Here is a 71,910-nt window from a genome sequence, read left to right as displayed (position 1 = left end):
CAGACTTCCCATGACATGTTAAGCAAGCCAGAAGACAGGTGCTCAAACAACAACAAAAACTATCAACCCAAAATGTATCGAGCCTAAGAGCCAAATCTAGCCCACTGCCTGTTTTGTAAATAAAATTTCTTACTGGACGAAAGTCACACTAGTCCGTGTATGTATTGTCTATGGCTGCTTTTACACTATGACAAAGTCCAGAATTTGTGACCTATAAGATCCAAATATTTACTATTTGACCCTTTACAGAAAAAAACTGTCAACTCCTAATCTAAAAGATAACCGACTTTCATAAAAGAAGGAGCGAAAACAAAAGTAGTAACAAGCTATTGTGTATTCATAGCATACATAAAAGTAAAATATTAATACATGACACCAAAGACAGAGGAATGTTGGAGAAAAGAAGAATTTGCATATTTTATAAGTTTCTTAGACTAGATGTAAAGTAGTATCATATTATTTGAGGTTAGAAGTTTTAATTAAAGATGTGTATTGTAAAACTTAAGTCAACAACTAAAAATTTTTCAAGAGATATAAATAGTAATAAGCCATTAGTGAAGATAAAACAGAATCATAAACAAAAGGAAGGTAATAATAAAGATAAGAGTAGACATTAATGAAATTGAGAAAAGAAAATAATGAAACACAAAGCTGCTACTTTGAAAAAAATTATTAAAACAGATAAACCTCTAGCAAGACTGACCAGTGGAAAAAGACAACACAAACAATGAATATCAGGAGTGGAAGACTGAACATAGAACAATGAATAATCCTGTATCTATTAAGGAAATGTAAATGGATATTTAAAACTTTATTTTTGTAGATGGAGTCTTGCTCTGTGACCCAGGCCGGAGCACAGTGGTTCAATCTGGGCTCACTGCAACCTCCGCCTCCTGGGTTCAAGTGATTCTCCTGCCTCAGCCTTCTGAGTAGCTGGGATTACAGGCACCTGACACCACGCCCAGCTAATTTTTGTATTTTTAGTAGAGATAGGGTTTCACCAAGTTGGCCAGGCTGGTCTTGAACTCACAACCTCAGTTGATACACCCACCTCAACCTCTTAAAGTGCTGGGATTACAGGTGTGAGCCATCGTGCCTGGCCAAAACTTTCTGAAAAAGAAATCTCTCACTAGCAGTCAGAACAGGAAGGAAGGAAGGAATGAAGGAAGGAAGGAAGGAAGGAGGGAGGGAGGGAGGGAGGGAAAGAATAAAAAAAAGACAGAAAGAAAGAGAGATAAAGACAGGGAAGTAAGGAAGGAAGCTAGCTTGTTCCAGGCCCAAATATTTCTACAGAATATTTAAGAAAGAAATAATACTAATTTTACACACATTCTCCCAGAATACAAAAGAAAGGGGGCACACTTCAAAACTCATTTTATGGGATCAGTATAACTTTGATATCTAAACCAGACAAAAGTATTATAAAATAAATATATATTATAAAAGAAAACTACAGACAAATAATCCTCATGAATATAGATAATATCCTCAACAAAATGCAAGCAAATCAAATGCACTATGTATAAAAAGGATAGTACACTACAGCCAAGTGGGGTTTATTTCAAGAATGCAAGAATAGTCTGACATTCAAAAAAATCAGTGTATTTTACTGTAATATCAATATTTAATGTAATATCACCAAATGAAAGAATAAAAAATAAAATTTAATCATTTAATTTAATGTCAATATTCAATGTAATATCATCAAACTAAAAAGTAAAAATCAAATGATCATCAGAAGAGATTCATAAGAAGCATTTTATAAACACATATTCATGATAAAAAAAACTCTCAGGAAACAAAGCCAAGAAGGGAACCATCTCAACATGATAAAGGATATTATAAAAAACCTACAACTCTAATGTCATACATAACAGTGAAAGACAATGCTTTTCCCCTAAGATTGAGAACAAGGAATTATATTGGCTCTCATTCCTCCTAACGCTGTTTTGGTACAATAAGGCAAGGGAAAAAAGATGTCCACATTGAAAAGAAAGAAACAAAATTGATAGGAATTTAAAATAACTATGAATAATATGTTACAGGCTCTACTGGAAATGAGAAGATCATGAATTATCACATGTCTAATTTCAGCAGAGGAATGAAATTGCAAGAAAAAAATCAGTTGGAAATGCTGGAAGTAAAAACCACACTCACGCAGATAAAGAATGATTTTGATAGACTCATTAGCAAACTCAACACAGGTAAGAAAAGAATCAACTAAACTGAGGATAGGTCAATAGAAATTATTCAAACTCTATTGCTAGATGACATGATAATCTACATATAAATTTCAAGGAGTCCATTAAAAAGCTACTGAAACTAAAAAGTGAGTTTGGCAAGGTCACATTAATAAATCCATATTCAAAAATTAATTGTATTTCTGTATACTGACAATGAAAATTGAAATTTTTTAAGATACCACTACAATAGCCTCAAAACCTATAAAATACATAGGTATGGATCTTATAAGAGACGTACAAGTTCTATATGCTGAAAACCAAAAAACAATGATAAAGGAAATCAAAAACCTAAATAAATGGAAGGACATGCCATATTGATAAAGACAATATTGTGAAGATGTCAGTTCTTCCAAACTGATTTATACAGTCAGCATAATTATAATCAAAACCCATGGGGGACTGGATGTGGTGGCTCACACATGTAATCCCAGCACTTTGGGAGGCTGAGGCAGGAGGATTCCTTGAGCCCAGAAGGTCAAAGCTGCCGTGAGTCATCATCATGCCACTGCACTCCAGCTTAGGCAACAAAGCAAGACCCTGTCTTAAAAATAATGCAGAATTTTTTGTAGAAATCAACAAGCAGATTATATGAAAAGACAAAGAAAAATAACCAAATTTTTATGAAAATAAAAATGAAAAGACAAAGTAGTCTTCTCAACCATTAGTGTTGGAATAATTGGATATTTATTTTTTAATAAATTCTCTATTCATATCTCGTAGTATATGCAAAAATTAGCTCAAAATAGATCATAGACTTCAATGTAAAACTTTAAACTATGAAACCTTCAGGAGAAAACATTGAAGAAAATCTTTGTGACCCCTAGATTAAGCATACATTTCTTAGAGATAGCCCCAAAAATATAATCCACAAACGAAAAAATTGATAAATTATACTTGATTAAAATTAACAACCTATGATTTCTGATATGGTTTGCTGTGTTTCCACCCAGATCTCATCTTGAATTGTAGTTCCCAAAATCCCCACATGTCATGGGAGGTACCTGGTGGGAGGAAATTGAATCATAGAGGCAGTTACCCTCATGCTGCTGTTCTTATGATAGTGAGTTTTCATAAGATTTGATGGTTTTCTAAGGGGCTTTTCCCCCATCGCTCAGCACATCTCCTTCCTGCTGCCACGCGAAGAAAGACATGTTTGCTTTCCCTTCCTCCATGATTGTACATTTTCTGAGGCTTCCCCAGCCATGCTGAACTGTGAGTCAATTAAACCTTTTTCCTTCATAAATTACCCAGTCTCAGGTATGTCTTTACTAGCAGCATGAGAATGGACTAATTAATACAATCTCCAAAATACATCATTAAGAAAATTAATAAGAAAGCTAAAAGAACAATTTGCTAATAACATATATAGTAAAAAATTTGCATCCAGAATATGTAAAGAATACTCAATAATAAGTTTAATAATAAGAACACAAACAATTTAAATTTTAAAACAGGCAAAAGCTTTGAAATCTTCATCAAACAAAGTACAGGAAGTTCAAATAAACCCATAAAAGGGTGTTAAACATCATTAGTCATCAGGAAAATACAAATTAAAACCACAATGAGATACCAGTACTCACTATTAGACATTAGACTAACAAAAACCAAAAGTCTGACAATATCAAGTGCTGATGAGGATATGGAGCAACTGGAACTCTCATACACTGCTGGTAGGAATACAAAATAGCATGGCTGCTCTGATAAACAGCTTGGCAGTTTCTTACAAAGTTAAACATGCATGTATTAGACAACACAGCCATTCTACTTATCGGTGCATACCTAAGAGAAATGAAAACCCATGGTCATGAAAAACCTGTACATGAATGTTTATAGGGGCTTTATTTGTAACTGCCAAATCTGGAAACAACCCTAATGTCCCTCAACGAACTGTAGTGTTGCCCTACAACTGAACACCACTCATTATTAAAAATGAATGAACTACTCATACAGGCACAGTGCGAATGGATATCAGATGCATTCTGCTAAGTGAAAGAAGCCAGACTCAAAAGGCTATGTGCTATAAGATTCTGTTTATGAGACGTGCTGAAAAAGACAAAACTATAGAAAAAAAAAACAGATTATTAGTTGCAAAGGACTGAGGGTGAAGAGAGGTTGTCATTCCCCAAGGAAGGAATTAGGGGTGAAGGGACCCTTCTATATCTTGATGTAATGATTACACACCAGATACGTTTATCGAAATTCACAGAACTGTACACTAAAAAGACTAGACTTTACTGCATGCAAATTATACCTTAATGAAAAGTGGGTAAAAGACAGAAATGGGAAGAAGTATATTTCATGGCAAATGGAAGATAACCATCTTTTGTTTTAAAGGCAATGAAAACAAAGCATCAAAATAAAATTTTGGTTCGATACTGCTCCCTGATCAAAAGCTCTGAGTCTGAGGACTGCTTTACCTTAGGAAAGGAGAGCTTGACAAGTGTTAAGTGCTGTTGAAGTACACCAGCACCCAACAGAGACTTTCTGTAACAATACAACCAAGAAAAGATTCAATGATAGTTCATTCCTTATCTACACAGCATCTGAAATCATCATCTCTGCCATCTCTGGTGGGAAACACCAACCCTCAAGCTGGGCCTCCAAGGGAGGCAGACTGGCAGGGTCCCCAACAGCTTTTTGCTGGGTTTCCCTGCCCCTTCCCAGAGCATGCACACTTTGCAACCTCCTTCCTGGTCTCCTTCCCTGGGGTCTGTGCATTTTACTGCCCCAAAGTTGAGAAAGCATCACTGCCTGGCAGGGCCCTAAGCTTCACTCTTCTCATGAAATCTGCATTTTCACTGTCTTTTGGAGTCAGAAACCTTCAGAGGTTCTGCCTCTCCTGGTATAGCTGCCCACAACTGAGTTTTGAATTTTGGGGATCCTCAAAGCCCTCCAGCAGTTCTCATCACACCCAGAGAAAGTCCACGGCTTCACCCTGTTCCCACCAGGGCTCATCTCCCACCCCTCCCAATCGGCATTTGTTGAATGAGTGACTGTGTGATGGGCTTTTCTGGTTTCTAGTTTTCTGTAATAAGACTGTATTTTACCTTGTAATAAGTAAAAAGAGAGGAAGGAAACCTGCACCCCAGGAGATGGAAAGTTGTAGGGTATCAGCTTCCCACAGTTGAAGACCATGCTGGATACAGTCCACCTCCCTTCGGTGCACCTGGGATGTTTAATGGATGAACCATCTGTGTCCAGATGGAGAGAGGCTTGCTGAGATCACACTGGTGGACAGTGGTTCAGCTGCACTGGAGCCTGGACTCCTGACTCATGGGATCCTGCCTCCTCCTTCCCCTCATCACCACAAGTCAGCATTATCCAGCATGACCCTATGCCAAGCTCTGGTCTTGGGGCTTCACCCACATCATCCCAGTTCATGCGGTACAACAAACGTACACACATCAAAATCACACACATGGCGGCGACCCACCCTCACAGCTGAGGTCCTTGGACCTGCGTTCCCCCAGGGAACAACAGGGCCTGGCCCCTGTCCCAGATCCAGATTGGAGCAGACATTACTGTGGGGGCAGTATCACCAGCACTGGTTTCTTTGTTCCTGTCCCCCACCCCTTATAAAGTCTGGAGAATATGAATATTGAAATCCGCCATACACTCTCCTTTTCAATAAGCCACGCAGCCCTGAAGATATAGCTGAACCTTGTGAATTTAGGTGAGATGCAGGAGTGGCAGCCCAGAGCCATCTCAGGGACTGGCTTCCAAGGAAATGCCCACTGGTCCTCGCTAATGCATGTAGACACCCACTGGCTTCCCACAACGCTCAGGCTAAGGCCTGGGCCATGGCACCCCAAAAACCCTTGCTGTTCACCCTTCTCTGGAGCCACCAGGCCACACACATCTAAGCTATGATAAACATGGTAGCAAAAAAGACACAGGGAGGACTGTCACACACATCATCCTGTATCTCCCACAGCTCTCTTACCATCTTATGGCTCCTCCACGACCTGCAGAGTCCACAAACAGAGTCAGGGGCACTCAGACCCCTCATGGTCCTCGGCCTTTGGTGGGAGATCTGGTTTTACTTTGTTCAAATTGTTTGCTAAAATTAATGACCTGTTTCTTAATTTCCTGGAGCTTGGGGAAAACAGACCAAAAAAAAAAAAAAATCAGCCTCTGATTCATTTTCTCCCTACCTTCCCCAAATGAAAGAGAAAACTGAATGAACGCCCGTGGTTGATAGACATGAGTATCTTAAATCAAAGCCCTGCTTTCCCTGGGGTGTAGAGTCTTGGAGGAACCTTCGAAGCCAGCTTCTTTCAGCAAGTTTCAATACAACTGCCCTGCTGTCAACAAAGGCACAAGAAAATCTCAGCTTCATCAAATCCAAGCGTTTGTCACCCTGAAGCCCCGTGGGAAGGCTCTTGGGGTGGGGTAACCAAGGGGAGGGCAGGGGTGGGAGAAACACTATCTTATTAACCTTTTTTCTTAGGGGCAGTTTGCAACTTGACTACCACCCCAACTCGCGTTTACCTTGGCCTTGAAGAATTGGGACATTCTGCTGTAAGGTCTATACGTTCCCCTCTTAAGCTAGCGTGAGCCAAATACAACAAGTAGCTGTCTAGGCCTGTTTAAAAAGAATAAACCCCAGCTAAGCGCATAAATAACAACCCATTGCCTTTTATCATATAAACATGGCCAGATAGCCAAATGCGCTACAGAGCCTAAACACAGATTCTCATTGTTATCTCATTAAGTCCATTATGCAGGAAAGAAAATGCCTTCACATCCTGGGCCTGCTTTAAACTATCAGGGAACTGATTAGAGTTAATTAAAGCTGTGAACTCTAAAGCCCCGGCGGGGGGTGGGGGGGGGAGGGGGAGGGAGCACTCCCAGTGGAATTTAGGTCCGCACCTGTCACAATTGTGAGTTCAGAAAATCTAAGAGGACGCTGACATGTCCCTCCCTCCCCCAGCCCCATACATCCCTGGTGCTGGAAACTTCAGTGCCTAATCTGTAACACACGAGTCACAATCAAGAGATAAACCCCCACCTCTGAGACAGAGAGTCGGTGGACTCCATGCAGAAACTGTGCAAAGGTCTCTTGCCAATGCTCCGGAAATTGCCAGGGGTTCCAGGCTGCAAGGCGAGACGGCTAAGTTGCTTCTGGCAAGTTGGAAAGAGCTTATCAATTATTCATGCAACTGGATAAACAGGGATTTTATCTTGTAGCATGAATCAAGAGATAAAAATTCCATTTCAAGAAGGAGGGGTGGAGACTAAACTGTGAGTGTTAATTGTAAACTGAAAAAAAAGAGGGAAAGAAGGAAAAAATAAGTAAGGTCTTAGGCTTGGGTTGTGCTGTGAGCACTTGTAAGATCCCTGCCCCTAAATTTTGCTTTTCCGATTCCCCAAGACCCCCAAACTAGGCAGACAGCCAGAAGAGAAACAGAGAGTGCCATCTGTTCACCTTGAATTTAGCTAACCTGCTCCCTGGATGATGGACCAAGCCTCTTATTGACATAACGTGCCAGCCAGAACAGAACCACGTGCAAGCTGATGGTGGGGGATTGTAACCCTCCCAAACACCGCCTCCTTTAAGGTATTTCTGTTTAAAATCCACGCGCTGCTTCCAGTCTGAAGTCCAGAGCAGCAGAAAGTTTACAAACAGCTGCCTAACAAGGCGGAAGGCTCAAAGCAAAACAAAACAAAGGCAAATCCAACATGCAGGATATTTTGGCCAAAAATTGAGTTTTCTTTCTTCATGTCCCTCCCCCACCATCCATAGCCTTGCATCTAACAGCTCCTTAAAGACTAGGAAATTGACCTAAAAGATGAAATTAAGGAGTTAGTGGTTTATTAAGGCATTCACATTATTAAATTTGACCGTAGATGAGAATATTTATACACAGATGTAAAATTCATCCATCCGAGTGTTAGCAAGGGTTGTCCCTGGGTTGAAGGACTGTGTATGGCTTTCATTTTTCTTTTTTCCACTTTATTTTTTCCAAATAGTATATTGGGAACACTTAATTTTACAATAAGAGAGAAATAATAAACTTCATGCTTTTAAAATCCAATATGAGGAGCATACATTGATTTGTTTTTAATTACTTTAAGTTCTGGGGTACATGTGCAGAACGTGCAGCTTTGTTACATAGGTATACATGTGCCATGGTGGTTTGCTACATCCATCACCCTGTCATCTACATGAGGTATTTTTCCTAATGCTATCCCTCCCCTAGACCCCCACCCCCTGACAGGCCCCAGTGTGTGATGTTCCCCTCCCTGTGTCCATGTGTTCTCATTGTTCAACACCCACTTATCAGTGAGAACATGATAAGTGGTTTGGTTTTCTGTTCCTGTGTTAGTTTGCTGAGAATGATGGTTTCCAGCTTCATCCATGTCCCTACAAAGGACATGAGCTCATCCTTTTTTATGGCTGCATAGTATTTCATGGTATATAATGATTTTTATAATGGGGGCTAACAAGAAACTTTATAACCGACATGATTTGAAGCCACACATGTTCCCAAACTTTTCTTTCTCCGCCTTTGACAAAAGCCTCTCAAAACATGACTCCATCACAGTAGCTTTGCCTTTTCTTGCAAACCAGCTGGTGGATGAGTGGTGGGTGGGGGTGGGCAATGAATACGGAAAGGTGAGACCCTGCTCCAAGCAGTTCTTCTGCACAGATGAGCAGACATGCTCTTCTACAATGGTGGAGCTCCAGACTGTCAGCTCCACGACCAGAGAGACCTGAGTGTCTGGGTGACACCCAACCACCATTTGGCCTGGCTGTGCCTCAGTCTCTCCGTAGTCTCTTTTGCTTATCATACTTTTTAGGCCCCAGTCACAGAAGTCTGCATTTGACATTGCTGAGCTCATGGCATGCCAACAACCTTGGTCTATGTTGGGACCCTCAGTTGTCTTAGTTTCTTGTTGTATAAATTTTTCCCTTTGCCCCCTCCCATCTCCACACCCATTTCCTTCCTTCCTCCTCCTAAAAGACATCCCCTGGAGTATGTGTGATGGACTGTCTTAGATACACACACATGTGGAAAGCATGCAACACTTGCATGTAGGTTTGTGTTCTGGGTGTACATGAAAGCATGCTTCTGCTCAGGAGACAGTGTGCTTTCTAGCTTTCACTATATCATCGCGTATCTCATTGCTCTGACCACCATGCATCCCTCTTTGCCGTCTTCACGTTTGATAGACACTCAGGGGCCACTACTTCCTACCCCATGAAGAGCACTATGATGACCCTGAGATGACACTGTGGAGGAGGAGGCCCAGAGACTGGCCTCTCTGCCTCCCTTTTCTGTCCTCTCCTCCCTAGGTGGCTCCCAAAAGGCCATTTGAAAATGAGTGGAGCTGGCCTGCAGAGGCCTCCCAGCTCCAGCACCCTGCAGTGCTGAGCCCAACATGGGGTCTTGGGTGATGTGAGCCACTCGTCCACAAACCTAACCAGTCCCCTCTGAAATAATGGTGACATTTGCCCTCTTACCAAGGACCTGCAGCCCACCAGGCCCCACACTGAGGGCTTTACTTGTGTCACCTCATTACATTCTCCCAAAACCTGAGGATTCTCCCTTTGCAGATGAGCAACACAAGGCTCAGAAGGCTGTGCCCAAAGGCCCAAAGTCATGTACCTTGTGAGTCGTGGCACCTAGACCTGAGCCCCGTTAGGGACCTGAAGTCTTCCTTCTACCATGAGTGTGCAGCCAGCCTCTCCTCCATCCTCCATCAACAGAAGCCCTTGCTTGGGCTGAATCTTCTTGCTTCCCAAGTAAAATGAACCAAGCCAGCCCATTCTTTCTAAAGACTGTCTGCAAGCCTGGTGGGTCTACTTAGCTTCAGACGCTCACTTCCATCACCAGAAGGACCTGACTACCAGGGTGCTGTGTTGAGAGACTATTAGTGCCAGACCCAGCTGCTCAGCCACCATTCCACAGCCTGCCATGAGTGGCCCTGGCTTCAGTAAGAGGTTTGAGCTGGGCTGGGGACCCAGAGATTTAACAAAAACAAATTCCCAAACCTCGCAGGCAAACAAGGCTGGCAACATAAGAGCAAGCATTTGCTCTTCACTCAACAGCACTTGTCTTTCACGCTGGTGCTGAGGCTGTTCACAAGAAGAACATGAAGCCCCGTCTTTGTGGAAGTGCACCCCTTAAGAGCAGGGATTAAGATGTTTCTCTGCAGCTTGGTTAACACATTAAAGAATCGCTACTATCAAATTAACAAACCATTCGGTGTGAGCAACAATTGTGGCAACTGCAGTGCTAATCATCCACGCACCTACCCATACACTCACCCAGTCACAGAACCACCCACTCATTAGTCCCCCCACCTACCCATCCATCACCTGTCCATCCACTCACCCACTCACCTATCCACCCACCAACCCAACTACCCACCCACCCACTTATTAGCCCACCCACCTATCCATCTGTCACCTATCCATCCACTCACCCACTCACTTATCCAACCACCCACCCACCCACCTATCCATCCTCCCACCTATCCACACATTCACCCACCTGCCCACTTATCCATCCACCCACCCATATACTCACCCACTCACACACCCACTCACCCATTAGTCCACCCACCTACCCATCCATCACCTGTTCATCCACTCATCCATTCATCTAATCATCCACCCACCATACCGTCTACCCAGCCACTCACTCCCTCATCCACCTATCCATTCACTCACTCATTAACCCACCCACCTATCCACCCACCCACCAAATCACTTATCCACCCATCTACCCACTCACCCATTTTACTCACCCACTTACACACCCATCCACCCATCAACTCACCCACCCATTCATCCATCTATCCATTTACCCACCCACTCATCCACTCATTAACCTACCAACCCATTCACCCTCTGACCCATCTACTCATTCATCTACCCATCCACTCATCCATCCATCCATTCATCTATCCACCTATCCATCTCACCCTCCATCCTACCCTTCCATTCACTCATTCATCTATCTATCCATCCATCCACCCATTCACCCATTTATCCACCCATCCCTCCATCCATCCACCCACACACTCATCTACCCATTAACCCACTCACCCACTTACTCATCCACTCACCTATCCACTCATCCACCCACCCATCCATGCATCCATCCACCCACCTATCCACCCATCCACCCATCCATCTATTCATTCATCCATCTCATCCTCCATTCACCTATCCATCTATTCGCCCACTCATCCATCAATCCACACCACCCACCCATCCACCCATTAGCCCATCCACTCACCCACTCACACATCTATCCACTTACCCACCAACCCATCCATCCACCCACTCACTCACCCACCCACCCGTCCATTCATCTACCCAATTCATACATTCATTCAAAACACGTTCACTGAATGCTTATGTGCCAAGTGCTAGGTTGGGCCCTCCAATGTCATCCTCCCCCAGCCCCCATCATACACACACTAGCCAGATAGAGCAAGAAGACCTATACAGATTTGAGGGCTGGTTGGGGAGTTCCCAGACAGCCCAAGATGTTTCCACAACCTGCCTTCCCTGGAGGAAGTGGACAAGATATCATTCAGGACCTAAGGAGTTTAGGTTCAGGCTGAGGAGGCAGACTTTCGAGCCCAGACCAGGTTTCCATTCTGGGTCCATCACATACCAGCTGTGTGAGCTTCAACTTCTCTCCATGGATCTCAGTGCCTGAGAAGACTGGATCCTGCACCCAATGCTCACTTCTGGGACATGATCTTCTCATGCCTACCGGGTGGCACAGCTTCATCCTGTTTCACAGAAGAAGAAACAGATGCAGAGGGAATTGCAGGGCCGGGACTGGGGGAGGCACCCAGGGCTCAAGCTGAGAAGACATTCACCTGGAGGTGAATGAAGACATTCATCTGCACCTGTGTCCACTCAAGAGTGCGTGGACACACTAGACCTGAGTTCACGAGGTGAGCTCTGGGCATCAGTTCGCCTCCCTGGCGCTGGCCTTGATGAGTGGCTATATGGTAGCATTAAGATTTGAAGTCGAGTCTTCTGATAAACCCAGTGCTTATTCTGTGATAGTTCATTTGTTCTTTCATTCATTCACTCAGCAAATGTGTAGTGAGGCATGTGCTAGGCTCAGGGACGCACCAGGCACTTTCAAAGGACAGGGACTTGGTTTCCCTGCCTCAGTTTCTCCATCTGGAACATGCAGGTTGTTGTGAGGATCTGGTCAACTCTGGGCTGAGCCAGCATGCTCACTCTGGAGACAGAAATGGTCACCAAGAGGGGCCCAGCCCACCAGGGCTTGTCCCCTGCCTCATTCAGAGCTGCCCCCCACCCTTTCTTGGCCCAGGAGCCCTCCTGGATGTTTATTTGGTTATTAGATAACCAGGTCTGGGCACCGTTTCTTTGATCTGATACCCCGATAACAAGCAGAGGAAACAGACCGTTTTATAGCAAGATTGTGTGGGGCGATCTTATCCCGTGGTGTTTTTAACAGGGACAAGGATGAAGAGGTAGGCATTTCGGGGGGAGGGGGAAGAAAGAGAGGCGCTCCTCTGGAATGCTTTACTCCTCATTCCCCCGGACTTTGATTTTGGAGGAAGGGGTGGTGTGGGAGATAAACATGGAGCAAGAAGGCCGGCTCCCACTCATGGACTTCTGATTCACACCCAGCAAGACCCCCTGAATCCTCCCTGCACTTCACTCCCCGCCGCTCTGACCACCTAGGGAGGGCCCCTGCAGTTAACGGCCCAGAAAAGCCCAGCTAGGATGCCAACATGCGATAATGCCCACAGACGCGACTCACAGCCAACACAGAGCGGGGCAACTCCCCAAAACAGCCCTAGGACTGCTACCATTTCAGTTCTCAAGCCATTGTTTTGTAAGAGACAGGGTAGGAACCAAGTGTATTTCACCCTTCCTTAATAAAATGCAAGATGTGGACAACATAACTTTTTTCTTTTTTGATTAAAAATAAATATGTTTGAAGACAATAAATGAGTTTTAGCTTTGGTTCCTTCTTTTGCTCTTGTTGGATCTCCTTGTGAGTTGAGGAGAGCCTTGTTCAAACACTATTTGTCCATTTTCTTTGTTTTTTGTCTATTTGTGGGGTAAAATCTCTGTTACCTTGACAGGGGCAGCTAACCTGCCCTGCGCTTCTGTTTCCTTGCTGGGAAAGTGAGGAGCGCTGGACCCAGCAGCCTCCAGTGCCCTTTTCAGCTGCCCATGTCCCCCCAAATGTCACTGCATAGCGAGAGTGAGGATGCAGCCTGAACGGGGCCCACCTGTAACTCTCAGCCTCAACACTTGGGGTTTAGCTAGGATCTAAAAAAAGCACCTCTTTTTTAAGACAAAGTCTTACTCTGTCGCCCAGGCTGGAGTTCAGTGGCACAATCATAGCTCACTGCAGTCTTGACCTCCCAGGTTCAAGAGATCCTCCCACCTCAGCCTCCCTAGAAACTGAGATGACAGGCACGTGCCACTACACCTGGAGAATTTTTGTATTTTTGTAGAGATGGGGTTTTGCCATGTTGCCCAGGCTGGATAGAAAAAGTACTTTGGAGTCCTGTTTCCCCCATTATTCATACGCCTCTTTGAAGAGGGGCTATTATTAGAGAACAGGCCTTTTCTTTTGGGGTTGTCAGATTTGGAATGGTGCAAACAGCCCAGTGAGACAGGACACGCCCTGGAGACACAGCACGGTGGCCAGAAGCAGGGGCCGGGAGTCCTGCCACCTTCCAGCTGACTGGCCTCAGGATAGTGGCCCAAACTCTCTGAATTCAGTTTTCCCAGTTTGTAAAATGGCCTGACCATAGTTCCTACTTCTTGTCAGTTTGTTCAGATGTAAAGTACATGCATATAAAGTACTCAACCCCCCGAGGGCCTGGCCCATGCCGCAGTCTCACTCGTTACCAGCAAATCCTCTCATTTATAAATAAGGCAATACAGCTGTTAATACACAAGCACCATGCTTTGTGAAAAAGTTCCTACCTCTAATAGCAGTACGTTCTGAAAATACTGAAGTATGACCCTACCTAAGACATCCATGTGATACCCATCCTCCCCATGAGAAACCACTAATGCTTGACCCCATCAGCCACCTGAGATAATACCCACATTCAGAAAGCCCAGAGACTGAAGGCTCAAATGGTCATGGCCAGAATAGCATGTAGTTTTAATTTTTTTTTTTTTTTGAGACGGAATTTCGCTCTTGTTGCCCAGGCTGAAGTGCAATGACGTGATCTCAGCTCACTGCAACCTCCACCTCCTGGGTTCAAGCAATTCTCCTGCCTCAGCCTCCAGAGTAGCTGGGACTACAGATACCCACCACCACACCACACTAATTTTTGTATTTTTAGTAGAAACAGGGTTTCATCATGTCGGCCAGGCTGCTCTTGAACTCCTGACGTCAGATGATCTGCCGCCTCGGCCTCCCAACGTGTTGGGATTACAGGTGTACGCCACAGTGCCCAGCCTTAGCATGTAGTTTTTAAACTACCCATAATTGTAAATTTTGTATATTGAAAGACACATAATTGCCACAAATAATCACAATTATGCAATTAAAAATAATCACCCTGCACAACGCTTCTCTTGCACACAAAAGCTATCCCTTCCATGAGAACGTAATATGTGGCTTGTAGCCATTGTCTGCCCAGGAAAGCTTGTACCGATTTCAGTTTCAGCAAGGCAACCTCGAGTCTCATAGAAACCAGAAAAAAAAAGAATGTCATCTTCAGGAAGACAATTGATCGTTTTCCTCACATTTCTATTTGCATAAGATCATGCTGTGGCCTTGTTCTGGACTTTTCCCTATTCCCTGAGGCCTCTGGAGAGGAGGAAAGCTAAGGACGGCCCGGCCGGGGAGCCTGTGTCAGGGGTCCCTGGCTGGACTGAAGGGTCTTGTGGCTCCTGGGAGCCTCACCCAAGTTTCTGGTAAGACATCAAAAGGCGAGGTGGTGTCCCCTGGTCCCCTGTGGGATGATCAGACCATAAAACTGGGACAGATGAGTCTATAAAACCCTTCAGAGGGGCAGGTGGGGTGCTCGCTCTTCAGCCCCTGAAACAGGCCTGGCCCAGTTCTTCTCCAAACCTTTCCCCAAGGAGACCACACCTCTCTCTCTCTCTTGTTCTCTCTCTCTCTGTCTCTCTCTCCCTCCCCCTTCCTGGTTCTTTTTTCTTCTGTTGATTTCACTCCTTCCTTCTCTCTCTTCCCTTACCTTTCTTTCTCTGCCTGTGTACCCTTTTCTCCCTTTCATTTCTCTTTCTCTTTTTCTCCCTCTCTTAGTTCTCTGTTGTCTCTCTTTCTCCTCTTTTCCCTTCTCTCCCCTCTTACTTTCTTTCCTTTCCCTTCTTCCTCTTGCTTTCCAGCTTCTTCCTCTCCCTCTCTCTGTTCTTGGCAATCCAAGGAAACCCACACACCCCCAGCGCACAGCCTCGCCCCCTTGGTCCCACTGAAGTTACCCGGATGATCCATGCAGGTGGGAACAATCCAGTTAACTTTTCCCATCCAAGTGATTCTCTTTCTCTTCTTCCTTCGTAAGTCCCATTACACTCCCGGTTCCTCCTTTCCAGGCCCCATGCCCTTGATTTCCAGGCTTGCTTGACCCCTACGCTGCCACCAAAAAGGCCTACTGCCTGGGGCGGGGGAAGGAGAGGACCCGTTGGGGTACCCCAGCCTGTCCTCCGCCTCACGGCTCCCTCGCCTCTGAGCTGCCACCCTCAGCTGACTCACTCAGATGAGATTTGGGGAGGAGGGGGAGGAGGAGGAGTTGGGAGGAGGAGGAAAACCCGCCTGGTCGGCTCCACACTTTGCCTGGATGCGTTTTGGTTTGGTGGGGAGGAGGTGATGACCTCATTTACAGACAGCGGCCGGCTCTGGCTTCTAGGCGACTGGGTTAGCCACTTCCACTGCGCTTCTGCGCTTGCTGGGATCCAAGTTGACGCGACTTTTCCAGGAGTATCTGGAAGACCTGAATAGAAACTTCAGGCGGTCCCAGGACTTAGAGGGTCGTGGGGCTTAGAGGAACTCCCCACCCGCCTTGCCCTTCTAGGGAATGGCCTGGCTAGGGGTGCGCTTCAGCGCAAGGAGCGCATCGCTCTGGGTTAGCTGGGACCAGAGTTTGGGGGAGGCCTCCTTGCCCACTGCAAAGACTTTGGAGTAGGCGACAGCCAGAGAACAGACATCTGGGGGATGGCTGGGGGTCTGAATGGCAGGAGGAGCTGTGCCAGGGGGCTGTGCGCGCTGCGCGAGTGTGCGCGCCTCGCCGGGGGCTGTCTCCACCTCTTCTGGCGAGTTGGACCTATGAGTGCGCAGCTCCGCTTACAACTATTAACAGCCCGGGAGGCTGAGCGTGTGTGAGCGCAGAGGGGGGCGCAGGACCCTTGCAACTTCTTCGCAGGACCCCAGCCTGGCCGCCGGCGCCCGCTGCGGTCCGAGAGCCCAGCGCCAGCGCCTCCCCTTGCTCACCGTGACGGCGCCTGGCGGACGGTCTTGCCAGCCCCGACGGGATACCCACAGCCATGCTCCCCTATGCCTGCGTCTTGGTGCTTTTGGGAGGTAGGTGCCACCCTCCCCCACCCGGCAAACTGGCTGAGGTCGGAAGGGAGAGAGCTCGCCGTCTGATGTCCCCCAAGGACCCTTGGAGACTGCCGCCCTGCGCCGGTGCAGGCGGCTGGTATTCTGCACCCTGCAAGCCCTTCTGCAACCTCACCTGGCGGGCACCTGCGCGCGCCTCCAGGAGCTTCCTGGGCCCTGCGGGAGGGAGTCTCGTGACCGCACAATGTGAGCGCCCCTCCGCTCTGCACCAGTCGGGGGTACCCAGAGCGGCCCCTTGTGCCGGCCCCAGTGGGTCCGGGGCCTCCAAGAAGATGCAGGAGGATCCCAGGCCCACTGAGACCCCCGTGTGCGGGACAAGCGCAGTCCACTCAGACCAAGGTTGCTGGGGCTGGTCTTGTCCACGGAATCCTGACCTGTGCAGGGTCAGGGCTGCGTCCTATAGCAGGACGGGGAGAAGTTAGGGAGCGCAGTGACCCCAGGCTCAGGTTGTGCCAGCAGGCCTGACAAAGGGGGCCAAGGGGCTTCGGGAACCCCTGGTAGAGGAGGCAATGCCTTCTCCAGGACTAAGGTACTCCCTAGTGGCTCTTTGTGGGGGCGGGGAGGAGGGTAGACAAAACTGTACAAATGCCAGCTGACTGGAGTGTACCATCACAGGGCCCAGGTGCCACTGGAAAATGACAGTAACCACAGTTGAAGTGTGCCCGGCTGGGGGCTCACCCCTAAGCACCCTCACATTATGAAGGGCTAAGAATTCCGGCCCTGGAGTTAGAACACCTGAGTCGGAAGCCCAGATCAATGTATCAACCTGCCTGGCTTTGGGTAAGCACAGCCATCTGCTTGTTCAGCCTTGACTTTCTCTCCTGTGAAATGGGCTCACAAAATCCCCTCCTTCATCTGGGATGATTGTGAAGATTACAAGAGCACGTGCAGGAGGAGCGCTCTGCTTGCTGTCTGGCACTGAGCTCGTGTTCAGGGAGTGACAGCTGAGAACCCTGGGGCAATGAGGGCCTGCTGGGTCCGCAGAGCATGCTCTGCTTCATTTGTGGGTAAGAGGCAAAGTCCAAGTCACCTCGAGGAGCTCTTGAATCACAGTCTTTTCTTCCCAGCCCCCAAATTTCTAAGCAAACTGTTTTGAGAAGAGCTGGCAGGGGTCTGGAGGGTCAAGGGAGGGTGCCTCTACAGTTTGAAGAGTTGCAGATGCAGCCGTCGAAAGGGACATTCATCCAGGGGCTGCTTTCCCTGCCCATCTGAAAGCAAGAGGTCACACAGCTGTCTTTGGCCACAGAGTTGATCATCGGCATGAAAATAGACCACGGCAGCCATGCTGGTTCTTTGGAAAGGGCAGGAAAATTCGAACTGGAAAGGGTGACAAGGGGGACAGCTGTGGAAACACACCTCTGCTGGGTGCTGACCTAGGAAACACAGGATGGGGAAAGCAGGTGCCTGTCTGCTCTCATACACCTCCTCCAGGCCGTTGCACTCAGTGGGAATGAGCCAGTCAAGAGCAGTAGGACACATGCCCCAGGAACCTGCAGTCTCAGTCATAGCACAGGGCTGTTGTCTTTGGCAGGCCCGAGCTTCCCGTCATGCCAATAAAATCACTGAGTGTAGAGCCGTGGCTGGCTCTTGAGGAGCCTTGCTACCCAGCTCCTCGGTGACCTTTCACCACAGCAAGTCAGACGCATTCAACAGCAGAGAAGCCGAGAGTGCCCAGTGGGGCTGATGAGAGTGGGGCAGCCTGCTCCAGGGTCCACCTGCCCTCAACTCAGACACAGCTGCCAGAGAGGGCAAGGATGCCATTCAGCCTGCCGCTGCAGCTCCCAGCTCTACATTGGGCACTATTTTCCACAAAATGCTTCTTTCCAAAGTTCTTTTCACCACTGACTGCATCACAAGATGATGAGATCCTTTTGCTTTAGTAAAAGGAGACAGAACCCAGTTAATCCTTCAGCTACTTACATAATTTAGGTACCTGAGCCAGGCATGCCTGAACTTCATGTCTCCAGATTCCAAAAACTTTATACATAATGGCACACCAGCCACCCCACCAAGGGAATTCAGATTGAGTACACACAGGTTAGGGGTTCTCAACCTTGCCACTATTGACATTGGTACCATATGATTCTTTGTTGGGGAGAAGGGGCCCATCCTGTGCATAGCGGCATCCCTGCCCTCTTCCTACAGATGCCAGTAGTTCCTCCTTCTAGTTATGATAACCGAAAATGTCTGTAGAAATGACATGTTTCCTGGGGATAAAGAGGACTCCAGTTGAGAATCACTGGTATGAACAGATCAAACCCAACTGGTAGCTTTTCAGATGAATCTGTGAAAATCACTGGGCTGGATGGATTTTGTTATTCTTGCTCTGAACGATCAGGAAATCAAAGGCACAGTGGAGCCCCAAAAAAAAACAGCATAGCTTAGGTAGTTTCTAATTTGGACATTGATTTTTTCCGTTTGTTCTCCCTCCATCTTGTATTTAAACATGTCTGCATGATGGCCCGCAGGAGCCAGGCTGTGGTACAAGTAGTCACCCACTCAGCGAGCCTTCCTCCAAATCCTGGCAGGCCAGGTGTGGGTGGTGCCAGTTCTCCAGCTGCCAGTGTTGGTTCACTCCACAGTAATTGCTGGCTTTTAAAAATCTCATTGCTCAATAATTTGTGCTGTCGGGGGGACACAAGAAACCATAGCTGATGCTTTTTTTTTTCCTTTTGCACTTTTTTTTCTGATTTCAGTTCTGCTTTTATCTCCTGCCATATACTTTGTGACGGCAAGTTATCATTTAGAGTCAGATTAGGTCAAAATCACAGGCTATTCTGTAATAAATCAGTTGTTGATTTGAAGCTCTGTCTTGAAACCAAGAATAAAAGCTGAGAAGAAAATTAACTTAAATACACTCATCTGAAAATCTAATGTGAATAGAGACCTGTAATCATATTTGTTATTTAAAACGAAAAAATGATCAAGAGAAACTTCCTCTCGCTGCTTTGCAACCCGCTCTTCAAAGATGAATCATCGTGGCCTCTGTGTCACTTATCTGACTGAGGCCGTAATATCGAAATTCAAAAGAACCAGCTCGAGGCAAATATAGCAGCTTCCTTGATTTCAAAACCATCTGGAGGGCAAACCAGTTAGAAGTTACATGTGAAGAAATATTTTTGCAATGTATTGGAAGTTAACTATGGTAATGAAAGCTTAAAGCCAGAATGAGCCCCTGATAAAACTTCCAAGATACATGGTTCACTGCCAAAACCAGCCTGGAAAATGAAGATCAATAGCCCAATGCAAAGGGAAGGAGAAACCGTTAAAATTGATTTGAACTTGAGGGCAGCTAAGCCGAGTTTGGGGACTCTTCAGAAGGAAGTGAATTCTGAAGGTGCCACAGAGGGTGGTTCTGGAATTAGACAGACTGGGTTCCACCCTGGCTTTGTTACCTACCTATTCTGTTACCTGAACCCACAAAGCCTCCCTCGGCATGTGGCCCAGTCAGTGAGTTAGGAATAGTGACCTCAGGGAGTGCTAGAAGTGTTCAATGAGATGGTACATGGCCAGAACTTAGCACTGAGAACCTGGTGAACCCTCTGTGACATCCCTACAGGAATCAGACACTGCTCTAAAATCCCCAGACCTGGGGAAGAAAGAACCAGGGCCCCTGCTCTCAGGAAGCTGCCATTTCAGCTTGAGCTTGCATGTGTCACTTAGTCACCATCTCCTTTTGGCAGGTGCTGTATTTTCTTCCCCATGAAATACTTTGATTATTATAATGATACCCACAGCAGCAACGAAATTAGTAATTGTTGGGATTTAACCCCTACACCACGCAGGACCAGGTTCCACGCTTCTTGTTGCTGTCTCCCATCATTCTGCCCTGGCCCTGTAGCCAATGCTGCCACCATCCGTTTCCTTAGCTGCAGAATGGGGCTGAGGACAGCACTCACTGCTGGAGTAGGGTGAGCTTGGTAAAAGGAAGAATTGGGCTGGGTGCGGTGGTTCTTGCCTGTAATCCCAGCATTTTGGGAGGCTGAGGTGGGCAGATCACCTGAGGTTGAGAGTTCAAGACCAACCTGGCCAACATGGTGAAACCCCATCTCTACTAAAAATACAAAATTAGATGGATGTGGTGGCACTCACTATAATCCCAACTACTTGGGAAGCTGAAGCAGGAGAAATCGCTTGAACCCAGGAGGCAGAGGTTGCAGTGAGCTGAGATTTGTCCCACTGCCCTCCAGCCTGGGCAACAGAGCAAGACTCCATCTCCAAAAAAAAAAGGAAGAATTGTCTAGCAGAGAGGCACCGACAGAGTCTTGATTCAGTGCACGTGTATGGGATGCCCTCCCATGTTTGTGCCACTCACTGGTGTGAGGTGTGGAAGACAGAAGGACCAATCAGACAGCTCCCCACCTTCCAGGAAAATAGGGCAACTAAATCCTAAATGAGCAACTAATTACAAGACTGATGAGCACGTTACTAAGCAGTTTTAGGGGTATCTAGCCCAGGCTGGGAAGTTCAAGAAGGCATGCCCAGAAAGGTGATATGTAACCTGGAACTTGAAACATAGGGAGGGGCTAACTGGATGAGGAGGGGCGGAACAGACAGAAGTCCTGGTAGGACCGGTCTGCACAAAGCTTGCATGCAACAGAAAACAGTGATGTCTTCAAGAAGCAGAGAAGGCAAGGAGAGAGTGAGGGACCAAGGGGTGGACAGTGGATGAGGTCAGAGGTTAGCAGGGGTTGGTTCCTGGAGGGTTGTGGGGCCTCAGAAAAGCGTTGGACTTTATATCAAGAGCAGTGGAGTGCACTGAAGGATTTAAAGCAGGGTAAGAATGAGATGCCTCTAGAAGTGGTGAATTCCCCATCACTGGAGGGAGGCATCCCAGAACTGGCTGGATAATGTAAGTAGTGCTGACTAGGAGTTGGCCTGGATTTGCTTCCAGCCCTGACGTCTCTAACTGTAAGACGGCATGTGTGCTATCAGGGACTGTTTTGGTCCCTCACTTCTCCCCACCCCCATTCAATGCCTGGTAATAATGACAGTGACGGTGATGGGCTATGCTTACTGAGCCTTCTCAGTGAACACCAGGGCCCAGGCTCAGCTCCTGACTTACCACAGCATTTGAAGTGGATTCTGTTATGCCTATCTTACAACACTCCTGGAAGGTAGAGGCTTCCACTCCCATTTGACAGATGAAGAAACTGAGGCCCAGAGAAGTAGGTGACTTGCCCAAGAAGAGCCTGGCAGGGGTGTGGTTGAGACTTACTTGCAAACCAGAAAGGTGGACAGGCAAAGCCAAAGACACCATCCGTGCCCACTGATTTCATAGTGTTGGCCTCAGTTTCATCATCAGAGAAATGAGAAGAATTTTAGTATCCACTGAGTAAAACCCGAAGGCCCTGATATGGCCCACGGTGCCCTGCCCCAATCCTGCCTGTGGGATCTCTTAGTGTCAGATACCTGGGCGGCTCCTTGCCTGGCCTCCACATGGGCAGCACCACTCCCTTGGGGCCTTCACACTGGCTCTTCCCTCTGCCTGGAACACTCTTCTGGCCCCTTCTTCCACTCAGGTATCTACTGAGATGTTACTTCCTCTAAGAGGCCTTCCCAGAAGGCCAAAATGGACTCGTGGACTACACACACACACACACACACACACACACACACGCACATGCACATACACGCATGCACATGCACACTCACGCATGCACATGCACACTCACGCATGTGCACACAGCCTTTCCCAGACCCTGCTCCACCCGTCTGCACAGCACCCCCACTCCCCATACACATGGCCTATCGTTACCTGCGTCCCTGTTTACCATCTGTTCCTTAATACAAAGCAGGCTGCACAGGAAGGCCTGGCCTGTTTCATTGGCAGTTCTTTCCCCAGTCCCTAGAACAGTGCCTGGCATATAGTAGGTACTCAGTAATCACCCATGTATCCAACACAGTGCAAGCAGCGGTGGACAGTCAGCGCAGGCACAGCTGAGGAGCCGAGGCCCTCCTCAGCTCCCCCAGGGCCTCCCCAGCCACCTCCCCTCCCCCCATCATCCTCTGCTCCATTGTCCTCATCTCTTACCCTCCACCACCAATGCCAGCATCTACTCGAGGATGTCAATCACTTCATGGGTTATTTTAAAACGTAAAACGCTTGCATGCTGACAAGATGTTAAGTCCATCAGCTGGAATCTCTCCTGATTCATGAACACAGTCCCAGCCATGTTCACCCTTTCTGCGCTCTCCCCACCCCGTGCTCCTCAATCCCCATGTGACATTTGTCTCCACACACTGCACAGATATACTCTCTTTCTTCTTAGAGAGGTTGGTGGCTGCTGGGCTGGAAGCACTGCCATGAAGCAGAAACTCAGAGTCCACCAGTCTGTCCGTCAGTCACATTCCTTCCCACCACAACCTCTGTATGCATGAATATGCTGTTCTTGTGCCTAGAACTCTGTTCCCTGCTGCCAGCCTCCCCTTTGCCTACAGATTTAATGAGAATGCCTAACAGTGGAATTGCCATGGCAAAATGTGTGTGCTAAATTCTCCCACCAGCCTTTTTTCCAAGTGAGTTGTACCAGCACTACCCCCATGCATGGCCTAGGAGAGCACTTATTTCTTACATTTTCGCAACCCTTGCTAATATTACTTCTTAAAAATCCTGCCAATGGCAATGCTTGGTGGTTTTGATTTGGAGTCCTATAATTATGAGCAATGACAAGCATGTGTTTTATTCACCTCTTGTACTGCTTTTCCAATGAATTCCCCGGTCACATCTTTCTCCTGTCATTATATTGGACTTTCAACACCATTGTTCTTATTGATTTATAAGTGCTCTTTATATACAGAAAAGTAGTTATCTCCTGTATGTGTTGCAGTTTTTTTTTTTCAGCTTGCTGTTTGTCCACCCAACCTTTCTGAAAGAGAAGTTGCTCTATATTCCCCAGAGGAAAGAACAGATGGTCAGATATTCCTACCATAAATTACGTGTGTGTGTGTGTGTGTGTGTGTGTGTGTGTGTGTGTGGCAGGGGGAGAGGGAAAGGGAGAAGGAGAGGAAGGGAAAGACTCAGGGAGAGGGAGAGGGACCACCTTTCCTCAAAGAAAAAAGGCAGCGAGGGCACTGTGCAAGCACATTGCTTCATTTGATACTCACAACCTCTATGCCATGGACTGTATTAGCCCATTTTTACACTGCTCATAAAGACATTCCCAAGATGGGGAAATTGACAAAGGAAAGAGGTTTGAGAGACTTACAGTTCCACGTGGCTGGGGAGGCCTCACAATCATGGTGGAAAGCAAGGAGGAGCAAGTCACGTCTTACATGGAAGGCAGCAGGCAAAGAGCGAGAACTTGTGCAGGGAAACTCCCATTTTTAAAACCATCAGATCTCATGAGACTTATTCACTATCACAAGAACAGCACAGGAAAGACTTGCCCCCATGATTCAGTTACCTCCCACTGGGTTCCATAATACCTGGGTATTGTGGGAGTTACAATTCAAGATGAGATTTGAGTGGGGACACAAGTCAAACCATATCAGGTACCAGGCACTCAAGTCATCCAGCCAGCAAGCCCAGTGGCCCAGATTTGTGAGCCACCAAGCTTCATGCTTCAACTGCCACCCTCCAGTGAAAGTTTAGCTCCAAGTTCATGTAAATACCTCCCTGCCCTGATAATTTTGAAAGAACCATGATTTAAAGCAAAATCTGGGCATCAGGAGACACACACACTCTGAGGCATCTGGGCTGACTGTTTATATAACATGGCTTAATGGGGAAGATTGCAGTAGGAAGACCACAGACATGCTAACAAGAACAGCTTTTTTAAATCCCCAATTAAATGTTAATCTGAGACTTGTTGAAGAGAGAAGTATCCTAATTGTCCATCTGCAAAGATTGCAGAATGAGCTGGGCTCCAGAATTCATGCCCAGATTCATATTCCAGCTGCTCTATTGACTTAACCACTTAATCCCTCCAAGCCTCAGTTTCCTCCTTTGCAAAATGATGTTTAACTCATGGGGCTGCTTGAGTAGATAAGACTGCCCACGTGGGAAGCTCACTGCAGAGCAGATGCAGAGCAAGTGCTCAGTAGATGTAATGCATACCATTTATGAAGGTAACAGGACACTGCCCTACAGATTCTAACCTTGGGACCTGCTACATGCTTCTTCTGGGTGGCTACAAGGCCATCTTCTCCTTCTGGAATATCAAGAACTTGGCTGGGGAGGAAGAGACAGAAATGGTATCCAGATGGGTTAGAGGAAGATGGGGGTATAGAGAAAGGTAAGGAGGTGAGAAGCCCAAATTTCTGCTTCCAGAGGCACAAGAGGACTCAGGCTGCTTTTGCCTGGGGATGTATCCAAATAGCTCACTCTGGTGGCTGGGATGGTACTAGGTGTTTTTGGGAAGTGGGGATTTGGGGAGTTTGTGTTTGTTTTATTGGGCTGTCATAAGAAAGTGCCATAAACTAGAAGGGTTAGAACCACAGAACTTTATGGTCTTGGAGTTCTGGGGGTCAGATGTCCAAAATCAAGGTATCAGTGGGGCCATGCTACCTCTGAAGCCTGTGGGAAGGAATCTTCTTTGCCTCTTCCAGCTTCTGGTGTTTGCTGGCAGTCCTTGGCCTTCCCTGGCTTTGAACACATCCCTCCAGTTCCTACCTCTATTGCCATATGGACCTCTTCTCCCTGTGTGTCGTTGTCATGCTGTTTCCTCTCCTTTTCTAATAAGCACACCAGTCATCTTGGATTCAGGGCTCACCCTGCCCCAGTATGACCTCATTTTAATTAGTCACACCTGCAATAACCTTATTTCCAAATAAGGTCACAGTCTGAGGTACTCAAGTTAGGACTTCAGCATATATTTTGCAGAGCTGCAAATCCCCCATTATGCCTAGTGTTATATCCAAAGGGCCCACTCTGGTGGATGGGATGGCACCAGGTGTTTCTGGAAAATGGGAATTTGAGAAGTAATGTGATCATCCAACAGTTGAAAGGTGAGTGGCCCAGGGCCAAACCATATCCCAGAGTGGGAAGGGAGGCCAGGAGGTCAAAATTTAAATACCCAACAATAGGCAATGACTTAAATACATTTGAGGGAATTATGCATACATAAGAAATTATATATCCAAAAATAAATTTGACTGACATGGGAAGATACTTATGACATAGTGTTAGAACAAGAAACAGAATGAACCAGGCATAGTGGCCCATGCCTATAATCCCAGCACTTTGGGAGGCTGTAGTGGGAGGATCGCTTGAGCTCAGGACTTCAAGATTAGCCTGGGCAACATAAGGAAACCCTGTCTCTACAAAAAGTAATCAATTTTTTAAATTGTAAAAAGAAACACAATATAGTATATTTTAATCTAATTATGTTTTAACAGAGGGGACATCCTTTTTAAAAAAATATGAAATGAGCAGTTATCTCTGGGAGGTGGAATTATGGGCAGATTCTTTTTTTGTCTTTATGTTTTTCTCTGTATTTTCTATAGGATCAGTTCCATCTGAGGCTGGGAGTTCCAAGGAAAGGAGCCAGGTTTGCAGTTTCACAGTTTTGTAACCTCCAGAATTTGCTAGGACTTCAGCAAGAGAGTCTAGTTAGAGACGTAACAGAGGTTGGGGCTGGAAAAATGAAACCTGAGCTGGCTGCAGGGCTCAGTTCTGGTGTCAGAAGTGAGATCACCCACAGAACTCGAGGTCCTGAGTAGTCGGGATGCTCTTAGGCAGACTGATGTTCCTGGGGGTGAATTTGGGGAACATCAGGGCCCCAAACACCCAGATGTTTAGATAAGACCCTGTGCCCTCCCTGCTGTGAGGATAGGTGCTTGCCAAAGTTGCCTTCAGTCTTGTGGACGGGGCTTCAGAATGGGGAACTGGAACCCTAGAAGGGTGACTGAGGCTACACTGTAGCTATGGATGGATCAATGTCAGCAATATCTAACGTCCATTGGGCACTTGCTCTTATGAAACACTGTAGGAGCATTATATTATTTCTTCACAACTGTCTTGTGGTGTGGGTACTATTTATCACCACCTGACACCTGAAGAAATGAACGCCTCTGGGCTAGGGTGCTTCTGAAGAAGCAGAAGCCTGGGAAGACTGCCACTTGGTGGGCTCCTGGCTGGTCAGGAACCATCCAGAGTGTGTGAGAGGCCAGATCCAATAAGCCCAGAACTCACTGCTCCCTGGGGTCCCTGAGGTGCTAACAGGCTGTTCACATGGTTGTCTCCGAGGCAAGAAGACCTCTTGCTCATCACAGAGAAGAGCCAGGGAAGGTGGGATCCTTTACCAAAGCCAGGAAGATGCACTGGAATACTTGTTGGTACCATTAGCCATGGAGCCTTTGCCCTGAGCAACCTGCTGTCACTGTCACTCCTCTCCCCCATCTCAAGTCCTTCTCTGCTAGAAACAAAACTGCAGTGGACAGGTACCAGTTTTGCCTACCTGGACTTCATTCTTCCTTCTTTTGCTACAGCAGAATTTCATTGACTGCAGTCCTAGAGAACTTGTCAGTCAAGGTGCTTTATCTCCATCTGAGCTGTGAGTCTCCAGATACCATGGGATGCTTGCTCCAGGACTTTGAACCTTAAGTGCAGTGACCAGACGCAAAGCACATTCTGCCCACGGGAGTGTCCTGGAGAAACTGCAGAGTGGTTCCCGCCAACTGCATTCCCAGAGCATCCCTTGGCTCCATGCCCTTCCGAGAAATCCCTTTTTAGCTTTCATGAGTCAGATGTGGCTTCTGTTGCTTACAACCAAAGCAGCTAACCAATATGCCTACAAAGTTTATTTTGAGACCATGCTCTCTGAACAGTTAGCTAAATAGTATATGTGCTGTACACCCCTGTTGTTCACTACCCCTAGGGCTCAATGTGCATTAAAAAAAATCTGGGCTGCCTTCCCCAAGCCTCAATATTAAATCATATAGAAAGAGGGAGGAAAAGCAGTAGATCATACCCAGCCCCACTCTTTTCCAAAAGTATGTGTAGATACAGGAGAGCATGACGTGGCTGCATTTAGCCTGGAGTTACCAGTGACCACAGCAAAACAAAATTACTTGTTCTTTGAAATGTACTATTACAGTTGCTTTAACATGTGTTTTTGGTGGTTGGGTGTAATTTCTAGATAGTTTGAAACTTAAGTCTACTGTTTGGCCCATCAGCTTTAACCAAATTCTGATGGGCTCCAATTTTCTTAACAGCAACCCACAGACTGAAATTAAGACCAACTTGCCAGTGAGTGAAAGTGCCTGGGCTTTCAGATGATCAGCATTTAGGTTTGTTGCTTCTCTCACAGTCCTGCAATACTTTTGCATTTCTGTCTGCCTCTCTCAGGGAGTCACTTCAAGGTAACCATCAAAATCTCTAAGAAGGTCATAACCTACAGGATTGAGTGGCTAGCTGCATTTTGCTAGGTAACCCCACCAAGCTTTCAAGGACTGTAAATTCTAGCTTAGGGAAATTCAGATATATGTGCGTTTCTGCCTCTGATGGTGGTTAGGGGCAGCCTGACTTCTGAAAAAGTCAGAATTCTGGTCCCATGTAAAGAGCCATGTCCACTGCTACCCAGGACATTCATTATTGCTGCTGACAGGGACATAGGGAAGAGAGGTTGGGTCCCTGAGTCTCTAGAGCCTTATAAGAGCTTCAACAAGAACATGGAATAACTTGGAATTTGCATATTTATTGCTGAAGAGCTTCTAAGAGTATTTGAGACCGGAGCTGCTGGACTTCATTATTAAGTGGGTGAAACATATTCCCTGTTTACATAGATAATTTGCTTAGAAAATTCTTTTTTCTCTTTACCCTGTATAAGTACAAAGACAAACTTCTTTCTCTACTTCAGATTCTAATTTAGGAGAGCTTAAATGAGTGAACATGTTTTTACTATATTTCTAGATAATGTCCTATAACTTCAACTCAGTGGTGAGAATATCTCTTCATTCAAGTATTCAGTTCTTCAACAAGCATTCAGTGGGTGCCTACTACAGGCCTGACACTGTTCTACACCCCAGGGACTTAACAGGAAACAAAATGAGCCTGCTGTGGACCTAGTGGGACTTGCAATCTAGTTGGTGGGGTGGGGCAGAGTTAGGACATACAGATTAGAAAACAAACACACTAGAGGCTGGGCACGGTGGCTCATGCCTGTAATCCCAGCACGTTGGGAAGCCAAGGTGAGTGGATCACTTGAGGCCAGGAGTTTGAGACCAGCCTGGCCAACATGGTGAAACCCTGTCTCTACTAAAAATACAAAAATTAGCCTGGCATGGTGGTGTGCACCTGTAATCCTAGCTACTTGGAAGGCTGAGGCAGGAGAATCACTTGAACCTGGGAGGCAGAGGTTGCAGTGAGCCAAGATTGTATCACTGCACTACAGCCTGGGTGACAGAGTGAGACTCTGTCACAAAACAAAACAAAAACTACAAGACAATGGCAGGTGGTGATAAGCACTGTAAGAGGAGAAGAGAAAGGGAGTGGGGAGAGCGGCGAGGGAGGTGGGCTAGTGGATGGGGTGTATCTGGAAGGTTCTCCAAGAAGACGCCATGAAGCCCAGTCCTAAGAGATGAAAAGGAGCCAGTGCTGGGAGGCCTGGGATGAGAGGGACCAACTGAACAAAAGTCTGGCCGGCTGCTAGAGAGTGATGGGACAAGGGGACGGGATGGGCAGGCCACGAAGGAGGTTGCAGCCAAGTCTAAGGGCTTTGGAAAGCCAGACGCAAGTTTTCAGGTTCAAAAAGGCTCTCTGGTTGCTGAGTGGAGATGCGTCTGTGGGAGGTGGTGACAGCGGGTTGGTTACATCCGTAGGGTTGGAGAGAGGTGGGACCCTTCCCCTGTGCATGTGGAGGTGGAACTGTCAGGACTTGGAGATGAACTGGATGGGGACCTCTATTTGCTTTCTGTGGCTGCCATAACAAAGGACTGGCTGGCTTCACACACACTGAAAATTCTTTCTCACCCAGCTCTGGAGGCTGGAAGTCAGAGATCAAGGTGTCCGCAGGGTTGGCTTCTGCCAAGCCTGCCCTCCCTGGCTTGTCAGTGGCTGTCTTCTCACTGCATCGTCTACAGCCATTCCTCTGTGGACACACATCATTGCGGTCTCCCTGTGTGTCCAAATTTCCTATTCTTACAGGGACACCAGTCAGATTGTCTTAGGGCCCATTCTAATGGCCTCATTTTGACTTAATCACCTCCTTAAAAGCCCTGTTTCCAAATAAGCCATGCTCTGAGACACAGGGGGTTTGGACTTTAACACATGAATTTGGGGAGGATACAGTTCAGCCACTAACAGAGGTTCTTACAAGCAAGCAAAGAAATATGTTTAGACACTGTAGACTGTCTAGTCCATCATAATCATTCAAGGGAATGACTTGTCGAAACTGTGGGACTGAAGTTACCCTGGGGGTGGGACAGGAGATTTCGATAAGACTGGGAGTGTTGAAGATCTTAGCCTCAAGGGTGGGTACCCAGGGGTTCCTCTTCAAAGTGGGTGTGTCACATATCACACCGTCGGGTACCTGGCAGAGTGCTGACCCTCAAGGAAACCGGGTAGCGGTGGCCAGGGTCGAGGGCTTCACCGAAGCTGGAATGTGTCTGGAGGAGTGGGAGGGCTGGGGGAAGCAGACAGCTTGGAGAGCCCACGAGAGGCAGAGCTCCCTGGACCCGGCAGCTGGGGTGGGCAGCGAAGGGTTTGTATGGTGGACAGTGGCTTCCTCAGCCAGGATGAAGGTCCAGGGGCAAAGGTGTGGCCTGGAGGAATGATGGGATGTCCTCAGGGTGGGGGTGGCCATGGTGAGGGTGTGAGCTGAAAGGAAAGCCACTGGGCAGACAGGGAGAGACAAGAGGCCTTTGTTTCCTCTCCTGTAAAGTGAGGGCATGATGCTTCCCTAGCTCAGAACGCTGCCAAAATGATGGAAAGAAAGAATATAGCAAGTAGCTCATGAAGTTTCATTCTCAAGCATTTCTGAGGACCTGCTATGTGCCCAGTGCACAAATGGGGCTAGGGATGGAGAGGTGAACACAAACAGAGCCATCAGCATGCCCTTGGCCCAGAGCAGGCCAGATGTGACCTCTGGGGTCCCACTGGTGAGGTTCGTGCTGGGGGTGGGCGGGTAGCAAACTACCCCTCATTAGATGCTGGCAGAATCCCTTGTGATGCCTCCATAGATGGGAACATGTTACAGCCAGGAAAAGAACATAGTAGAAAGATCAATTCGTGTCCATGGGAAACTGACTCTACAAATTAAGTGAAAAATCAAAACAGAGTGCTTTAAATTCACATTTGCAATTTCCCCCCGAAACAGTGCTGAAGAATCTGATGATGATTCTTGCTTTGGGAGGGAGGGACCTGCTAGAAAGAGTTGGAAGCTTCACCTTATGCCATTCAGTGTAGAGCGCTTTGGCATTGGTGTTTGTTTTTCCCGGTTCCAGTATTTTTTAAAAACTACAATATTCATGTGTATTTAAAAAGAAAGTTGGTGTGAGATGGAAGTGCCTGGTCTGTAGCAGGCGCACACACAAAATGTCTGTTGAGAAAGTGAATGAACAACTGGAGGCCAGGGAGGGTGAGAGGCAGTGGAGCAGCTTTGAATATTTATGAGAGAAAAAAGAGGTTGAAGACTCAAGAGAGACAGAGAGGGAGATGTGGCTAGGGAGGAAAGCTAGAGAGAGGGGAGACAGGGATGGGGTGAGGAGTTTGGGGTGCCCTCTCACTGAGGGTGCATTTCCATTGCCCTAAGGGCAGGAGCAGGATGCGAGGGGGCATTACCCACAGAGCAGGAGCAGGTAGGGGCTGGAGCCCCTTCCCATGAGTGTGCTTGGGAAGAGCACTGAGGTGGATGGAGGGAGGAAGGAGCCACAGCTTGTCTCAGGGCAATTCTGGTGCCCAATCCAACAGCTCCTGAGGGCGAGGAAGTGGGATGGGTGACTGATCTTTTTGAGAACAAATTGCAGAGGTAAGGCCGGCATGAGAAGAGACTAAGAAACTGGAGGCTGAGGGTTACTGCAGGAGAAAATTCCTCCTAGACAGGTGTCACTGCAGGTGTGGTCAGTTGAGGGGAGGCATGGAGATGCTGCAGGCTGCCCCATGTTTCATTCCCCTCCTCTGTCACTGTGGTGGGCACCCTGTCTTTAGCTGGGCATGTGGCTGTACAGTGGTGGTAGGTTTCCCTGCCTCCCTTGCAGCTAGGTGTGGCCAGCAGTGGGCCACTGGAAGGACACACACACAGCCCCTGCTTTCCTTCCCCTGGTAGAAATACAGACCTGCTATGAGCTCAGTTGGACCATGCAGATGAAGATCACACCTAGGGAAGGGGCAGAGCCATCGCACTGGCCCCAATTCTCCCTCCCACAGAAGAAAAGTCAACTTCCACCTGACTGCCGTGACTGTTACTGTGGGTCTCCATCAGAGCAACCAAAATGGTTTCCTCATTATTGGAATGAAATGAGACGTTAAAGGACTCTGCAGCCAAGGTGGCGACTGGCCACCCACAGACGTGTGATGGAGATGAGACTCCGAGAAGGGAGGAAGAGATGTGAGGCAGGTGCCCACGGCTTCGGGGGCCAAGAGATGTTGCCCGCCAGGAGAGCAAGTGTGGGGGAGCATCTCCAACAACAGAGGAGCTTTTGCACAGAGGAGAAGGAGGCATATTCTAGAGGTGGCTCTAGCTCAGCACCTGCAACCAGGGAGGCTGACTGCAGCTGGAGACCAGGGTTAACAGGCCTGTGGTGTGGCTTCAGCTGGTCTCTAGGTCCAAACAGAACCCAGGTGGCCAGGCCAGATGGACTCTCCCAGTCCTCCTCCCTCTGCCCTCCCTGGGCCCTCCACACCATCTTCCCAGCCACGTCCTCCCTGTCTGCTTCCCGCCAGGCCAGCAGCCCCTGGCCTTTCTTCTTGTACCAGGGCCATTTCAGGAAAACCAAGGATATTAACGGAATCCTTTTTCTTTCTTTCTTCAAGAAATTATATCCTTGTTAATCAGAAATGCAATATCTGAAACTGCATTTAAGCTCCTTTAATAGGTTCTCAATTACCGAACGGGATCATTTTGGAGGCTGAAATTTCAGCATCGACACAGCCAGCCTACCCCCCGGCTCGGATTAGAATGCTGCCCCTCTGAACAAATTTCACTCTTGAGCAAGACGCTTTTGAAGCTAGTTTACATTGTCTGTGCTTGGCTGACCTTGTATTGCTATTGAATTGGAAAATGTGGTTTGTATTGTAAGGTCTCTTAATAATGTATTTTTTTGAAACAAGGGACTTTTCCATTGCAAATGAGACAAAGAACACCATAGTTAGCACAAAGAACGCCTCAGTCTGTTTTGAGACATAATTTTCATTAGCCAGGTTTTTCACCATAACAGAGATTTAAATTTTATTTTAAAAACAGCCTGCCACTGCCCCCCTCCTCAGCACACTTATTTATGCAGATGCCTCCATAGAAAAAGATCTGGAGAGATACATAAACCGGTAATAGTGGTTGCTGCCGAGGAGAGAAATGATTGAGGTGTGTGTATGGGGAATTCTGCTTCTCTGCATGGGACTGTTTTAATATGAGAATCTATTAGCAGAGGCTGCACAGGGTCACTTCCCCCACCAGCATGTGGTCTTGAGTAAATGCTGCTGGCTGAATCGCATCCCCCACCCAAAGCCATATGTTGAAGTCCTGACCCCCAGAGTCTCCACGTCTGTGACCTCATCTGGAGACAGGGGTCTTTGCAGAGGTCATCAAGTTAAAATGAGGCCATTCAGGTGGGCCCTCATCCAGTGCGACTGGTGCCCTCATAGAAAAGGGACATTTGGACACAGGCCTGCATAGAAGGAAGATGCTGTGAAGAGACAGAGAGAAGGCGGCCATCTGCAAGCCACAAGAAAGGCGTGGAACAATCCCGGCCCAGCCTCAGAAAGTCAACCCAGCCTGCACCCTGAGCCCAGACTCATGGGCTCCAGCAGGATGAGAACTTCAGTTCCTCTTGTTTTAGCGCCCCATCTGTGGACATCCGTTCCCTGGGCCTCCTCGTGGACCTCCTCCCCACAGCAGGGAGACTACCCCAGGGAGAACCCACTTTCCAGGGCAGCTCTGGCCAGGCCTCAGGCTTTAGTCCCACTCCAACCTCCTTTCCTGAAACCCACATCTGCCCCTCAGCCTCCACCCGCTGCCTGCACCCTCACCCCCCAGGGGGTCTCATTTACCATTCCCCCGTGGGTCCCCAATCTCCCTCCTCATCACCCGTCCTGTGACCTCTGGTGTCCAGGCTGCTGAACCCTGCATGTGCTCACTCCTCAGAGGGCCCTTGTCACTGGCTGGCATCAGTAAGTTCAGACGTTTTAATATACATCTGCAAATTCGCATCGTGACTTTTCTTTTTTACAAAGTTTGAGTTCTCACGCCTATAATCCCAGCACTTTGGGAGGCTGAGGCAGGTGGATCACGAGGTCAAGAGATCGAGACCATCCTGGTCAACAAGGTGAAACCCCGTCTCTACTAAAAATACAAAAATTAGCTGGGCACGGTGGTGCGCGCCTGTAATCCCAGCTACTCAGGAGGCTGAGGGAGGAGAATTGCTTGAACCCAGAAGGTGGAGGTTGCGGTGAGCTGAGATCGTGCCATTGCACTCCAGCCTGGGTAACAACAGTGAAACTCCATCTCAAAAAAAAAAAAACAACAAAGTTTGAGTTACTTGTTTTTTATTTCACACAACACTGGCCAGAGTCTAACTGACCACTCATCCTCAGCACCGCTGAAAAGGGAGTCCCTTTTCTCCACGACAGGCTCAGGCCTCACCCACCCTGGCCTGGGCCCCTTAGGGCATTCCCCAGGGTCTCCCTGGCCCTCCTCCACTCTCCCGTGATCAGCTCCACTCTTCCTTGAAGCATCTGCCTATAACACCCCAAGGGCTTCTGGTGTCTCCGGATAGAGTCCAAACTGCCCGCTCACCAAAGCCTCAGGGCCTGCTCTGGCCCCTGCACCCTCCCGGTCTGCCTGCCCCACGCTGCGCCCCCAATGTTAGCTCTGTATCTTCCTCAGCCACGTGGAGCCCAGTCACCTCTAGACCTTTGCGCCTGCCCTTGCTCCGGCCTGAAGGGCCCACCCAGGCAGCCCCAGCGTTCTCTCCCTGCCATTTCCCAGGTGTGCTTTCTGAGCTCCCAGGCTCAGGTAGCCCCCATGCTGGGCTTCCTCGAAGGCACTGAGTCAGTATTTGTCATTCTGTTTTCATCTGGGAGATGGTTTGAACGCTGTCTCCCTACCTGGCCCTAGGCCACAGCCCTGGCCCCAGCCTGACACCTGCCTGTGAGAGGCTGCCCCAGGTGCCCCCTGGCACCCACAGGATCGTTTGCCTGGGGCCTGGTTCCCCTCCCACGGCGAGCCCCTCTGACCCCACTGTCACAGCCCCTTGCCAGCCTCTCCCACTCCCACGGCTGACCGGGACTGGGCACAGGTTACAGCTGAATAAAGCAGTCGGTGTGCACACAAAAAAGGCCTTTTCAGGATTCGGAAAAACAACCTGAGCTCATTAACTCCGGGAAAAGTGGACTGAATAGAAACGCCCCTGCTCTCGAGTTCTGCTCATATAAATTATCCTAAAGAGGGTGTGTCACTGGCTCTTGATAAGGTAGGGTCTCATGCGCGACCGCTGCCCGCTCTGTCACCCGGGCCAGGGATGGTGGATATGGGTACAGGGGCCCAGCCTGGAGAGGGGGGCCTGGGGCCCTCAAGGCTGAAGGGTGGGAGGCTGGGTCACCCTCCACTGATGGCCCTGGCAGCAGCTGGGGAGAGAAGTGCATGTGGGGACCCCCCTCCCACCAGGTGCTGGGCCATGGCGCAGTGTGGCAGGCATAGGTTTCTGTTCTGTGTCACTATAGGAGATGGTGTTGGCATGGGTCACACCTTCCTATGGGTGGGATCCCAGGTGAGGCTCTCAACCCACCTTGCCTCTTCCCCCCACCATGTCTCTGACCCTGCCACAGATGAGGGCACTGAGGTTTCTTACCCAAACCCACCTAATTCGGAAGAGGCAGGGCCTGGTTTTCAGCCTAGATGGTTGAGTTCAGCCTGGGCTCCAACTGCTGGAGGCTGCAGCCAGGGTCCCTGCCCTCAGGGCACAGGGATGGTTGAAGAGCAAGTGTGTGCTGGGGATCAAGGAGGCAGCTCAGCCTGGAAGGTCTAGAAGGTCAGGCCCATTCGGAGTAAGCCCACACCACGGTGGCCCCCAGCCCTGTAGCATTTGATAAGGCTTCTATCTGGCCCCAAGGGCCGGCTTCCTGAGCACACCACCGGGGCAGTCAGGCACACGGCCCCACACTCAGAAAGGCCCCACACTGGCCCTAATGCTCCACCGTCATCATCTTGAAATCCTTAAAACTTTTTGAACAAGGGGCCGTACCTTTTCAATTTGCACTGGGCCCTCAAATGATGCCACTGGTCCTGGTGGTCCGTATTTGTTGTGTGACTCTGGCAGGTGTGGTGCTGGGCTTGGCAGAGGACAAGTCAAGGAAGACAGAGGCGTTCTCAGCCCTCCCAAGCTCCCAATCAGCTGAAGGAAGCATGTGAGCAACAAGCGTCCGATCTGCACCAACTGGGGCTGGTGTCCAGCAGGCGGTGGCCAGAAAGGACCCCACTGTTGTCTATGGAGGAGTGCAGGGGGCAGCAGAGGGCCCACCTTGAGGCAGGGGCATGGGGGTGTTCTCACTCAAGAGGAGACACTTGAGTTGAAGGAGGAGAATGAGCCAGAAGGCCCAAAGAGAGCATTCCTGGCAGACCACCCACAAGTACACAGGCCCCAGGGTGAATACAAGAGGGGTGTGGGCAAGGAACTGCCAGGAGCTCAGTGGGTACAGAGTGCCAGGAAAAGATGGTGAGACAGGAATCACAGGCAAAGTACAGGTCTCATAGGACTTTGGAATGGAAAGGGCTTTCGACAGGAGTGACTTGATCAAATGTGCATTTTTATTTTTATTAGATATTTGAGGACCACAAAGCATATGTATAATTTGAAACACAGCAGACAGCCAGGTACAGTGGCTCACACCTGTAATCCCAACACTGGGAGACCAGGGCAGGAGGATCGCTGAGCTCAGGAGCTTGAGACCAGATTGGGCAACACAGCCAGACCCCATCTCTACCAAAAAACAATGTAAACATTAGCCGAGTGTGGCAGTGGTGCACACCTGTAGTCCCAGCTACTCAGGAGGCTGAGGCCAGAGGATTGCTTGAGCCCAGGAGTTCGAGCCTGCAGTGAGCTGATCACCACTGCACTCCAGCCTATGCGACAGAATGAAACCTTGACTCAAAAAAAAGAAAGGGAAAGAAAAAAATAGAAGAAAAAAGAAACACAGTTGACCCTTAAACCACATGAGTTTCACCTGCCGGGGTCCACTTATCCCCAGATTTTCTTCTGCCTCTGCTGCCCCTTAGACAGCAAGACTGGCCTCTCTTCCTCCTCCTCCTCAGCCTACTCGACATGAAGATGATGAGGATGAAGACCTTTATGATGACCCACTTCCATCTAATGAATACTGAATATATTTTCTCTTCCTTATGATTTTGTCAATAACAATTTCTTTTCTCTAGTTCACTTTATTATAAGAATACAGTGTATAATACATATCCTATATAAAATATGTGTGATCCAACTATATTATCAGTAAGGCTTCCAGTTAACATAGGCTATTAGTAGTTAGGTCTTGGGGAGAGTCGAAAGTTACTGGTGGATTTTCAACTGAGTGGGGGATTGTGCCCCTAACTCTGGTGTAGTGTTGTTCAAAGGTCAACTGTGAGCATAATGTGGACACCCGTGAGCCCAACTCTCGTTCTGAGAACCACAGCATTGCCCATGCCTTTGTCTGCTCTCCTGTTCTCCCTTTCTGAACTTTGTTGTTTATCCTCTCCTTGTTTTTTTTTTCAGGGTACAGGTGCCCCCTACACAGGGTATTTTTTAGCTGGGCTTGTTCCTGAGGTTGATGAAAGTCATAGCTCACTGTATGTATTCTTCTGTGTTTGCTTTTGTCACTCAATATTATGTTTCTAAGGTGTGAGCACACTATTAGGTATGGCTGTAGTTCCTCCATTTTCACTTCTGGATAATATTCCAATGTGTGAGGAGGCTGCAAGTTATTTTTCTCTTTTTCCATCTACGATCATCTCATTTGTCTCTAGCTTTTGGCTTTTACAAATAAGGCTCTTAGGAACCTTCCTGGACTTGTTGCTTGGTGCACATGTGCCAGAGTTACCAAAATCATAGTCCTGATCTCTTAATGACTCAGGACTCACTTTAGTGGGACCCAACCAGTGTGCTTTGTTAGTGAAAGAGAAGAGAATAATTGAGAGTGGATGTCTCATAGTAAAAGCCAATATTGTTTCCCGAAACTTCTGTTTCCATTATATGCATGTTTATGTGCCTGTGTGCATGATACTATGAGTGCATATATGCATGTGTGCATGCTTGCATTGTGTGTGCATGCTTGCGTTGTGTTTGTGCATGTATGTATGTTTGCATTGTGTGTGAGTGCATGTGTATGCATGTGTGCATGCTGGCATTGTGTGTGTGCATGCACTGTGAGTGTATGTGAATACATGTGTGCATGCTTGCATTGTGTGTGTGTTTGTGCATGTGTGTACATTCACATTGTGAGTGCATGTGTATGCATGTGTGCATGCTGGCATTGTGTGTGTGCATTGTGCATGTGTACATGCTTGCATTGTGTGAAAGTGCATGTGACTATGTGTGCATGTTTGCATTTGTGTGAATGCATGTGTATGTGTGTTTGCATGCTTGCACTGTGTGTGTGCGTTGTGCATGTGTACATGCTTTCATTGTGTGTGAGTGCATGTGTATGTGTATATGCATGCTTGCATTGTGTGTGTGTCAGCACATGTGTGTGCACAGGTGTATATATGAGATGGTGATGTAAGATGTATATCTGATTGTGATTCACAGAAAATGTTTGTAAACCACTGATCTCATGCTATAAATGCCTTGTAAGTTAACTTACAAAAGTTATTTTCTGAAGTACTTATCCCAATTTATGCTCCCACAGGCAGGGTTCTCATTGGTCCTCACCTACACTTGCTATTTTTGGAATTTATAAATTTTGTTAATCCATTGTATACCCCTCATCGGGTCTTAATTTGCACGACCCTGACTATTAATGCATTTGACAGTCTCTACATATCTTTATTTACCATTCATGTTTCCTTGCCTGTGAAATACCAGTTTGTGTCTTAACATCTATTTTTCTCTTGTATGGGTTATCTTCTCCTTAAGATTTGGAGGTCTTCTTTACACATCCTATATCTTAATCCTTTGCTGGTCGTGTATGTTGTAGATACCTTCTCCCAGTGTGTGACTTTTTATTCTCTTTATGGTATCTTTGAATAACAGAAGTTCCTAATTGTAATAGGATCCTATCTACCAGCTTGTTTTTCTGTGCTTTTCGCACTTGTGCATTTTGTTTAAGAAATCCGTTGCTATCTCGAGGTCATAAAGATATTCTTCTACATTTTCTTCTAAAAGATTTAGCATTTTACCTTGTTGTACATTTAAGTTTTTTTCCCATTGGAAATCAATTTGGGGGTATGAACTGACTTCTTTTTCCTTTCCACGGGGATAACTAATTGTCTTGGTTCTATTTCTTGACCAGCCCTCTCTTCTCCACTTGTCAGCAACCCTGTCACCTAGCAAGCCTCTGTAAATTTCAGGAGTCACCATCTGAACTTTCCGTTCTATTGTTTTGGTCAATTTGTTTATCTTTTCACAGAATATACAATGCTACAGTTACTCTAGTTTTCAATAAATCTTATAAGAGCTCTGATACAACACGCCCCTAGATCTTAGTGTTTTTCAATTCCCGACACCTTTGCTCTTTCATACAAATTTTATAACCATCTTCTCAAGATCCTAAAAAAAATAAGATAACCTGTTGGGACTTTGACTGAAATCAATTATACCTATGAACCAGTTTGTAGAAGGTAAACATCTGTTCATATTGTCTATCCATGAATATATCTCACTTCATTTATTTATATCTTTAATGTCTTTCAAGAAATTCTAATAATTTTCTCCAGATACATTCTGCACATTTTTATAAAATTTATTTCTAGTTGTCTCCTATTTTTCCTCCTGTTGTAAATGATATATCCCCTCCTCACAATTATGCGTTGCTACAAAATGTAATTGATTCTTGTATTTTGATTCCTTTTATCCAGCCATCTTTCTAAACATTCTCATTATTTCTAAAAATTGTCTGTAGATTTTAAGTTTTTACATAGACAATCATGATTTGTAGATCACAATCAACTACAAATAGTGATCATTTTCTTTCTTTTATAATCCTTGTACCTTTTATTTCTTTTTCTTGTTTTACTGCAAGAAGCATTAGTAAAACATTGAAAGTAATTGGCATTCATTGTGATGCAGGCATCTTTGTCTTATTAATTTCTGATCTCAGAAGTTCAATACTTCATCACTAAGAAACATCATTTAGAGTAGGCTGTTTTGGTACATGATGCCCTTATCAGCATAGACATATATCAAACTATTTATTATATTTAAATTATAAATGGGTTTGGAATTTTATTAGATGCATTTTCTGCATCTTGGAAAAGATCTTTTAATCTGTGGATGTGGCAAGAATATTTACAGACTTTTCTAATGTCAGTTGCATTTTTAGGATAGACACAACATGGGCATAATGCATCATCTTTACATTTCATTTATTCATATTTTATTTAAAACTTTGCAACCATGTCCATACATGTGACTGTCCTGTAACTCTCCTCTCTCATGCTGTCCTTAATTTTTCCATTCCCACACTGCCCTCAAAAGGATTCAGGGTCTCTGTCTTACAAGAGTCCTTTCCAAAACCCAGAGGGGTATAGAGGGCATGTGTGTGTGCAGTCCCCTCTTATCCTCAGGGGAGGCATTCCAAGACCCCCAGTGGGTCTCGGACTGTGGATAATACCAAATCCTATATATACTATGTTTTTTCCTATTATCACATTGTATAGGGCAGGTGGCATACACAGATACGCTAAGACAGAAGTGGGGTTCACATCCCAGGTGGGATGGAGCAGGACGGTGCAAGATTTTATCATGCTACCCAGAACAGGACTCAATTTAAAATGTATGAGTTGTTTATTTCTGGAATTTTTCATTTAATATTTCCAGATCATGGTTGACTGCAGGACTGAAACCATGAAAAGCAAAATCGCACATGGGGGACCACTGTGTACACTATGCTTACACAACACACATGAACACACAGGCATACACACACATGAACACACACACACACACACATGAACACACAGGCACACACATCTATATGAAAGGAATTAAACTTGTTCATTGTGTTTTTAAGGCTTTTGCATCATTACTTATCTTTTGTCTACTTGGTCTATAAATAATCAGAAGAATTGTGCAAAAATATGCCATTATAATGATGGATTTGTCAACATTTCCCTGTGGCTATAGCAATGTTTGTTTTGTATGTTCTGATATGGCCAACTCTTCCTGGCAGGTGGGACCTTTTGCGGAATGACCACGTTTATCCTTAACAATGCTTTTTATTTCATATCCTACTCTACCTGATTTTGATGCAGCCACCCAGGTCCTTTTACTTAGTATTTGGCAAGCTTTGTGAATTATTTTACTTTCATCCTTTCTGTGTCCCTATACTTCAAGTGTGTCTGTTGTAAATACCACATAGCTACATGTTTCAAAATCTCTGTTAATTGGTAATTAAATCCATTTACATTTTTTATATTTTAATCATCTTTTATTTTCCACAAATTAAACTTTTTATTCTTTTTCTCCTTTCTTGTCTTTAATATTTAAGGAACTATTTATACTTATTCCTATTACTTTTTCTTTCTTCTGGTTTGGAAGTTAAACAATGCTTCTATTATTTCAGCAGCTAACTCTTGAAATTATAGTATCTTAACTCTTTTCCTGATTAACACAAGAAATTTATGACACTAACCTAATCATTCATCTTCCAAATTGCATGCTTCTGTTTTTCAGTATTTTTGTTGTCCTTTTCCTCTTTTTTTTACCCCACAAAATTAGATGGTATCATTTTTTTAAGAATTATATTTTCCAATTATTTGCTTGTTATTTCTTCTTAAAAATAAGACCTTCCCAGACTAGCCAACATGGTGAAAACTTATCTCTACTAAAAATACAAAAATTTGCTGGGCATGGTGGTTTGCACCTAAAATCCCAGCTACTTGGGAGGCTGAGGCAGGAGAATTGCTTGAACCCAGGAGGTGGAGGTTGCAGTGAGCCAAGGTTGTGACACTGCACTCCAGAGCCTGTGTGATAGAGCAAGACTCCATCTCAAAAAACAAACAGAAAAAAACCCTTCCTTCCAGTAAATGTTCCTTTTTCATAAATTCCTTTGTTTAGAAGGTCATTTAATGAACACTCTCAGTATTGTTTATTTGAAAATGTCTTTGTTTTGCCCTTGTTCTTGAAAGAGTATTTTGATGGGTACAAATCTAGGTTGGTGGCTTACTTTCTGTTTGGCCCTTTGCAGAATCAAATGTTGATTTCTTTGGATTCTTCTTAATCCCACTTGGTACTCACTGTTCTTCCAGTAGTTTGGTGTCTTTTATCACTCTGGAAAACTGTTAGACATTTTTCTTCACTGATTGCTTCTCCTCTACTCTTTTTTTTTTTTTGTCTTTATTGAAGACATTAGTTAGACTTTCTCATGATCACTCCTATGTCTCTTAACCTCTTTTTCTTAGTTTGCATCCCCTCTCTTTTGTTCCTAAATTTTGGGTAACTTCTTTACATCTATTTTCCAATTCACTAATCTCCTTCTCAACAGTGTCTAATCTGCTCCCTGAACCAGCCAGTAAGTTCTTATTTCAACAATGTTATTTTTATTTCTCAAAGTTATATTTGCTCATTTTTCAGAGCTTCTTGGTCATTTTTACAGGCTAATACTGTTTGTTCATTTTTTAAATTCCATGTTTTATTTCATTAAACATTTCATGTATATTATTCTATATTCTGTGATAGATAATTCCAATATCTGATATTCCTGGGATGTTCATTTTTTTGCTTCTGCCAGCTGTCAATCCATAGTGGATTGTTTACTTGTGTCTTGGGGGGATCTCTAATCAAAAACTCATATTTGATCTTAATCTGAGAAAAATCTTAGAATTAAAAATAATAACACTTTCTTCTAGAGATTATTTATATTTGCTTCTCCCAGGAGCCAGGGGCATCAGTGGCTTGGGACCACTCTAGCCCCTGGTCTGCCCAACTTCATGCCACAGGCAAAGAAGACATTGACATCTTTCCTCAGGAGGGGCTCCACAGGCCCCCTTAAGCTCACTTTGGGAGCCAAGGAACTCAGAGGTTTCCATACTTTATGAAAAAGTATAATTTATACCAAATCTAGTTAGGCAAAGTGGGGAAGTCCCTCAGAATATTCAGATAGCTATATTGCAGAAGCAGAATGCTGATTTGCATTTTTTAAAGATCATATTTGCTGCTCCGTGGAGAATGAATTACAGGGGCCAGAGTGAGTACCGGGGAAACAGTGAGAAGCCCCATCAGCCTTTCATCTGGAAAAATGATGGTGACTTGAGCCAGAGTGATAGCAGTGAAAAATAAACAGAAGGGTATGAATCCAAGTTAATGGAGTATCTGCTGATTAACTTGTGCCCCCTGTTTATTTGTAGGCATGAAAATGTGTGATTAACCACAAACCTTCATTTGCTTGTCATGTCTCTTCCAAAGTTCCTGTGTTAGACTTGTACAAATGAAAACTTTGCTTTCTATATTTGATAATATCCAGTGTGGCCCAAAATCTAAGGCCACGGGCACTCTTGTATATCACTGGTGGAGGATACATTGAAACAGCATTTTTGGAGGAAAATTTGGCCAACTCTATTGACATGTTAATGTACATTCAATCTTTCTGTTAAGAATTTATCCATTAGGCTGGGCACGGTGGCTCAAGCCTGTAATCCCAGCACTTTGGGAGGCCGAGGCGGGTGGATCACGAGGTCAAGAGATCGAGACCATCCTGGTCAACATGGTGAAACCCCGTCTCTACTAAAAATACAAAAAATTAGCTGGGCATGGTGGCGCATGCCTGTAATCCCAGCTACTCAGGAGGCTGAGGCAGGAGAATTGCCTGAACCCAGGAGGCAGAGGTTGCAGTGAGCTGAGATCGCGCCATTGCACTCCCACCTGGGTAACAAGGGTGAAACTCCATCTCAAAATAAATAAATAAATAAAAGAATTTATCCATTGGAGACCCACAGAATTTATACCAAGATACTTTAAAAGGATGTCCAATGTATTGTTGTTTTGATAATTGCGTGTGTGTGTGTGTGTATGTGTGTTTACCACAACCTAAATGACCATTAACAGGATTGCTTAGCTACATCAAGATTCATGTAAATAATGGAATACCATTTTGTCTTTTCCATAAAGAGATAAGTCTGAGACAGAAAACTATCGCTGATAATTTAAGTGTAAAAAGCAAAATGCAGAGCCATGTGTATAGAAAAATTGCATTCATAAAAAAGAACTTTAATAGCAGAGATCGGCATGAAACCATTTTCTGGGAGGATGCACAAGGAACTGTTAAAATGATTCTGTTTGAAGGAAACAACCAGAGCTCCAGAATAGGAAGAGACTTGCATTTTCATTTTACACCTTCTTTTAGACATTTTGAAAATTCCACTGCAAGCCATGTATTGCTTTTGTTTGAAGAGTTTAGTCTGTTTCTATTGGACTCTTCTAGATCAGGGCACCGGCCTTCCTCCACTGCAGACTGTGAATATGTGTTAGTCCCTACAGTCTTAAAAAACCATAAACAAACCTTCCACAAAGATTGCTAAACCTATTATTAAGTTAAAACAATAGATTTCAAATAATAGGTATAGGATGGCCCCATTTTTATAAAAATTATAATTGGATAAATGCAGGTATGTGTGTGTATGTATAAGAAGGGGGAAAAACCTAGAAAGATTTATTTCTTCATTCAATAAAAATGTATTGCCCACCTACCATGGGCCAGGCATTGTTGTAGAGATGGAAGATCAGAGGGGATCACAGTCCCTGTGCTGTACCTGTCGGTATACACAGACTCTAGAAGCTAGAGGGTAATGTATACCAGCAGGTTAATGGCAGTTCATACTGGGTGAGGTGACTGTGGACATGCTTTTAAATCATCTTTGTGCTTTTCTGTATTATCTGATTTATTTTTTTTGCCCTGTGTATGGCATAAAAGAACTTACATAGAAATAATAATTAAACCATAAAGGACGATCTATCCCACACATCTTTCTGGTTTTGACTCTATTCTCTGTCCATAGCCAAATTGCTACACTCATCTATGTAATATTAGGGACACACTGATGCTAACATATTTTTTGTTGTGCATCTGGAAGTCAGATATAACTGGGCATCCTGCATTTTATCTGCAACCCTACTTATCAAACAGCTTGCTCCCCATTCTGACTGCTCCTCTCCCCCAGCCTCTACCTCAGCCTTCTTCCTAGAGCCACTTCCCTGGGGACTCTGCTTCTTCAGAGGACAGCTTCTCCATCCCACCATTGTCCCCGGGTGCTGTATGGACAGGTGACTGGGCCCAGCTGGGTGCCCTCTCTGGATGCCCAAAATTTACCCCTTAAACATGGCACTCCTCCCCAGTTCTCTATCTCAGACACCTGCACTCCATCCTTACCATGACACAGGCTAAGGAACTGCACCCCACTTCACCTCACAAGGTGGCCTCCCCACCTTTGGCCCCAGCCTCACCTCCCCACTCAGGAATTGAATTGGAACCCACAGGCCCTCTCAAGTCCTCCCTCCCCGGCCCTCAGATATGCACAACATCATCCTTAACACAAGCCAGCGGGGGTCTTAGAGCCTGGGCCTCCAACCACCTGTTACCAGCTGCCATTCTGGCCATTCGGCCACAACTGATTGTTACCATTCTGTAACTGAGTCAACATTTCTCTCCATGTCAACTAGCTCATTCTCACTTAAGAATCGCTTGAACCCAGGAGGCAGAGGTTGCAGTGAGCTGAGATTGCGCCACTGCACTCCAGCCTGGTGAAAGAGCAAGACTCCGTCTCAAAAAATAATAATAATAATAATCTATCCCTCTGTGCCTTAGCCTCATCCAAAAAGCAACCCAGGCTTGATGTGTCAGTTATTAAATTGAGTCAAAATGGACATGAAATTAATCCAATATAAAATGTCCACCATGGACCCCTGGAATGGCGGGCAGTGCCACCCAGGAGGTGCAGCCAGTGCGGAAGGCACTGCTTTTCAAAGCACACACATGATCTCACTCCTTGCAATCCCCCTCCATGCCTCCTGGAGAACACTCCAGCCCCAGGAAGCAGTGGGAGAGGCCTCCCTTCCACCCCTGCAGCTCTGTGCTTCTTCAGCTCTCCCCATGACAACCCTCCCCACAGTGCCACCGTCACAGGGACTAATTACAGCCTCCTCCATCTCTCTCTGCTGGTTCACACCTCCCTGCTACCGTCACAGCTCCTGCCCGGAGTGCCCATTACAGCTTGCTCCATCTGTCAAGCAGCTTCTCGTTTTATAAGACCTCAAGGTGCACATAGGCAGTGGGGCCCCTCCAGAGGCCCCTCTTCTCTTTGAGCTCCCTTCGGCAAACTGGACCGAAGTATTGGGCAGAATAATTGGCTTGAAATGTCAGACCTTGAGCCCTGCTAGATGCTTCTCTACAACCCCGTGGCCAAGCACACAGTAGGTGCTCAATAAATGTCGAGCCAAGACCAGGGGCTGTAAGTGCAGGTGGAAAGATGCTAGGGGTTTACAGTTACTGGACCCGGTTTTGAATGTGGGCCTCTCCACCTGAGAGTTGTGTGACAGAAGCAAGATACTGTCAGCTTTTCTCTTCTGAGCCTCCGTTTTAGGGTCTGTAAGATGGGGGGGCAGTCACCATCCCCATCTGGAAGGTTTGTGATGAGGGTCAAGCAGATCCATGAATGTGGGCTTCGAAGATTCCAGAGCTTTACCAGAAATGTGCGTCTTGTTACTGCGATGGTAACCACCATACTCTGATGACTCACCCGCTGTGGTCATACAATTAGCACTGCTTTGTCCCCTTCCTGAGCTACTCGTGCTCTTCTGAGGGTAGGAGCACAGCAGGGCCAGGGTCATGAGGGAAGGTGAGAATTACAAGCCTGTCTCTTTAACATTTAGGAAGCCAACACATTTTCCTGGACCTTGTCTGCAACACTTAAACCAATATTTGCGTCTTTGGGATTCTATTTGTATGGTAATTTAAAAATAGGGTCCAGACTTACAGCTGGCCTTTCTCCTGAAACTCCGAAAACACATTAATTTTCTAGACGGTAAAATAATGCAATAATTAAATATTACCATTTATCTTAAAATCTGGTAACTCCTAACAAAATGGGTTTTTCGAAACATGATGTAGGTTTTCCCACAAAATTGCACTCTAGGGAAATTTCTTATTTTGAATGTATGAAAGAGACCACGAACTTAAACTCAACACAATGTAAGAAAAATTGATTTGTTAAATTACAATAAGTTTCTTGCATTTAAAATCTCAGTGCTCCCTGTAGCAGCTGACCCAAAGGGCCCCCTATATGTGTCTTTGGGGAGAAACCCGAGGAGCCGAGATGTGTCTTGCTTCACTGTTTATGAAGCTTCCCACGTGTCCCTTTTTGTGGTTACAACTGGAGCTTTTGTTCCCTTATGGAAAACTTCTCCAAAAGAGGCCAGGCTAGATGACCCTTCACTCCTGCCATCAGGCTCTAAATATGCTCTCTGTGCGAGCGGAAAGGAAGATCTCCCACGTGGAAGAGAGCCTGGGCTCCAGAGCTGGCCTTTGGTGGGCTCCTTCTTCCCCAGCATTGGGTGGAATGAGGGAGGCTGGATGGCCCTGGGCTGGAGGCCGAGGCTGGGGCCGGTGGTGTCAGGGTTCGCCACAGGCTCCCAATCGCCCCAACCAAAGCTCAAGAGGGCCCCCTTGTGGAAGCTCCCAAGAACAGCTTGGTGAGTGGTGCATTTCCCCCCACACTGGGGTTCCTCCCAGTCACCCCCGACATCTTTGGATGGGTCTCAGATCCAAGGATACTCAATGGAAACCACCATCCTCCATCCCTCTCTCCTCAAAACCTAAATATTTCTGCCATCCGACAAGGTTCTTGGTCCCACTGGGGAAGATCTGGTGGAGAACCAGTTCCCAAGACCCCAGGAAGAGTTCAGCTCCTCAAGCTGGCATCCCAAGAGTCCTCAGGCACCCTTTCTGGATTCTGAAGGGTCTTCGCCATGATGATACAAACCTCTTCTTTCTTATTGAATGTGTCAAATCCCTGTGATCATCTTGCCAAAGTCCTGTTCTATAGAACAATGAAAGCTTCAGCCTTCTGCCAAGAGAGCTAATAAGAGTTCAGTCCAATGGGAGACTCCCAGATACACGTTCTGTTTGGCAAACCCTGACTCCTAACTACACCCCTTAAGGCAGGCACCAGGACATTCGGTGAGACCTGGGCACATTCGGCACCTGCTATACAGTGATGCTACGAGCTATCACCATTCCCTTGCCAGCTCCTCCAAGCACCAGGTGGGATGTTGGCCTCAGTGGACACCACTGGCCAAATTTGCTATAAGTTATGAATCTCTATAGACCAACGTGCAAGCTGGGAGCACAGGTGCTAATGTCAGGCTAACGAATCCTTGTCTCCAAGACGCTGGAACATCTGGATGAAAAGGGAAACACTTCCATCAATCACCCTGCTGCCTTGGCTCTTTAAAAACAGCTGGCCTGTGGCTGGAATGTTCTAGTTTCCAACTGGGTGGGAGCCCCAGCCAGAGTGAGAGTAATTAGCATTATTATGGGGCTGAGGGAGTTTTCATGTGCACAGATTTAATTCTGGAACATTCCTAAACAAACAGAAAAACCTAGCTTATGAGCCAGGCTTAGTGGGCCGGAACTCATCTCCCCAGGCCCCTATTCCTTTCCCATTCTGTGAACTGTGTGCTTCCTTTCACTCAGAAGGAGATGCTAAGCAGAGGCTTCAGGAAGGTATCCTCAGTGGCCAGCCACTTCATCATCCGCAGCAATGTGGTTTAAGCACATTGCACACAAATACAAAGCAGTGACCTTCTCCAGGCAAGGTCCACCTTTGTCTTCTATCCTGTGGTCCAGCCTGACCTGAAGCTTTTCATAGAGAACTGGGGGGCCGGTATCGAACCAAACCTTGTCCCTTTGATTACCTTTCAACCTGCGGCTTGTTAATCCAAAGGTCCTTCTTCTCACATCCTCAGGCCAGCTCTGCCAAGTACCCTGTTCCTCTTGAATTTCTCAGGGCAGCCTTCAACTCTCTGAGTGCACTGAGCAGAGGAGGGCACATTCCAAAGGGCTGGGATGCTGAAGGCTATGGGGAATGGAGCGTGCTTTTCTTAGAGCATACCATTTCTGTGTTTCCCAAGGCAGCAAAGTCCAACCCACTCCCCAACTTGCCTCCCAGCCCTGAACACAGACTCTCAGATTAGGTGGATGAGGAGATTCAATTGTGGCCAAATAAGAGACATGTGAGGTACCTGAGGACCAGGTTCGCTCCAGAGGTTGGGGGTGGGCTCCTTAGAATGCAGCATCCAATCATAGCATCAATCTGCAGCCTTCTCAGGGGAGTTCCTATGGAAACCCTACATGTCTTTTGTGCCATGACTTCATTGGAAAGCACATCCTTGGCTGCAGCAATGCCATGACGGCTTCATTTCCACAGCCAATCTCTGAAGCTTACTGGCCATGCAGCCGGGACCACCATCACAGCCAGCATATCTCCATTTGTAAAAGGCTGCCTCTTCTAATGAAGAGGTTATTTTGTGGGTGGGGAGCCATTGCTGAAATTTTTATTTAAAATATGTGTAAGCTTCCAAGTCCAAACATTCTAGGTGAATTACCTCAAGCCAAGGGTTTTGAAATAAACTAGAGGGTTTCAGACTTTTTTAAAAAAAGAAACCACTTAAAAAAAAAAAAGCAAATCTTAATCCGAACCTCAGTATATAAAGCAGAGCAACAGGTAGGGACTGTTTGGGGTAAAGTTGGGGGGAAGTCTATATCCTACTCACTGGGTTCCCCTGTCTGTTTCAAAAATAACCCCAGGGATTTTCAGAAGCCAACTTGAAAACCTCGGATACAGCAAAATGTGGCATGCATGCTCCATTCTTGAGCTAGAGCTCTGCTGTCTAATCCAGCAGCTGCCAGCCACATATGGCCATGGGGAACCTGAAATGTAGCCTCTCTGAATTGAGCTGTGCTATATGTGTAAAATATACACCAAGTTTTGAAGACTTGGTATGAGGAAAAAAGCACATAAAATATCTTATTAAGCGTTGTATTTGTTATATGTTGAAATATAATGCTTGAATACTTGAATGAAATATATCATTCAAATTAATTTTACCTGTCTCTTTTTAGCTTTTTTAACATGGCTACTAGAAAACCGGCACCAGCAAAATCGTGCGCAGGGCTGATGTGGATGGCTTGCATTATGTACCGGTGGAGCTAGTGAAGCCTTCCTGGGGGCTGCAGGACCATGTCAGGGTCCTGGTTTAACTAGGGCATGTTCCAAGGGTGAAAAGAGGCTTTAAAGCAAAGCACCTGGCCTTAGGGTCTTAGGTTAGATCCAGCCCATCTAAGCACATGACATAATCTGATGCTCACACATCAATCTCCCTTCACCTACTTCTCTTTCCTCTCTTGGATCAGCCTGGGCCTCCAGCCTGCTGGGACCTCCCTGATCGCCCTTTCACCCTCAGCCAGATTCTTAGCAGTCCCAACAGCTATAAACCTTCTCTTTCTCCCCCCACCCCCCTCTCCTCCCCATGCTTCAAGCCTGACCCTAATGACCACATCATGAGGGTGGGAGAAAGGTCAACACGGAACTCACACATGTGCTGCTATGGAGCACAAGGCATTATTTTATTCAATGAAAAGTGGTCATTATAACTAACATTTATTAAGCACTTAATATATGAAGGCATTGTCCTAAACACTTTCCATGACTTAACACAACAAATATGTATTGGGTATCTATCAGGCACTATGCCAGGTGCTGGAGAATCAGCAATGAGCAAAAGAGATGAGGACCCAGCCCTCATGGCACTGGCAGAGTCATGGAGGCACAGTGAGAGGAAGGAAGGAAGGAAGGAAAAAAGGAAAGAAAAAGAAAAGAAAGGGAAGAGAAGGGAAGGAAGGAGAGAAAGAGGGAGGGAGGGAGGGAGGAAGGAAGGAAGAAAGGAGAGAGAAAAGAAAAAGTTAAAATGCCTAAAGTGACTGCCCACTGGCATTGAGCACGCCTAGCACCCAGATATTGTTTTCTAAACACCATTTCCAATGAAAGGAACCAGAGTTCCTTGGAGAAATGACCAATTTCAGGAATGGGACTGAAAAAATATAAAATGAGCCTAGAAGATCCTCTGGCACCAGGAAATGAGGAAGTACTCCCCTGAAAATTACAAAGATATATAGAAAGGACACAGGAGATAACTGGAGGAGCTCCCAATGGCCATGTCAGGGACAATTTGAGCAACAAAATAAATAATGACAGTAATGTATTATAACCAATAAAGTAAAATAAATATTCATGAGTTCATAGTAATATAAATAATTGAATAAAATGATAAATGAGAGAGAAGGGACAGTACATCCCTACAGCAAAATTCCAGTTAATAAGCTCAGAAAGAGCCAGGCATAGTGGCTCATGCCTGGAATTCCAGCACTTTGGGAGGCTGAGATAGGCAGATCTCTTGGGTTCAGGAGCTGGAGACTAGCCTGGGCAACATAGTGAGGCCATGTCTCTAAAAATAAAAATGAAGATAAACTCAGAAAGATTCATGGAACTAGAGAATGACCATTTGGAAAACAACACCAATAATAATTGTAGGCAAGAATCATTGACAATTATCAATAGATGCTAAAATTAGTAGGGGATGTATAATGAAGTACAAGATGTTTTCATTATCTCTGAGTATATCAGCATAAGGTAATTATTAATCACAGAGAGAAAAGTAGTAATTTAATACTGGAGAAACATGGTAGATGCATCCTTAAGCAAGTGATCATAGTCAAGATCACCAGGAATGGGATGATTGCCATCGTGTGCCTCTTGAGATGATGCACTGGGAAGGATACACCATCACTTTCACACGTTCTTACCAGAAATGTGTGAATAGAATTTATTCATGAGAAAACATCAGACCATCCCACACTAAGGACACTACAAAATAATGGCCACTACTCTTCAAAAGTGTCAAAGTCATAGAAGACAAAAAGAAATCAATGTCTCAGATTGAAGGAGACATGGCAGCTCAATACAATGTTGGATTCTGTATTGGACACTGGACCAGAAAGAGAACATTAATGGGACAATGGGTGAAACTTGAGTAAGTCTGTAGACACATTAAGAACACTGTATCGCTGTTAATGTCCTGATTCTGATCATGGCAAAATATCTGCATAAGATGTTAACCAACAGAGAAACTGAACAAAGCATATACTAGAACTCTTTCTACCACTTTTGCAACATTTCTCTAAGTCTGAAATTATTTTGGAATGAAGAGTAAAAAAATAAAGGTAAACCAAAGTGAGAAAGCAGATAGTAAAAGCCTGATGTGATGAGTGCTGCACAAGAGAGAAGAGAATGAAGAGGACAGAAGAGGGGCACCTGGAAAAGATGTGCTGCCAAGAAATGTCTTTTACGCTGAGACCTCAGTGAAGACAGAGAGCCCGGCACAAAGCAGAGGAAGGAACAGCACAGGCAATGCCCTTAAGGCACCCAAAGATTTGCTCTTTCAGCATGAGGAACTCACAGTGGAAAAGCATGGTAGAATGTGGCAGATGATCTAGTGGTAAAAATCAGCTGTTTTTAAAGGGCCTCAGAGGCTACATCAGAAAGCTTGGATGTGGAACCAAGTGCACTCACTGAAGTTTCTGGCCACATATAAATTTCCACCAAGACACTTGGGATTGTTTGAAGTTATACTCCAATGTGAGTCTATTTGATTAATGCCAATCTCTCCAGGAGCAACAGGAATTCTGACCATCATGTGCAGCCATGCAGACTCAGAGCCCATCCAGCTCCAGGCATACAATAGGCATTCAGGAGGTGTTTGTGTGGGAGAGAATAAATGAATGAATGGTGGTTGGGTCGCCGGGGGCCTCAGTTTTGGATGACCCTTGTTATCTGCTGTGGGTTGAATGAGTCGTAACCCCCAGTACCTGGAAATAGGGTCTTATTTGGATCTCGGGTCTTTGCAGATGTAATCAAGTTAGGATGAGGTCATACTGGATTAGGATTAGGGCGGCTCCTAATCCAGGAATTGATGTCTTTATAAGAGAAAGGAGAGGGAGATTTGGACACAGGTGCAGATGGAGGAAACACACAAACAGGGACGAAGGCCACGGGAAGGTGGGGGCAGAGACTGGCACAGAGCAGCCACAAGCCAAGGGACACCTTGAGTCACCAGGTGCTGGGAGAGGCCCTCCCCACACCTTGTTTCAAACTTCAGACTTGCAGACTCCAGAATGGGAGAGGATCAACTCCTGTTGCTTCAGCCATGCAATGTGCGGTCTTTGTCACGGTAGCCCTGGGATGCCCAGATGCTCTCCTCTTGTCTGCCTTGGGTAAGGTGATGAGTTCACCTTGAGCTGCTCCTCCCTCCATCCTCCATGCACCACCCTCAGGCTATTTACCTCGCCCAGAGTCCCTTGTATATCTTCTTACTAAATATGATTTCATTAAAATATTAAAATAAAATAATTAAAATAAAATACCTCATATTTTAAAATCAAGTTCAGATCAACCTCCTTTTAAAACTCAGTCCTCAGCAAAACGGGCTGTGCAAGTACAAGGTTGCTATAATAACTATTGACGCTTTTAACACCCTCTAAAATCAATGCATGACTGTTGGAAAATGGAGGGCTTGTGTCGCACCTAAAATCACCTCACACCCCACCCTGCGTTCGTTCATGCCTTGCTTCAAGAATCTCAGAACAAGTAGATTACAAGAGGAAAAAGTACTTTTCTTTTGCTTTTTACTCCCAAAAGAAAGGCACCTGAAAAGCTGATATTTCTCTATCTGCTCTGGCCACAAAGCCCACATCTTTTCTCTATTGTCTTTCCTCTTTGATCCATATCTGCACTTTTCGTGGTCTTTGAAGAAAACATGCACTGAGGCCCCAGAAGTGAAACCTCTCTAAGCCTCCACTGTTCATTTGCAAAATGGAATAACCATATCCACCTAGAATTGCTGGGGAAGGGAGGTAAGAGAAGGGCACAGAGTGAGGGATTCCATCTTTATGAGATATCCAGAACAGGCAAATCCACAGAGGCAGAAAGCGGAGTCACTGTTGCCAAGATCTGAGAGGAGGGGGGAGCGAGAGTGACTGCTGATGAGCACAGGTCTCCTGAGGTGAGGACAACGTGTTGGAATGAGATCGTGGTGGTGGTTGCACACTATTGTGAATGTACGAATGCCATTGAACTGTTCACTTTAAAATGGTTAAAATGGTGCCTTTTGTTTTCTTTTTTTTGAGATGGAGTCTCACTTTTTTTGCCCATGCTGGAATGCCAGTATGATCTCAGCCCACTGCAACCTCTGCCTCCTGGGTTCAAGCAATTTTCCCGGCTCAGCCTCCCAAGTAACTGGGATTACAGGTGCACACCACCACACCCGGCTAATTTTTGTGCTTTTAATAGAAATGGGGTTTCACCATGTTGGCCAGGTTGGTCACAGTCTCCTGACCTCAGGTGATCCGCCTGCCTCAGTCTCCCAAAGTGCTGGGATTACCGGTATGAGCCACTGTGCCCAGCCAAAATGGTCCCTTTTATGTTAGGTGTATTTTACTAGGGGTATTGTTGTGGTTTATTTGGCTATGAAGCATCTGTCTGTGGAGGAGTGACAATGGCCAAGTCCCTCCGTCCCTCTGAACCCTCAGTATCCTCATCGGCAAAATGGGTGCATGTCATGGGTGGTTGTGCCCATTATACCTGCCAATCCTTTGGACTTTGCCAAGGTGCTGACACGCTGCTGCTGGGAGGGCTGAAGGTCTAGTGCAGATGAAGCACCTGACCTTGGGCCTCCCAGAATGTGCACTCAGGAGAGGCTGGGCACCATTTGATGATCTCAAGACAATCTTAGCCAAGTGCCCACACTTATGGGGGTGCTCAGCGAGTGTCCTTTCCCTGAAAGGCCCCAGACAGGTCCATATGGCATTTGTTCACGAGGCCTGTTCCTGGTGTTCTCATTCCGGATAACACATCAGTCTCAAGCATGTCATACTTTAAGCTCTGGTAAGCTGGTCTGAGCAATTGGGAACTCTACATTTAATTCTGCTATCTAATTTCAAATGTCTCTGCTCTTATGAGTGCAAAAGCAGCATAATTTTTAATTAGTGGGTAAACAGCAAATAATGAATGACAGTAAGTGGACACCACTGTTAATTAAAAACTCATGGTTGATAAAAACCAGTTTGGTCCATGCATTTAACTCCGTCTATCAGGTCCCTGCGAAAAGCTATGTAAGCCAACCCACCACACCATCTGCTTTCAGCTGTTATTTCTTTAGTTAAGACTTCTTTAGAGGAAGAGAAGCGGGGGAAGCAAAGAAAATCCAACATCTACTCCAAGAGCTGGTTGGAGAAAATGTCATGGAATCATTTCTAGTTGGTTCATTTTGTTTTTGCAACCTTGAGGTTGAGGCTTCACGCATGACCAAGAGGTGGCATGACTCTCCGCTCTGGGGTTCCGCGAGAGGTGCCCGGCATTCGTGTTTGTGTGTACGTGTTCCGGATGCAGCAACACTTCCTTGTATCTCAGTCTCCTGACGTAACTAAATCCCATTTCTCACAGAAAAACAAGATCAACTAAAATGCACTCAGCAGAAACCCAGGATCTGAGGATTCATGACAAAACACCACGTCAGGGGCCATCTAGTCTCGGTGCCTTCAGGGAGGGTGCAGGGGAAGAAAAAGAAAAGAAAATCCTTGTTTTCTTCTGAACAGAAAAACATGTCCTCAAGAGCCTGAGATTTGTGGAAACGGTGACAAGGTAATTTGCAGGGTCCATTCTCTGTTTTACTCTGAAACGTAAGCCTGATTTTCCTACCAGGCAAATATTGCTGACCTCTTTTGATCCTTCTCCTCGCTCTGCTTTCATCCATTCTCCCAAATCAACACTTTTGGACAGGTTTCATTGACACTGGAGATGTTCAAATTAACCTGCAGAATTGAATCCAGGGAACCCAATGTCTTCCTAAGAAGGGAAGGCGGAAGCCCCCAAATGCACGAGGCATTGACTATGACATGCGCCCACCAGCTAGGGATCCTGGTGGGTTGTATGGGCACCTGGCCCAACTTTAGTGCCTACCCACCCACTACCCACATCCTGCCACAAGTTCCTGCAAATTAGATGTGCCAAGTGAACACAGAACCACCACAGCCTCTCCTTCAAGGCCTCACTGGCGTTTCACTGACTCCGCATAGTGGCCCCGAGGGCCGATGAGTAGTGTGGGGACGTCTTGGCCTGGGCTGGCTGGCTACTTGTTTTCATTTCTCCTATTTGGCTAATTAAAGCCAATAAATCAGTTGCAGGATGAACCACGGTTATAACAGGGACCCAGGGCTACACCAGCGTTTGTACTCATGCCTTCGTCTAGTAGGTCGGCGAATGTTTATTGACTGCCCTGGGTTTTATCCCATCTCCAAGTCAGCCCCTTTTGTGCTCGCTGGGGATGCAAGACAAGCACCTGTGAGGCTGTCACACCCCAAAGTCAAACAACCTGGGCTCACATCCTGGCTTTGCCACATCCAGGTGGCACGCACCCTGTGGAAGCTGAGCCCATCTCTGAGCTGAGCCAGTTTCTCTGCCCATGAGAGGAAGATAACGCTAACGCCATCTCCAGAGTTATTGCAAAGATCTGATGGGAACAGTGTATAAAAGTGCAAGGGGTCTACACCCAGTTAACAGGACCTGCTGCTGTCATCCCCTCGTCATCATCAGCATCACTCCTCCCTTCTCAGCTGATCACTGGGGACTCCAAAGCCTCCAGATGCAACCCCCAACCTCAAGGGAACTGAGGAATCTGCTCTGCCTCCTTTTCCTAAGGTACCCCTGGGGCACAGAGTTTGGGGCCAGGCAGCTCCAATAGGACATTGGGGAGCCCTCATCTCTCCTGAAGCCCTGCTGGAAGGTCTGCCTGCGAGGCTGGGAAAGGGCAGAGCATGCCATCTGATCCCTTCAAAACTCAGCCCCCAACCCCTCCCAGGGCCTCCTGAAGTTTCTGCCAGGCCCCCACGTCCCCTGGCCTGGAGTCCTAAGACTCAGCCCCTCCTGACCCACTCCAGCCCCAGGCTCAGTGGGAGGAGCCATGCTTGGAAGCCTCGCTACAGGAGCTGGACCTCCCAGGCCGGGCCAGTGCCCCCCCGAGCACAGCTGTGGCTGTAGTGTTTGGACACAGCTCACCACCATCTGGGCCGTCTCAAGCCCGACAGCCCTGAGTAGAGGTGACAGTTTCTGGGAGTGCTGCTACTCTCTGGCAGCTGAAGGTCTTGGCACCCTCGCCTCTAAGCAGCCCTAGAAGACATCATGAACAGCCCCACACCGAAGCTTGACTTGTCTCCAGAACCAGCCAAGCACATCTGGGGGTCACTCCAGAGGACCTGGGGCCTGCACTGCGGCACCTGCTTCCCGTGTCCATCTTCCTGTGTCCATCTTCCCCGTCCATCTTCCCCTGTCCATCTTCCCGTGTCCATCTTCCCATGTCCATCTTCCCGTGTCCATCTTCCCCTGTCCATCTTCCCATGTCCATCTTCCCCTGTCCATCTTCCCCGTCCATCTTCCCGTGTCCATCTTCCCGTGTCCATCTTCCTGTGTCCATCTTCCCCTGTCCATCTTCCCCGTCCATCTTCCCGTGTGCATCTTCCCATGTCCATCTTCCCGTGTCCATCTTCCCGTGTCCATCTTCCCCTGTCCATCTTCCTGTGTCCATCTTCCTGTGTCCATCTTTCCCTGTCCGTTTTCCCCGTCCGTCTTCCTGTGTCCATCTTCCCCTGTCCATCTTCCTGTGTCCATCTTCCCCTGTCCATCTTCCGGGCACCTTCTGCCCCGAAGCACCTTCATCCCCTGGGGTCCTGGTTTAGGGACAGGCCCTGGAGAACAGCAGGGCCTGCATTGTTTGCCCTCAGGCCTCAACCCAGGCCTGCAGCGGCCACGTACTCATTCACTTGCCACAGGCTCACTGAGCACCAAGCAGATAGCAGGCGCCCAGCACCAGTGAGGCCTGAAGTGAGTGGACTCGAGGGACCTAGTCTGTGCTGGGAGAGGCCAGCAGCCCTGGAGCTCCTTGGTGGAGGGGAGTGGTCTGCTCTGGGGATGGGTTGGGGTCCTTTGTTCAGGAACGTGGGTCCTTCAGCCACCAGCTGGTGGGACCCAGCCACGGCTGACGAGCCCATGGAAGGTCTGGGCTTCTAGGAGTCTGCTCCACGCAGTGGAATTCTCAGCGGTCTCCCAGCCCCATAATCTGGGATGGTCTCCACCTGGGAGGCTTGGATTCCAGGGTGATCACATCTGGAACCCAGGAAGAGATGCATCGGGGAGGCTGACTCTAGGAGTCTCAGTATGGGGAGCCCACCACTGTCTCCAGAACTGGGGTACCCTGGGGACTCCCTGCCTGGCTGTCTGTGGCCACGGTGGGGTTGGGGTGTTCCTGGGGCATGCTGGGGCCTTACCCAGGTCTGTCTGCTTTGCAGCCCACATCATACAGGCAGCTGGGGAAGCCGGGGATGGCCGCCTGCACTGGGAACCCCGCTGCCAGCCGGCCTTGCCAGATAGAGCAGCCAGCACTGCGATCTTGCCCCCACGCCTCAGTGGGCTCTGGATCTCCACGGGGTAAGACCTCAGGTCATCCTGACCATGGGCACCTGGGCTGGGAGACTTCTACCTCTCTGAGACTCAGTGACCAATCTTTGAAATGGGTGTGATTCACTTGGTTATTCAGAGGCCTGCTGCCTGCCAGGCTGGTGGCGACGCTTGCTTCTCCTCCCAGAGTGCAACAGAGGCAGGGTCTGTGTTGGGCATCATGTCCATAGACAACATCCATTCAATACCTTGAGCTCCTGGTATACAAACCTACAATGAGCTGAGTGCCCAGGGTCTACACTGGGACGTGCACTAAACATGTGAACACGAAGCAATAATATCAGCTTGAGCTCACACTAAGCTCTGCAGTGAAGGAAATGAAACCAAGTATGTGACAGCAAGACCCGCAGGGTTCTTCAGAGAGTAATCAGGGGAGGCTTCTTGGAGGTGGTGACATCAGCTGAGAGCTAAAAGGAGAGGAATCAGCCATCTAGAGAGCCAGGAAGAGCCAGGCAGAGGGGCAGCTGGTACAAAGGCCCTGGGGCAGGAAGCTGCAGGCCCGGGAGAGCCTGGGTGCACTCATCTAATTCTGTTTAACCTGACAGGTTCACTCGACATTTCAGAGGCCCAGTCGCTGCTTTGCGGCCAATGGACTTTGCATTCTCCCCCACTCTGTGTTGCACAAACCTTATAGCAGCCAGCTGAGTCCCCACTCCTAGGGCAGGGATCGGGAAAAGGGAGGCTATGACCCCTCCACTCCTGGCACATTCCTCCCTCCCTCATCATCCCCTCCAGGCCAGTCCCACTCTGGGGTCAAGGACTGGACTCTCTGTGTCCTTCCTGTACCTCCTGAGGTCAGGCAGAAACCCGACTGCCAAACATCTGCTAGTGCTTTGGGTGGAGGAAGGGGATGTGAATTCTGCAAGGCCATTTTGAACACGTTTCCAGGCTCAGCCAGGCTGCACGCATCCAGGTGCCTACTCACCAGGGTCACCCCAAGTCAGAACTGGGGTGCAGAAAGGGGAGGTGCTAGTTGCAGGCTGCTCCTACCCCAAGATTTTAACATTCTGCAACAGTTCTAAGAAATTTCTTCTAGAACTTTCTTCCTAGAAAGTTCCCCGTCATGCTCTCCAGACTGACCTTGCTGCTTCCTGGGAGTGGGAAAGGGCCCAGAGCCTGGGATTCACGGAGAGGTCAGTGTGACCTGGGTCCTCCCCTTAGGCAAAAGGCCATGTCTGAGACCCTCAGGACTGTGGCTCACCCTTCCCTATTTTTAAGTACCTATACTAATATTTACTTATCATTCTCTGTAAACCAACTTTCTTTTATTTACTAAAATATATTCATTTATTTTTACAGCTTTATTGAGGTATAATTGGCATACATTGACAGTGTAATGTGATTATTTTTAAAGAAAATGTAATATTATCCTGGATATGGGGACCAGAGCCACTTGTCATAAATTAAAGGTAACTGTAAAAGTAAACTCAATGAAAACAAAACAACATAAATCCTCTCCAGATCTGTCACCGACCTGAGGCTCTGAGCCACTCTCTCTGGGAGAAGAGGGAAGTTGGCATTAAAGACACAGTAGCTCTGATTAGAAAATTTCTCCTCAACATTATCAAAAGGTGGAAGAAAAGAAAAGGGAATTATTTCCTTTCGGGGTGATAACATGTTTCCTCTGCTCCAACAGCGCTGGTACAAAAACTATCAAGAAAACAGGCCAGGTGCAGTGGCTCACGCCCATAATTCCAGCACTTTAGGAGGCTGAGGCAGGTAGATTGCTTGAGGTCAAGAGTTTGAGACCAGCCTGGCCAGCATGGGAAAACCCCATCTCTACTAAAAACACAAAAAATTAGCCGGGCATGGTGGCGCACGCCTGTAATCCCAGCTACTCAGGAGACTGCAGCAGGAGAATTGCCTGAATCCAGGAGGCAAAAGTTGCAGTAAGCCAAGATTACACCACCGCACTCCAGCCTGGGTGACAAAGGGAGAGTCTGTCAAGGAAACGAAAGAGAAAGAAAGAAGAAAGAGAGAGAGAGAAGAGAGAAAAGAGAGAATGAATGAAAGAAAGAAAGAGAAAGGAGGGAGGGAGAGAGGGAGGGAAAATAGCAGTACAAGGGAGTACCTGTTTAGAGTACAATCATGAGAAGGGTGCCTCCCCTGAATTCATCCACCAGTCACCCCACCTGCACCCTCAATGGGAAGTCCCAGAGGCCTCCTCTGCCCCATCCCAGAGCTGACTGTGGGTCTAGGAGTCATTTCTCTTTCTTCTCCCTCCAACCCCTTCCCCTGGATCTGTCTGCATCACCAGCAAATAGAGTCTGGCCCAAGTCCAGCCCACTTCCCATTTTGTAAATAAAGCTTTATTGGCACGCAGCCATGCCCTTTCATGTACCTATCATCTATAGCTGCATTAGCTCTACAATGGCAACTTTGAGTGGTTGCAGCAGGAACTATCCAGCCTACAAAACCAGAAATATTTATTATCCATCCCTTTACAGAAAAAGTTTGCCAACTCCTGGTTTATATCTACACGCCCTGTCACAGGCAAGGATGAGACCAGGTCAGAGGAGTGAATCTAGAGAAGTGGGGGACAGGGGAGACAGGACAGGCCACTATCACTCCTCATCACTGCTCACCCCTCCCTCCATTCACTCAGCAAGGACAGGCCAAGTGCTCAGAATCCAGCGGGAGGAAGCAGGCAGGACCTCCCCGAGCTCCCAGGCCAGTGGGTCTCCAGATGGCTGCAAAAGGGCCTCCAGTAGGGCAATTCGGATTGAAAGGAGAACGAACTAGAAGGCTTGTGTTCAGGCCATGAGGCATCCAGTGCAAGGCCCCCAGCCCCAAGGGTGGCTGACTGAGGGCGGTGAGGGGCACTGAGGCTGGAGGGGCCCGGGCCTAAGGAGGGGGAGGCTAGGGGGAGGACAGAGCGCAGCCCAGAGGGGAGAGGGGCTTGCGGCGCGCTGTTCCCTCCGCACCCAGCCCGTCTCCTCCCACCCCTGCAGCTGCGAGGTGCGCCCAGGACCAGAGTTCCTGACCCGCGCCTACACCTTCTACCCCAGTCGGCTATTCCGAGCCCACCAGTTCTACTACGAGGACCCCTTCTGCCGGGAGCCTGCCCACTCGCTGCTCGTCAAGGGCAAAGTCCGCCTGCGCCGGGCCTCCTGGGTCACCCGGGGAGCCACCGAGGCCGATTACCACCTGCACAAGGTGGGCATCGTCTTCCACAGCCGCCGGGCCCTGCTCGACGTCACCGGGCGTCTCAACCAGACCCGCGCCGGCCGGGACTGCGTGCAGCGGCTGCCCCCGGCCCGGGCCTGGCGGCTGGGGGCGCTGTACGAGTTGCGGAGCGCCCGGGCCCCGGGGGACTGCCTGGAGGCGCTGGGCCTCACCATGCACGAACTCAGCCTGGTTCGCGTGCAGCGCCGCCTGCAGCCGCAGCCCCGGTCGGCACCCCGGCTGGTGGAGGAGCTGTACCTGGGGGACATCCACACCGACCCGGCCCAGAGGCGGCACTACCGGCCCACCGGCTACCAGCACCCGCTGCAGAGCGCACTGGTGAGTGGGGAGCCTCGAGGGTGGGGGCGAGCTCGGAGCCCCGCCCCGCAGCTCCGCAGGATCTAGGCCTGGCCAGGGCTCTGGCTGCCCGGCTCTCGTCACCGCCCCTTCCCACTCTGGTCCGCGTGCCTCAGGACACTGGCGCACCCTGTTCACGCTGCTGCAGACATCTTGTCTCAGCCTTTACAAGTCTGGCGGGCCTCTGGTAGGCCTTCCCACACTAGTCCTCCCCAGCCCCTGGCCTGCAGGATCTCATTTCTGCCCCTGCTGGGCATAGAGGTTTGGGCGGGTGTCCCTCCCTTGGTTCTCAGCTGAAATTTCCACTCCAGTCCCCATTCTGCTGTTCCCTGTTTCCCACGAGTGACCTTGCCAGCTCTCTGCCTGCTCTGAGGCTCTGTTGGTGACTTGTTTATTGCTTCTCCCTCTGGCGCTAAGTCCTTCACAAGGGGCAAGCCACAGGGGGCACCTAGCACTGGTCAGGCCTACGATCAGGACCAATAAATGTGAGTGGATGAATTACGGCGACGGCAGCTTTCCTCCAGGGCTCTGCTGGGGCCGCGCACACCAGCCCAGATGCCACCCCCTCGAAATCTCCGTGTGAGCCTCACGCTGACCTAGCAGCAGAGCCACTGCAGCACCGTCCCCTGCCCACTCCCATACTAGACGGCGAGGTCACATGGCCTGGGCTTCTTGTGAGAGGGCCGAGAGGGGCCTGGCAGGCCTGGGTGGAGCCCAGGGTTCTGCATTGCCAGCAGCTGGCCAGGGTGTGGAGAGTCTGCACTCTAATGGGAACCACCCTCTCTTTGACATGTCCCCCTAGACTCCAGCACGAATTTCATTTAAGATGATTAACCTAAATTTTAGATGAAGCCATCGCACACATACTATCCTAATTTGGGGAGAATCTAGTAGCCCCCCCCCCACCCCGCCCCCATTCACACACACACTTTATTTACTTTTCCACCTGATGAGGAAACAGGCAGAAACGCAACTTTATCTGTATAATGGCTCCTGGCACATAGCTCAGAGCCTGGCTTTTAAAGGGTGGGGACCTAGGACCTTCTCAGTGTCCGAGACCCCTCCAGTGACTGGGGGAAGCCTAGGACCCCTCCTCAGAATATCTGTTTTTAAAAGCAAAGGGGAAAATACATGGGATTTAAATGAAAACCAATTCTATTAAAACAGTTGCCCAAGTCTTAAAACATTAATTTGTGGTATAGCAAAATGACAAATATGAATTCTTTATTTGCCCTCATTTCAAAGCAGGGATGACAGCAAAGCATGTTTTAAACCTTGTTTCATCACCTTCAAAAGCACCAGAGAGCAAACATCTTTTCTCACCCCTCTTTCACCTTAAAAGTTTGCTGGTTCTCAATTTGTTTTTGTTCTGCAGAAAACCACTTGCCCCAAGTTACCAGCTAGCATTACAAGTACCCACAATGCTGTTGGTGTGATACTGGTGACAAAGTCAAGGGTTCTGCTGATGCTACTGGGGCTTGTTGCCTACATTTACAATGAGAAGAAATGTGAACTTTTATTCGTTAAAGGATAGTGAAAATGAAGGTGAGGTTAGCATTCCAAATTTAAAACTTCTGGGCTAGGCACCATGGCTCACACCTGTAATCCCAGCACTTCGGGAGGCCAAGGTGGGCGGGTCATGAAGTCAAGAGATGGAGACTATCCTGGCCAACCTGGTGAAAGCCTGTCTCTACTAAAAATACAAAAATTAGCTGGGCATAGTGGGGAGCGCCTGTAGTCCCAGCTACTCATGAGGCTGAGGCAGGAGAATCACTTGAACTCAGGAGGCAGAGGCTGCAGTGAGCCAAGACCACACCACTGCACTCCAGCCTGGGTGACAGAGCAAGACTCTGTCTCAAGAAAGAACTTCTGTGCAAGGCACCCAATGCATACTTCTTGAGCAGATGGAAGGGAGGATGGATGAATAGGGATGGATGGATGGATGGATGGATGGATGGATGGATGAGTTCAGCATCCCCATGAAGTCCTCTTGGAGCCCGTAGGCCGTCTTCATGTTACTCAGCATGTATTTGTTGCCTACTGTGTACTAGACACTCAAGGAACTAAACCAGATGAGGCAACTGCTCTTCCCTGGGAGCAGCCACTTGTCACTGTCCCAATGCAGGAGCACTGTGGCTCAGACAGACCCAAAGCCTGTCTGCCTTCCTCTCCTTTCCCCACCCCCTCCTCCAAACACAGGATCTGGGCAGCAGAGGAAGAGCATGACTCGAAGTTCTCATAATCAGAAAATCAGCCTTAGAATTCTTTTTATGACCTCAAATTATTCCGTTTTTGGCAACCAGTGTTCTAGGCTGGTCTGGCGTTAATCCTACTTAGTTCAGAGAAGGCCCTAGTGGTGAGTTGATTAGCGACCCCTACTACCTCATTAGGAGGGGAAGCTGCTCTGAATGTGGAGAGGACAGAGCCTGGGGGCTGCGGGGGCTGACAATTTCATGCGTCCCCAGACTGGACTCTGGGGTCATGACTGTCCCTGCCCTCCCTGCTGCCTGGCCAAGCCCGGTGGCCAGTCCAGCCTGAAATGGGATTGAGAAGTAAAACACTTAGAAATAAATGCAGAGATGCACAATGCCAGATGTACAGACATTAAATTAAAGGTCCACTCACCAAAGGCCCCTCTCCTTGGGGGTGGAAAAAAAAAGAAAGAAAGAAAAGACAGATAATTTCAAAGAAGGAACTGGTGCAGAGTAATGCCCAAGTCATGAATCCGTTGTTGCCTTAAGCTCTCTGGGGCCCATGCCTTGCCCACGACCCAACCAGATGGTAAACATGAAGATTTTTAGAAATTAATTTAAAACCAATTTGATCCCCAAATTCATTGCCTGGATATAGAATCCCAATCAATCAGCCACCACTCGACCAAAATCATCTGAGCCTGGTGTCACCTCTGGGGGTTAATTAGAAAGTGTTATGTGCTGCTTGAGAAATAACTTTTATGTAACAGGCTCAAACCAGTACGAGTTTGGTTTCTGCACAAGTGTGAATTCTGCCGGCTGGGGGCCTTCTTCATTAACATGTGAGACTCCAGACCTCTGCAGAAAGATGGCCAGAAGATTTCCAACAGAGACGAGAACGTTGTTTCATTACCTTCAAAAGCACCAGAGAAGGAAATGCCTTTTCTAACCCCTCTTTCACCTTAAAAGTTTGCTGGTTCTCAATTTGTTTCTGCTCTGCAGAAAACCACTTGCCTCAAGTTACCAGCTAGCATCCCCAAATGTCCTATCTGCAGAGAATATCTCTTTGTCTTTTGTGGTGAGGAAGGATAGCTCTGGGATTATTTTGCTGTAATGCATTATGTCCTGTCAATATATATGTGTGTGACAGCAGTGGGAATGTGGGTTAAAATGCCAAAATTAGACTCTTGTCAGCCAGCATCCCAATCACTGACACCCCAGCTAACTCCAGCAAGCTTGCTTGCTCCCATCACAAACATTTTTGCAGCCATTTGCTAGCATTTCAGAGAACTGTCAAACTCTCTGGGCCCAAATCCCTGTACCAAAGCCAATATGGTCTCCCATATTATATAAATCAAGGAAACTTAAGGTTCATTATAGAAATAATAAGAGCGTATAAAATGTGATACACCACCCCCCAAAAAAACTGTTCTCAATCATTCAATATTTTCTTTCTAAACCAGAACTTCTAAAGGCCACTTGTTTGGCATGAAACTCACTCAGCAGTGCTCTGTGGAAATCTTTTGTGTTTTTTGCAAGAAAAAAATATATTGGAGCTGATTTCTCAAAATGCACCCTTCCTGTGCCTGTCCTGCCTAGACCCCAGCTCGAAGTTTCCTTCTGGAATGGCAACAGCAGGAGATGTTTGCTCTTTCCCACATCAGCTTTGCAAGTTCCAAGGCCATTTAACTTCCAGAACAGTGCTCTGGACTAAAGTCTGGGCAGCAGCTTCTTTTTAGAAATAAAATAAGAAGAAGATGAAGAAGAAGAAGAGAAAGAAGGAGGAGGAGGAGGAGGAGAAGAGGAGGAGAGGAGGAGGAAGAAGAGGAGAGGAGGAGGAGGAGAGGAGGAAGAGGAGAGGAGGAGGAGGAAGAGGAGAGGAGGAGGAGGAAGAGGAGAGGAGGAAGAGAGGAGGAAGAAGAGGAGGAGAGGAGGAAGAGAAGGAGGAGGAGGAGAGGAGGAGGAGAGGAGGAAGAGGAGGAGGAGAGAAGGAAGAAGAGGAGGAGAGGAGGAAGAAGAGGAGGAGAGGAGGAGGAAGAGGAGAGGAGGAAGAGAGGAGGAGAGGAGGAAGAAGAGGAGGAGAGAAGGAAGAGGAGGAGGAGAGGAGGAGGAGAGAAGGAAGAGGAGGAGAGGAGGAAGAGAGGAGGAAGAAGAGAGGAGGAAGAGAGGAGAGGAGGAAGAGAGGAGGAAGAGAGAGGAGGAAGAAGAGGAGAGGAGGAGGAGAGGAGGAAGAGGAGAGGAGGAAGAGAGAGGAGGAAGAAGAGGAGAGGAGGAGGAGAGGAGGAAGAGGAGGAGGAGGAAGAGGAAGAGGAGAGGAGGAAGAGGAAGAGGAGAGGAGGAAGAGGAAGAGGAGAGGAGGAAGAGATGAGGAGAGGAGGAAGATGAGGAGGAGAGGAGAAGGAAGACAGGAGGAGGAGGAGAGGAGGAAGGAGGAGAGGAGGAGGGGAGGAGGAAGAGGAGGAGAGGAGGAGGAGGAAGAGGAGGAAGAGAGGAGGAAGAAGAGGAGGAGAGGAGGAGGAGGAAGAGGAGAGGAGGAAGAGAGGAGGAGAGGAGGAAGAAGAGGAGAGGAGAAAGGAGGAGGAGAGGAGGAAGAGGAGGAAGAAGAGGAGAGGAGGAAGAGGAGGAAGAAGAGGAGAGGAGGAAGAGGAGGAGGGGAGGAGGAGGAGAGAAAGAGGAGAAGAGGAGGAGAGGAGGAGGAAGACAGGAGGAGGAGGAGAGGAGGGGAGGAGAAGGAGAGGAGGAGGAGGAAGAGGAGAGGAGGAGGAGAGGAGGAGGAGAGGAGGAGGGGAGGAGGAGGAGGAGAGGAAGAGGAGGAGAAGGAGAGGAGGAGGGGAGGAGAAGGAGGAGGGAGAGGAGGAGGAGGATGTCGAGGAGGAGAAAGAAAAGAAGAAGGAGAAGGAAAAAGAAGGAAGTCTGTATCTGGCTCCTTTTTGGCATCTACTGAGCTTTTTCACTCCAAAATGCAGACTACTCCCACGCAATTTGGTTTAGCATCTGTTTCCTGTTGACATGTTTTACTGTAAACCCAGCTCATTATCATTTGTAAGGCAGAAACAACTGTAAATAAGGGCAAAGATAGAGGAAAACCAACTCATAGCCTGGGACAAGTGAGTGTGGCTGGTTTGCCCCGTAACAAATAACATGGGAATGAACATCTTTGAGCCACAGTTCTTTACAAGTTTTCAACTGTCTCCTTCCCCAGACTTAAGCAATGGGCTTCCAAAGACATAATTGTTTTTTTTTTTTTTTTTTTTTGAGAAGGTGTCTTGCTGTGTCCCCGAGGCTGGAGTGCAATGGTATAATCTCAGCTCACTGCAACCTCCACCTCTCAGGTTCAAGCAATTCTGCCTCAGTCTCCCAAGTAGCTGGGATTACAGGTGTGTGCTGCCACATCTGGCTCATTTTTGTATTTTTAGTAGAGATGGGGTTTCACCATGTTGGTCAGGCTGGTCTTAAAGTCCTGACCTCAAGTGATCCACCCACCTTGGCCTCCCAAAGTGCTGGGATTACAGGTGTGAGCCACTGCACCCAGCCCAGAAATATTTTTATGGCTTTGATCCTTGTTGCCATATTCACTTTCCATGGGGTAGGTAGAGAAAATGATGCTCACTTTCCACTGTGAGATTTCTAAAGACAAAAATATAGGGAAGATGTAACCTGCTATGAGCCTTGTGGCAGAGAAGAGTCGGGGCTCAGACAGCCAGGCACAAGTCAGGCTGCATTTCAGCTGGTCTCTGCCACTTCCAGGCTGGACACCCTGGGCAGCCCAGCTGGCCCTCTGGGTCTCAGTGCCCTCAGCTATAACATGTACCAGTTGCCCAGGAAGTGCTTAGCATGCCTCTGGGCACTTCGGAAACATCTAGAAAGGTGAGATGGGAAAAAGATCAACTTTAACGGTCAAATTCCAGGACCAAGCAGACCGGGCATGAGCAAGGACAACTTCTCTCGGATCCAAGATGAAGGCCCACCTGTGCTTCCCTTCATTTCTCATTTATTCATACAACAAATACGTGCTTGCTGTGACCCAAGCCCTGTGCCGTGGGGGTGGGGTAGCACAGGGAGACAGTCCTGGCTTTCTAGGACTTTTCAGAACTGTAAGGCATAATGCATTACAGTCTGATGAGGGGTGAGGGGTAGAGAGAAGAGAGTCTCGGGGTGGAATGAGGAAGATAAGAGCGTAGTGGGACAGCCCTGAGGCCCACCTTACATGGGAGCATTCGGGAAAGCTCTCTCTGGTGCCGGGCTGAGACCTAAGGGGTGAGAAGGAGCTGGCAGGGAGTTCCAGGTGGAAGGAGCAGGAGAACCAAGGCCTGGGGAGGCTGGGGCTGACCTCCATCAAGGGATAGTAAAGAAGCCGTCCTGGCTGAAGGCAGAGAATGGGGAGAGAAAGGAGGGAGGCCTAGGCTGTGCCTCAGCCTGACTTGACACCCCTACAGAGCTGGGGTTCCTTTCCAGGCTGCACTCCAATTTCGCCATGTGAGACAACCACTGTTTTTCTGTTTGTCTTTTGCCAGCACCACGTGCAGCCATGCCCGGCCTGTGGCCTCATTGCCCGCTCCGATATGCACCACCCGCCGGTGCTGCCGCCCCTGCTGGCCCTGCCCCTGCGCCTGGGCGGACGGTGGGTCAGCTCCAGGTGTGAGGCGCACCCATCGGTCCTGTTCCTCACCCGGCTCTTCGCTTTCCATGGGCGCAGCCGCTCCTGGGAAGGGTATTACCACCACTTCTCAGACCCTGCCTGCCGCCAGCCCACCTTCACCATGTATGCCGCTGGCCGCTACACCAGGGGCACACCATCCACCAGGGTCCGTGGGGGCACCGAGCTGGTATTTGAGGTCACACGGGCCCATGTGACCCCTATGGACCAGGTCACCACGGCCATGCTCAACTTCTCAGAGCCAAGCAGCTGCGGGGGCCCGGGGGTCTGGTCTGTGGGCTCTGAGCGGGATGTCACAGCCACCAATGGGTGCCTGCCACTGGGCATCCGGCTCCCACATGTGGAGTATGAGCTCTTCAAGATGGAGCAAGACCCCCTCGGGCGAAGCCTGCTCTTCATTGGACAAAGGCCCACCGATGGGTCAAGTCCCGATACTCCAGAGAAACGCCCCACCTCCTACCAAGCACCCCTGGTGCTCTGCGGTGGGGAGGCCCCCAGCTCCTACAGGCCCCCGAAACACAGCCCATTGCTGCAAAAGCACTCCAGCACAGGGGGCCTTCATGTAGCCCCCCTCCCACTTCTGCCCCTAGTTCTAGGGCTGGCCTTCCTCCACTGGCTATGACAGTGGACTTGACATCAGGATGGTGGCTCTGGACACCTGTCTGACCCTTCAGGCTCCCTCCTGGCAGCTATAGGGAAGGACTCATTCTCCTCTGCTCTGTCATGGATGGATGCATAGCCCAACTGCTTCCACACTCTGCCTGCACCCCATGTGGTTCAGGCCATGAGCTCCACACCTGCAAGGGCTATGCCACATCCCGCGGCCCGGGTCCCCAACCTCATGCTTGGACGCAGCAACAATGTTCACTGCTACTAAAGATCACTCCCAATTTTCTACTCTCCTCATCCTTGGCAGCTTGCCAACAGGTGCAGGCAGAGGGTCACACAGAACCACCCCATCCCATGCTCCCCTGAGTTCTTCCTGTCCTGACCTGACCCTTGGGATTCTAAGATGGGAGCAAGAGGAGACCCCGAGGTTCTGCCTAGCGATGAGGCCTACTGCTGTGCTGCCAAGTCTGTAGGTTGTTGTTGAAAGATTATTAATTCCAATTTAGCAATACAATCTCTAAGTGGTGCCATGAATTAAAGATGCCACTTCGGGCTTCCAGTGCTTCTCAGCTTTCTAGCGAAGGGCTTGTGTCTTTGGGGGCAGCTCAGCTTTCCTGAGTCCTGACTGTTGGCATTCGCTTACATCTGCCTGTGCTTCTGTGAGTTAGACCTCAAGCTGCCAACACTGCATGTGTATAAATCCAGTTCTCCCGGGCCAGCATGAGAGTGAAGAGGACTCCCATCTGAGCTGGGAAGTGTGGCCTCCCCAGAGCAGGCTGTGGCTTCTGAGCCTCCCTGGCCACGAGAACACCAGCATGTACCAGGCTGGCTGCTCGGGGCAGGTCTTTGAAGGGAAGCAGTGTTTCCAGCCTTCTGAGAGTAATTAATAGTAATGACAGCAGTAACACTAATGTGCTTTGCATTTCGCCCTGCCCCACTCTCCTGGGTTGTCAAGACTCCCTGTGCTTCCTGACAAAGGAAGAAAACCTCCGAATGTGTATCTTTAGGCCCACCCTAGGGGAGAGGTCAGGGTCATCAGGCCACATGGCAACATGTGGGCAGCTCCGCCTTGCCCAGCCTCCTTGCCATGGTCCTAATATATTGGTGTCCTACACAGAGGGGACTGTCATCATAGTGGGGACAGGCTGTGCCCCTCCAGGGCCTCATCTGTACGCTGTGAAATTAACTGGCATGCTGGTGGGCCCAAGGGTTTTCAGGACTGAGGGCCAATGACTCAGCCCTCCTTCCTCCTTCTGATCCCTATTTCTAGCTGTTATCACAAATTTTGAACAATTGTCTGTGAGGTTAATGATGCTTTCAGAGGGAAGCCCTTGTCTTCCCTGAGACTGTATGGGGTTCAATCAGTCTGCTGAAACTGCTCCCACTTATTACTCATTCTTCTTTAAAAAAAAAAAAGCCTACCAAGTTAATATTCTCTGTAGGTCTCAGCAAGCTACGAGTCTTCCTGCCATATTTACCAAGGTACAAGAAATAATTACATTATTTACAGTCTTAGACTACATCGGGGTGGGGGTGCTTCTGGGGGAGACGGCAGTGGGTGTAGATGATGTGTTCACAGCTGAGTAGGTCTTGTATCCGAGGCTTGAAGCAACCATGCCACCATTTATCATCAAATTTGAATCTTTTAATAAAATTAAACAGCCTGAAAAATGTTCTTGCTGGTTATTAAAGTCAACCAAGGGGATTATGGTTCTAAAGAAAGGAAGTGGAGTGTCTTCCAGAGAATGTGTGAAAGAGAATAAAACCAATGGAGGTAAACCCAGCTCTCTCCATTCTGCTCGCATGCCACTGCCTGCCCCTCTGAAAACCCCCCAGGGGCTTCCACTGCACTCAGAATAAAGCCCAACTTCCTGCTCCTGTTGCCGACAAGATTCACACACCTCCCCACACCTGGTGGCACTGGGCCTTTTCTGTTTCTTGATCACAGGAGCTGTTGGTGCCTTGGGGCCTTTGTACAAACTCTGCCTTTTGCTTAACATCTCTTCCCGAGACCTTCAGAAGCTTAGCTCTTTCTTTTCAATCAAGTCTCAGACCAGACGTCACCTCCTGAAGATGTCACCATTCCCATCCCAAAGAGCAGCCCCTTTTCCCTGGTCCCTCTGTCATTCCATTGCATCACAGTTGTGCAGTCTTTGTCATGAACACAGATCATTGTCAGAAGTGACCTTATTTGCCTAGAATGTAAGCTCC

At 47.7% G+C, this 71,910-nt stretch overlaps 1 protein-coding gene across 1 annotated transcript; it reads left to right on the top strand.

The window, feature by feature from the left end:
* Nucleotides 1-16,536: 16,536 nt before the first annotated feature.
* Nucleotides 16,537-71,372, top strand: APCDD1L (APC down-regulated 1 like). The gene is made up of 4 exons (XM_054255502.2): nucleotides 16,537-16,765; nucleotides 58,551-58,689; nucleotides 61,671-62,223; nucleotides 68,948-71,372. Exons 1-4 carry the CDS (start codon nucleotides 16,729-16,731, stop codon nucleotides 69,710-69,712), a joined length of 1,494 nt encoding a protein of 497 aa, XP_054111477.2. The 5' UTR covers nucleotides 16,537-16,728; the 3' UTR covers nucleotides 69,713-71,372.
* The last annotated feature ends 538 nt before the right edge of the window (nucleotides 71,373-71,910 follow it).

Source organism: Callithrix jacchus, chromosome 5 (genome assembly GCF_049354715.1).
Source record: "Callithrix jacchus isolate 240 chromosome 5, calJac240_pri, whole genome shotgun sequence".
NCBI lineage: Eukaryota > Metazoa > Chordata > Mammalia > Primates > Cebidae > Callithrix > Callithrix jacchus.
This window is presented reverse-complemented; position numbering and strand designations above follow the sequence as displayed.

Coding starts and splice junctions, on each gene's coding strand:
- APCDD1L (XM_054255502.2), top strand. CDS start 16,729: ATGCTCCCCTATGCCTGCGTCTTGGTGCTTTTGGGAG. Junction 16,766..58,550: donor CGTCTTGGTGCTTTTGGGAG/GTAGGTGCCACC, acceptor TCTGCTTTGCAG/CCCACATCATACAGGCAGCT. Junction 58,690..61,670: donor GGGCTCTGGATCTCCACGGG/GTAAGACCTCAG, acceptor CCACCCCTGCAG/CTGCGAGGTGCGCCCAGGAC.